Genomic DNA, 72,089 nt, shown 5'->3' on the forward strand with positions numbered 1-72,089 from the left:
TACTTATTTCTTACTGCTAAGTTTCAGTTCCCTGTCAGTGCTCGATATTATTCAAACAAGCCAATCACACACTCCCATGGGAACCAGGGGCAGGTACCTTCTTGATAACCGCAAAGACTGCCTCTCACAAACCCTGCTTGTTCACTCTGCTCCTGAACGTGAACCTTATGTGTCTCTGTGTGGTGTGTGGTATTCTCCTTGCTGGATTGTGAGTATACATAAATAATGAACTGCTCCTGATATCACCTGTCCAGTATTGGTTCGTGTGTTCAGCTCTCCCCCTAACCCTAGGATTGGGGATACCTCCCTCATCAATAAAGTAAATAGGATGCAGTTAAACACACACACAAGTGTGTTTACACACATGCCCCCACACACAGAGTTCCTGAGAAGGAAGAGGTCTACCCTAAGCCTAAATTCTTAGGACAATGCCTTAGTTAAGTCTTGTGCTCTAAATCAGTGTTTGTATTTTTTAAATGAGGGGGGAAGAATCAGGACAAGGAACACTTGGATCTCCAGGTTTGGAATCAGAAGATGTAAGAGGGAAATGGGCAGTATCAGAGATGCCCTTGCATATTATTAGTTTTTAGGGTTTTTTTTAAGATTTCATTTATTTATTTTTAGAGGGAGGGAAAAGGAGGGAAAAAGAGGTGGGGAGAAATATCAATGTGTGCTTACCTCTCACGTGTGCTCTATTGAGGACCTGGCTTGCAACCCAGGCACATGCCCTGACTGGAAATTGAACTGGCGACCCTTCGGTTTGCAGACCCCACACTCAATACACTGAGCCACACCAACCAGGGAGCACATCATTAGTTTTTAAAAATGTACATACTTTCCCACTCCTTTGACAGAATCATTGTGTGGTCTAATGTGATATTGGATGTCATTTTAATAAAGTGTTGTATGTATATTTTTAAATAGGAAGAATCTTAACATGGCTAGCTTATGGATGCTGATTTATTCTGCCCTGTTTTTCCAATGAAGTATCCATGAAATTGAATAAAGACATGTAGCATTGCAACTACACTGCACTCAAAGAATGGCTAGTGTCTTGACAGGAGCAGAGTCTATGATGCTTTTGGTGAGAGAAGTCAGACAGTTCTCCCTTGTTCCTTTCATTCTCTGCACCCTCATTTGTTCTCCATATATCCAATCTAAAAAAATGTAATTGTGGCAATGTTTAACATGAAATGTACTATTTTTACCATTTTAAAAAGTACTGTTCAGTAGGGTTAGGTACATTCACATTGCTGTTCAACCTCCCTTCAGAACTCTCCATCTTGCAAAACTGGACCTCTATACTCATTAAACAACTCCCCTTCACTCCCTCCTCCCTATTCCCTGGCAACCACCATTCTACTTTCTATCTCTATGATTTTGACTACTTCAAATACCTCATATAAGTGCAATCATACAGTATTTGTTTTTTTGTGACTGGCACATTTCACAAACATGTAACAATAGCTCCAATTTCTTTCCTTTTTAAGGCTGAATAATATTTCATTGTATGAATATACCACATTTTGTTTACCTACTCATCTGTCAGTGGATACTTGGGTTGTTTCCACATTTTTGCTATTGCGTATAATGCTGCTATGAACATAGGGGTGCATATATTGTTTTGAATTGCTGTTTCAGGATTCCTAGGATGCATTTCCAGAAGTGGGATTGCTGGTTCAAAAGGCACTTCCATTTTTAATTTTTTGAGGAAACTCCACAGTGGCTGCACCAGTCTGAATTCCCATCAATAGTGCACTAAGGTTCCCTTTTCTTCACATCTTCTCCAGCACGTGTTGTCTGTTGATTTATTGGTGACAGCCATTCTGGCAGGTGTGAGGTGATATCTCATTGTGGTTTTAATTTGCCTCTCTCTGATGACTAATAATGTTGAGCATTTTTTTCATATGTCTATTGGCCATCCATATGTCTTCTTTGGAGAAGTGTTTATTCAGGTCCTTTGCCTATTTTTTAATTGGATTGTTTGTCTTTCTGGTCTTAAGTTGTGTAAGTTTTTTATATATTTTGGAAATTAACCCCTTATCAGATGTATCAGTGGTAAACATATTCTCCCATACAGTGGGTTCCCTTTTCATTTTGTTAATGGTTTCTTTTAGTCTCATTTGATTGTTTTCTCACTTATCTTTTCATATATTGCTACATGAGGTGTCTAAAATTTTACTGCTTATGTTTTTTTCTAGTATTTTTATGGTCCGCAACTTACATTTAAGTCTTTTTTCCATTTTGAGTTTATTCTTGTGTATGGTATAAGTTGGTGGTCTAGTTTCATTTTTTTGCATGTACCTGTCCAATTTTCTCAGCACCATTTACTGACGTAACTGTCTTTATTCCATCCTCTGTCAAATTTTAATTGACCACAAAGACATGGGTTTATTTCTGAGCTTTCTGTTCTGTTTCATTGATCTATGATTCATTTTGAGTTACTTTCTGCATAGGTGTTAATTAAGGGTTTAATTTCTTCATTTTGCATGTGGATATCTAGTTTTCCAGCACCACTTATTAAAACACATACTTTTTAAATACATCCTTAAATTTTATTTATTTATTTACACACTATTTATTTATTTATTTATTTGTTCAGTCTTGGAGGAGGCATGTTTCCTCATTTGTATGATAGAGAGGCACCAACCTGGGATAGAGGATAAAATCAGTAGAGCAGAAGAGATAGTGTATGAACTCACTGGCCTGAAAGGCTGTTTTAGCCATTAGGGAAGAGTTGGGAAGTTGGAACTGAAAGAGTTGTATTTACAAAATACCCTATGAGAGGATGGGTCTTTTTTAGTTATCTCCTGCAAAATAATACATTACTCTAAAACTTTGTGGCTTAAAACAATGAACATTTATTAACATGTTAGGAATCTGGATGCCAGTTAGGCATGTGCCTCTGACTCAGGCTTCCCATGAGATTGTAGTCAGGTTGTCAGACTGAGTGGTGGTTTTATCTGAAGGTTTAACTACAGAAGGATCCACTTCCAAACTTGTTGACATGGTTATTCACACAATTCAGCTCATTATGGGCTGTTGAACTAAGGACTTCAGTTTCATGCTGGGTGTTGGTTAGTGACCTCCCTCAGCTCCTTGCCACACATGGCTCCCCCACAGGGCAGTTTACAACATAGCAACTGACTTCCCTCAGTGACTCAGCAAATACTACCAATGCAAGCCTGTTTTTCTGAGAATCTGATCTCATAAGTGGCATTCATTCATTTCTGATGCATTCTATTCCCTAGAAGCAATTCGTTGAATGCCTCACACACTCAAAGGGAATGAATTACACCACAGTGGGAATACCAAGAGGTAAGGATCGCTGGGGTCCATCTTAGGAGATAACCACATGGTCCATTATAAAATAGTGACCAAGGGTCACACAGTTTTGGAGAAAACCATTCATTCTCTATGCCCTGTGTCACCACAGGCCATAGTACAGAAGACCTACCAGCACACTCATCCTCCACTGAGACAACCATGGAGAAGGCTTTGTGTTGAGAAAGAATCACGGCAACATTGAAGCAGCCTGGATCCACTTTCAGGTAGAGGAGAGTTGTCCTCTGCAGTAAACAATAGGTATAGATGAACAAGAAAATTTTGATTATATTGAGCCTCTGGGATTTGGCGGCTATTTGTTACTGAAGCACATCTTGGCCTTTCCTAACTAACTCAATTGTTTTCCTCTTTCACTGTTGGCCTTTGTGATAACACTGTGGGGTTATAGAGAATGGGAGGAGTTTTGGCGTCCTCACTTCCAGTAACTTTTGAAGCAGCTGAAACAAACTAGTAAGAATGTGTTGATTGGAGTAGGATCTCTGTGGAGACAACAGTTGTAGTCTAGCCTTCAGAGATGACTCTAGGTTCCTATTCTATTGGTAGATAGGAAGGAAGACTATGATTATTTCAAAATCAGACTCCAGATGGCCTCAAGTTTTTGTTCTTTAATGCTGAATTTGAGGAGAAAGTGGATTAATATCTACGGGGTTCTACAGGGGTAAATATTACTTTAGGATTACACAACCAGCCAGTTTTTAAAAAAATTATTGGCTAAATAAACAAATTCTCTGGTCAGAACAACACAAGGAATAAAACCATGTATTTAGCAGAGATTAAAATAATATCAAATGTTATGTAATACAAATTGGAAAAATATATAATAAAAATTTTTATAAAATATATACTTTTCTTAGAGAAAAAGGTATTCAAATTATTGGAAATAGAAACAATGTGGAAGAAATACCTGAAGAGAGAGAAAAATAATTAAAGTTCTGAATACAATATCAAAGAGTAATATTTTTAAAAACTTCAGAATTGCTTAGTTTTACTGGAAAATTCCATTGCATTATAAATGTTCCAGACTATTAAAATAAAATGTAGGAAGCCGTATACTCCATTTTTATAAAGTTATCTTGACTCAGATATAGAAACTTGATAAAAGTAGCATGAACATATTGCAAACTGATTTTAATATTTAATTGCATAAATAATAAATAAAATTCTCATCTTAACCTGGAACAATAATACTATTTACATGTCATGAGGATTACATGAGATAATGCTATATAGCATCTAGAAGCATTAGATCACTTAGCAATTATTCAATAAATGGTAGCTATATTAATTTTGCAACATGTTATAAATATAAAATATTTTAATGAATGATATCCCATTCTTGTTATAAAGATATTGGTTTTACTAAAATGAATTTATAGGTTTATGACAATCAAAATACAAAGGAAAGACTCCTATGAACCAGAAAAATATTTCGTTATTCTTGAGGAATAAAATGGCAATAATAGCACAGAAAATTTTTAATAGAGAATTACTATTGAGGTATTTTTCCTAGCAAGTATTACAACATATAACAAAGCTACAACAATTAAAACAGTGTATAGATACAGATTAGTAGAATAGAATAAAGAGCCTAAATTTATTCTGCTTATTATTTGACCAAAATGCACCACAGCAACATGGTGAAAGATGAATTCTCTAATAAGTGGTGTTTAGAATGTTATCTATTTGAATAAACAATAACACAAAGCCTCTACCTTATATCTAGTATGCCAAAACAAATTGCAAATGAAGTTAATGTTTAAAAAAATAAAATACCATATAGTTAAATACGTTTAAGTAATCTTAGCATGAAGAAAGACTTTCTGATTATCAATGCAATGAATAAAAGAAAAAGTGATAGGTTTGATTAGTATTATGTACACCAAAAATAATTTAAAAGGAAAGAACAATGTTGGAAAAATATTGGAAAAATATTATGTAATACAATTTTTTATAAAATATATACTTTTCTTAGAGAAAAAGGTATTCAAATTATTGGAAATGGAAACAATGTGGAAGAAATACCAAAAAGCACCAATGTTCTTTCCTTTTAAAGGACAATTCTTATAAGAACAATTCTTATAAGAAAATGTTCATCTTTAAAGATGACATATACATTAGTAAGAAACCATTCCAAGAGAAAAGGAGAAAAGACAATTCACAAAAAAAGAAACTGAAATTGCCAATAAACTTATGAAGAAACATAGTATTTTGTATTTAAAGAAATGTTAGATAAAAATAACAAAGAAATACTGTATTTTACTGGACATATAGAAAGCTGATTTTTTAAATGTTAATACCCAGCACTGGAGAGAATCCAGGGAAACTCTCTTAGGAATGTCTGTGCATAAATATTGCACAGATGTTGTCCATACCCACAGGAGAGAATTCTGGGGGATGAATTGCATTTCTAGTGAGGCAGCAGGGGACAGGGAAGGGTTTACAGTCAGTAAGAGTGGTGTCACAGCAAGGGGCAGGAGAGTAGCCAAGAACAATGTCAGGACAGGCCAGATGCCCCTTACTGTCTGTCAGGACTCTCGAAGCAGCAGACAATTAGCTTTTAGTTTTAAAAGACATTTGTTTATCTCAAACGTGTTTGAGTCAGTCAATAAATTTCTCTCTTAGGCAATAAATTTTGTGAATACCTGTCCATATGAAAAATGTGAGATGCTACTATTAAAATGATCATTGTTTTTTGATCACGGGATAAGATCCCAGGTGATTTTTTTCTGCCCTCCCCCAATACAGGCAATTCTCTTTGTTGAGTTTCTTGCACAGCATTAGATTTAATTAGATCCTAAAATAGGCTTCCTGATCATGAAGAGACAATTAATGATCCTCCTTACAAAAATACATGCCTTTTTTTTTTTACTAGAACCAATACTCAAAGGTTTTAGAAAATTCTTATATATAGCAATTCCTGCATTTTATACCAGCTGCTTTAGGAATAAAATGTAATATCTCATGTCTTTTTATGTCAATTTCAAGATCACTGGAACAATTTTGTATCATTTCAAAATCAAACAAACTTTTATGTTCAGAGACTGAAAATAGCATTAAAACAACATTAGAATTATAGACATTCACAGCCTCTAACCACTAATTTTCCTGTTTCTACAACCTAAGTGTGATTCTGGCCCAGTTGTTTTATATTTAAGACTTGGTATTGGCATATTTTTGCCTCTCTGAATGGGCATGCCTATGAGCATAACAAAGTAGACTGTTCAGGGTTTATATAGCTCTAGTTTTAAGCACCGCCTTGTAGATGTATCAATGCTTGTTTACACTGTCTTCACACAAGTTTATTACTAGTCTTGGTTTTAGTGACAGGTATTTTAAGATAAATTATGCAGGGAAAGAACCTTATTGGTCCAAGATTCTAGTTCCTTCTGCATCCTGGATGAATGTAGAAGGAACCTGCACAGAATTAGGAAATCTGTGTGAGAGAAGGGACTTTCTGAGTACAGAATCCTTGGGGAAACACATATGTAATTTACCTCCTTTTTCTTATTTCATGATTTTTTTCTAAAAGAGGTATGTTAATAAAGGGCTTGCAAACTCAAATGGTAAAAGGGGCCAGCAGTTGACAAAAATGAGTTGTTATGATTTTGTTAAATTAACATTTGTTAAGTGGAGTACAGGATGTTGAATGGTGAGTTCACAGTTCAACAACAGTCCATAAAAAAAACTGGAATAGAGAAGTTTCTTACCCACAGTTCCTCGAAGAAGTACACAGCACACCACAAGGGGCCACAAGGGTAGGTCAAGGCAGAGTGCAGACAGAGAAAGCAACAGGACTTAGGACCCCTGCCTTTATTATGGTCCACAGGTGTAATAATTTGGAATTCCTGGCATAAGGTCAGAGTACTCAATTCAAACCAAAAGAGCAGGGTTTTTATCTAAGCAGATTGTCACAAGGTCTGTCACATCAAGAATTTACATTTGCTGGTGAGGATGTGGAGAAAAGGGAACTCTAGTGCACTGTTGGTGGGAATGCAGACTGGTATAGTCACTGTGGAAACCAGTATGGAATTTCCTAAAAAAACAAAAAATGGAATTGCCTTATGACCCAGTGATTCCACTGCTGGGAATACACCCTAAGAATCCTGAAACACCAATTCAAAAGAACTTATGTGTTGGGAACCTCCCTGCCTGGTTTCAGAAGCTGTAACCCCCACTCCTCCATGACTAAGGCTGGGTGAGCAACCTTGGGACCATAAACCACTGAGGAGACAAAGCTTACCTCTCTGGCAGGGGCACCATTTCTGCTCCTTTTACTTCATCCATAACTGGCCCCCAGTGCTTGGTCAGTTAGCCAATGACGGGTAAGATTCCTCAAGGGGGGAATGACCTAAGACAGGCATAATCACGTGGGAGGCCCCCAAGGAAGGACTTTGGGGGGTTACAGCAAAAGGGGGTGATGGACCTTCACACCTCAGCTTTGACAAAACCTGAGTCCTCATTCTGTCTGCAAGAAGTCTCCTAATCTTCTGGCTGCCTTACTTCCCTTGCTTCATTTAAGCCTGACACAATGACAGAGGGTGGTGCAGCCCTATGCTGGAAAGGGCAATCAGGCCTAGGAAAGAATATGTAAAATCCTGTGAAATCTGCTTTGTTTAGAATGCTCTCAATTAAATGATAAGGGTCCAAGCAAGAAGTGAGTTTGTTCCCCAAAGTTTTACAGTTCTTTAGCTATCTGACTCTGACTCAAAATAGGCCCTCAGAGTTCTTTGTTATCTATTGTTTGATCCTTACTGCCTGACAATGATTAATGAGCTTTACCTGTATTCTTGTGCAAATGAACCCAATTGAGGAAAAGGTTCTTGGCCCTTCTCCTTTGAGAGATCGGCCTCCTTTCCTCCCCAAGCAAATCATATCTTGGTAGACTTATTCTCAACTGTGGCAGCTGCGGAAGCCATGTGGGCAGAGCCGCCCCAACACTTATGCACCCTTGTGTTTATAGCAGCACAATCTATAATAGCTAAATATTGGAAACTGCCCAAGTGGCTATCATTAGATGAGTGGATTAAAAAACTGTTGTACATTTACACAATGGAATATTAGACAGCAGAAAGAAAGAAGGAAGTCCTACCTTTTGCAATAGCATGGATGGAACTGAAGACTATTACACTAAGTGAAATAAGTCAGCGAAAGACAAGTACCATATGACCTCACTTATAACTGGAGTCTAATTAACAAAACAAAATAATGAGAAAAATAGAACTAGAAACGAGATCATGGAACATACTGACAGCTGTAGGAGGGGAGGAAGAAGTGGGGAATGGTGGAAAGAAGGGGAAAGAAGGTACATGTATAAATGACTCATGGACACAGACAACAGAGAGAGGATTGACTAGGAGAGATGGTTACACTGGGTGGAAGGAGGCAAAAGGAAAAAAAAAAGAAATTGGGATAACAGTAATAGAATAAATAATAGAAAATTTATAAAGTCAAAAATATTTTTAAATAAAAACATAATTTACATTTGTGCCCTAGATGGTGTGGCTCTGTTGGTTGGAGCATTGTCCCATAGCCAAAAGGTTGTGGGTTTGATTTCCAGTCAGGGCATATATCTAGGTTTTGGATTCAAGTCCTAGTCCCTAAACAAATGATCATCTGTCCCAAGGGGTATAGAATGCAACCAGTGGAAGTTCCTCTTTCACACCAATGTTTCTCTCTCCCTGTTTCTCCTTTCCTCTCTCTCTAAAAGCAGTGAAAAAATGTCCTAGGGTGAGGATAAAAAATAATTTATATTTGCTTGTGAATGCCGTGTACAGCATGTGCTTGTAGGAGAGGTCTAGTACCTATTTAGCATCACTGCAGGCTGGTTGGCCAAACAAAATGGATGCTGAAGCAGCAATACTGAAGCAGCTAAGCAAAATCTGGACGTGAGTGGGATGTCTGAACTCAGCAAATGATAACTGGAGAGGGCTTGCTTCCCCTAAAGGGGTTTATTAGCTCCTGTCTTCTGATACCATCCTGGCTGGAATGCAGCCCAGTGAGGTTACTCAGTCAGTATTTTTATGAGAAATTTCCTGTTTTTTAGATATGATGGTTACAAAGTAAAAAAGAAAAAAAAAACTCCAAAGATTGTGGGTAAAACAGGAAATGTCAGCAATGTGTACAGTCACTGGCTCTCTAGTGTGTGGACCCTCCTTACCTTTACATCAGGTTCCTTTCCCTGGTGAGACAGAGCTGTCTGCTTAACTATTCTTGAGAAACAATAGTACTTCCTTCCTGGAGTTTTGATGCAGAACACCCTAGCTCTGAGAGAATTTATGTCGTTAGTTCCTCAGTAAAATGAGGATACTAATACCTACCTCCCAAAATTTTTGTGAGGCCTGAACAGATTAGGATGTACAGATCTGACATGTTAGTTCTGTTTTGTTGAGTCTCTTGGCTCCACCTTCATCAGTTGCATTACTTTCTCTTTTTCTTTTTTTTTTAATCATTGTTGAAATACACTTTTCTCCTTTTTACTCCCAATCCAGTGCCCCCTCCCACCCCTCCGCACTTCCCTCCCATTACCACCCTCCCCTTAGTTTATGACCATGTGTCCTTTAAGTTTGTTCCTGTGAACCCTTCCCATTGTCCCCTTAAATTCCCTCTACTCTCCCCTGTGGTCACTGTCAGCCTGTCCTCTATTTCAGTGTCTTGGTTACATTTTGTTTGTTTCTTTGTTTTGTTATTTAGGTTCCTGTTAAAGGTGAGATCATATGGTATTTGTCTTTCACTGCCTGGCTTGTTTCGCTTAGCATAATGTTTTCCAGCTCCATCCACGCTGTTGCATAGGGTAGAAGCTCCTTCTTTCTTTCTGCTGCATAGAATTCCATTGTGTAAATGTACCATAGTTTTTTCATCCATTCATTTACTGATGGGCATCTTGGTTGCTTCCAGCATCTAGCTATTGTAAATTGTGCTGCTATGAACATTGGGATGCATAGGTTCTTTTGAATTGGTGTTTTAGTATTCTTAGGATAGAGTCCCAGCAGTGGAATTGCAGGGTCAAAAGGCAGATCCATTTTTAGTTTTCTGAGAAAATTCCATACTGCTTTCCATAGTGGCTGCACCAGTCTGCAGTCCCACCAGCAGTGCACTAGGGATCCCTTTTCTCCACAGCCTCTCCAACACTTGTTGTTTGTTGCTTTGTTTATGATGGCCATTCTGTCTGGTGTGAAGTGGTATCTCATTGTGGTTTTAATTTGCATCTCTCTGATAGCTAGCGATATTGAACATCTTTTCATGTGTCTTTGGATCTTCTGTATGTCCTCCTTGGAGAAGTGTCTGTTCAAGTCCTTTGCCCACTTTTTAATTGGGTTCCTTGTCTTCTTAGAGTACAGTCTTGTAAGTTCTTTATATATTTAGGAGATTAAACTCTTGTCTGAGGCATCATTGGCAAATATGTTTTCCCATACAGTTGGTTCTCTTTTAATTTTGATACTGTTTTCTTTGGCTGTGCAGAAGCTTTTAATGTTGATGAGGTCCCATTTGTTTATTCTTTCCTTTATGTCCCTTGCTCTAGGGGACACGTCAGTAAAAAAGTTTCTGCGTGAAATATCTGAGATTTTCCTACGTACATTCTCCTCTAGGACTTTAATGGTGTCACGTTTTATATTTAAGTCTTTTATCCACCTTGAATTTATTTTTGTATATGGTGTAAGTTGGTGCTCAAGTTTCATTTTTTTTGCACGTGACTGTCCAGTTCTCCCAACACTATTTGTTGAAAAGGCTATTTTTACTCCATTTTTTGTTGCTGCTTCCTTTGTCAAATATTAATTGACCATAGAGACTTGGGCTTATTTCTGGGCTCTCTGCTCTGTTACATTGGTCTATGTGCCTGTTTTTATGCCAGTACCAGGCTGTTTTGATTACAGTGGCCTTGTAGTATAGTTTAGTGTTGGGTATTGTGATCCCTCCTACTTTACTCTTCTTTCTCCAAATTGCAGCAGCTATTCGGGGTCATTTATAATTCCATATAAATTTTTGAAGTGTTTGTTCTATGTCTTTGAAATATGCCATTGGTACTTTAATAGGAATTGCATTGAATGTGTAAATTGCTTTGGGTAGTATGGACATTTTGATGATATTAATTCTTCCAATCCATGAACACGGCATATGTTTCCATTTGTTTGTGTCTTCCTTGATTCTTTCCTGAGTGTTATATAGTTTTCTGAATACAGGTCTTTTACCTCTTTGGTTAGGTTTATTCCTAGATATTTTATTTTTCTTTTTGCTATTTGAAATGGAATTTTTTCCTTACTTTCTCTTTTTCTTATTCACTGTGTTTATTCTTACCCTCTGCCTTTCTTCTAGCTGTGCCCCTAGTCCAGAAGGTTCTCCCTACTTCCTTTATCCACTCTAAATACCCTACCACAGGGGTGTCAAACTCATTTTCACTGGGGGCCACATCAGCCTTGTGGTTGCCTTCAAAAGGCCAAATGTAATTTTAGGACTGTATAAATGTAACTACTTCTTAACAGTTAAGTGAGAAGCTCAGTGTTGCTGCCAGGTAGAAACAAGCTGCCAGCCAGAATAAACAAGGCAGAGGGCTGCATTCTGCCCTTGGGACTTGTATTTGCCACCTGTGCCCTATTTACAAGATCTAGTTCACCTTGCTTTCTACAACACATCCTCTTATCTTTGTTCCGCCCACACTGATCTCTATAATCTTATTTCACCATTTTTCCTTTTGTAACTGCAGTTCCAGGCACAAAGTAGCACTGAATGAAGTTGTCAGTTTTCCCAACTACAATTAAGATTCCTCATGAAGGGTTTTCAAGAACTACTATAAAGGATACATGGAAAAAAACAAGGGGCAGTGTGGAAGCAAGGGAGGGAGGTGGTTTGGCTGGGGTGGGGGCAAGTGGTGGGGGGAAAATGCAGACAATTATAATTGAACAACAATAAAATAATTTAAAAAAAGATTCCTTGTGAGTAAGGATGTAATTTTGATGTTTTTTTAATAGTCCATAAAGTTTAATGTAATGTTTTCACAATAATGAGCATTAAAAAATGTGATGAACAAAATAAGTTAGATATTCATATCTGAAGAAAAAGGTAGCCTCTCAAGCTTTGTAGGTCAGATCACCAGAGTTACCACAGAATGTACCAAGTAAAACAGGATATTTGTGAAGTGCCTTGTAATGAGTCTTGTGCTTCCTTGACATTGAAGGGTGTTATTTATGTGCTGTTGGTACAGAGGATAGGAAATGCCAAATACATGCTAAATTGAAGCATATTGTTAGGGTCCACATAAAATGTAACAGTAAAAATTACCTTAAAGTAACATAATAGACAGACTTGTAAGCTTCAATGGTAACAAAATTTAAGGTAAAACTTTTCTAAAGAAATCCATAATTGCAAGACAATCAGAACATGTCAACAGAGAGGGAGCCTTGGTCATCAGCTTTGTGCTCCATTATCAATATCATCCATATCGTAGAGAAAAATGAGACAAAAACAGCATAACCTGGTGGTTTAATGTTTGATTTTTTATTCATTTACTTAATACTCATGTTCACTAGCTAACTTTAGTTTTGTGCGTGTGTGTGGCAGAACTATTTTTATTGTAAATAGTGAGGCCTTCTCCCAGACATCCCCGATGACCAGGATGGCACTGTCCTGGGGTAAGGTGGTCTTGTAGTGGAAGAGGCAAAAAGCTCACCCTCTTCTAACCCTGGGCACCTTGCCCTGAAGCCAGCTCACGGAGCCTGCACTCCTTCTGGAAGTGGATGAGGGCATCTCAATGGTTCACCCCCTTCACCAGTTTACTCAGGATCTGGTCTTCAGCCTGCCCCTCGGCAACTGCCTTTAGGATTTTGTCCCAGTTCACATAGCCTTGTACCTCCTGGTTCAGCTGCAAATGTTTCTTCTCGGAGCTCAGCTCGTGGACTGTAATCATGAGCTTAGCCTCCTCATCCACTAGGCTGTTTTTTTTTTTTCCTGAAGTGTAGCAGTTCTGGGGAACTGCTCTGGTTTCTCAAGGCCTAATCCAATTTCATTCTCTAGGCCTTCAGCTCCCTCAGGCCAGCCACAATCTCATTTAGTCTCTGCTGGATGGTTTGGGCCTTGCAGAATCTCTTCATGTCCTACAGCAGAGTCCACTGACACATTGGGTGCTTGTTCATAGTTCTTAGTGAAGATTGAAGGTCAGCAGGGCCTATTTCACATCTAAGTACAAAGCTACATTCTCCTCTTCCTCTTCTTCCTCTTCACTGAAGAAAGGTTTCCCTTCATTCTCTTTCCCCATGGCCTTAAAAACTTGAGGGCTCTGGGTTGGCACTGCCCATCTCACAAAGCTGCCCACCAGGGCATGGAGGGCCAGGTAAGAGCAGCTATGAGGGGTTTTGGTGGAGACTCCATTTCCTAGTCAAGGTTCAGATTAAGGAAAGGACAACCGCTGGTGTTCTAGGTTAGAGAGGTGGATCAGCCAATGGGTAGACTAGCTGAGGCTTGGGACAGGACTGGCCCCCTCCTGGGGGACCATGGGAGTTGAGGGGCCTGATATCATGTTATTTTCATCTGGAGTGGAGAGGTCCTGATTCTCAGGGCCTCTGTCATTGCCATCTTCTTTGTGGCCTGGCTGGGACAAGTGCTGGAAGCAGTAGAAATGTCCATCTCCTGGGGGCTGTCCATAACCACTGAGCCACAGTGTGGCCTCACAGACATGGCAGCAGAAGCAGCTCAGATGATAGGAGTAGCCATTAACACGCAGGTGTTCCAGGTTAGACAGGTGTTCTCTTCCCCACAAAGTGCACACAGGTCCTTGCCACCAGCCTCCTGGTATTATAATGGGAAAGTCAGGGGTATAGCAGACTCTGGAACAGGGGTCTCAGCCTCTCTCTGCTGGTGTTGCTTCTTACCACCTGCATTCTCCATTTTCCTGGGCCTGGCTCCATTGCAGTGTCCTCTGCAGTTTGACAAGAAATAGTACAGCACTGGAGTCCCTGAAGAGCCTTGGCTGATGGTGTGCTCTTGAAGGAACTGTGAAAGTGGCTGAGGTAGGTGATGAGGCCCAATGGGTCACTCCCTGACACCACTGTTTCTGTGGACAATATGGGTGATATGCTCAACTTATGCTCTACCATCTTCAGTGCCCAAACAGTCGCTTCCAGAGCCCCTACCCTCTGCAGCATTGAGAGTTCCAGTAGGCTAGGCTGTAGCTGGTTCACCAAAGCACCAGAGCCAGCCCATTAGCCCAGGAGGAAAAAAGGTTGGCGACATGGAAATGAGGGTACCTGAAACCTGCTCCTAGCACCAGCGTAGCAGTTCTTCCTGTGTGCTCATTAATCTAATGTCAGGCTTTCCTGAGTCAGCCTTGTTACTCTTCCTCCACACAAGTTCCTTGGCAATCACATCATGTGGGACTCACACCTGATTGGGGGACATAGCCTAGAGGTTCAGGTTGGGGTAGGGAGTGGCTTGGTTGAGCCCATACTGGGCCAAGTTGTGGTGCATGTTTTCTGGGGATATCTGTGACAGGAGCTGGTACAGGCTTTCACATTCTGCCAAAACTTCTAGGGGCCCAATGCCCTCCACCCACCACTTCACCATCCAGGTGGCATCAAAGACTGCCAAGAAGCCCCAGGCCACTCCAGTGCCCAGGGATTAGAAGGGCTCCAGCAGGCATTCCCCCACCAGCCCCAACAACAGGCAGATGCTGTGCTTCTCTTGTGCACAAGCAAAGCTATCTGCCCACACCATGCTTGTGAAGTCAAAAGCAGAGATGTCAAGCCATCCATGGGCATCTTGGGCAAACTCCAGCCTCCTAAGTTTGCTATGGGTGGCAATGTCAGCAACTGCACAGGCAAAGCCCTGCAGACCCTGAGGCTCCACATTGGCACTGCCCAACAGCCAGACAGTTTCTGGTCACTGCTGATGTAGCACCCCCAGCTGCATCAGACACTGTTTCTTGGCTGCCATCACAAAGTAGGTGCATTGTTCTTGTAGTATACAATGTTTTCCAGGTCAGTGCCTGTGACTTTGAGCAGGCTCTGGGAGAAGCTCTGGTTATGGATCCTGGCCACGCTGCTGATCTTGGGCACCTGGGTCTCTTCCATGGTGCACCGTTCACACAGTTAACCATGATACTAATAGCCAGTTCGCTGTGCATTTCTCACAGTACAAAGCCTTCAGGGACAAATTTACCTTGAACAGCAGAGATGAGAAGATCAAATTCATAGTTGGCCAGTTGGGCAAGGGGATTGGGCTGGAGCTGGGCCTACCAGCCACTCCCTTTTTGGGAGGAGATGGAGGCCAATGAAATTGACACCCTATTGAATTTCCACCCCAGCATTAATGCCACTTTCAACAAAAGCAGCTAAAGGTGTGAGATACTAATGTAGTCCAGGGTGCCTTTGCAGAAGTACTTATAGAACTTCTTGGCACCAAGTGCCCAAAGGTCATGAATGACAATGGGCCGGAGGTGGTGTACATTGTATCAAGAGAAGTTGGTTTACTTTTCCACCAGGACCACACAGGCCACCAGCAGTGGCCAGCTGCATAGCAGCCCATAGACCCCAGGTTCAGTGTCAACCACCAGGCACTTCACGCTGGTGGAGGCCCAGCCCTGCTGGTAGACAGGCTGGCCTGCTCACTTGTCCAGCTTGGCCCACAAAGACTTAGTGTTCCAGTAGTTGAACTGGGCCCTGATCTTGTGCTACTAGGGTAGCTCCCCACCAGGATCCAGTCCCAGGGCCCAGCATAACCCCTGGAAGCTGCTCAGCACATTCTGACACAGCTGGGCCCACAGGAAGCTCTCAAAGTGGGCATGTGCTGGGCCGGTGGAGGTGGGTGAGGCCATGGAGGCCCCTAGGTCTCTCAGGGAAGGGAGCAGCTGGGCAGAGTTAAGTGGCTGAATCTGGATCGTAAAGCCTGGGGAGGGGCTGAACAGGATGGGAGTGAGGGAAGACAGACTGCAGGGCCAGGAGGGGTTTTGGAGCACCCCTGTTAGCATTTCCCCAGAATTGCACCCCCACACCACATCTCTACCCCATAGTGGGCAGGGGCACATTAGGTAACTTTTTAATTTTGACTTGTCTTAGCATTATGCTCTAAGACTTTCCTTGGTCATGTTAATGTCAGAATTTTGGTCCAAATGACCTTCATTTCTCATCATAAATCAACACACTGATAGTTTTGGTGCTCATTTAGTTTTTCAAACGCTTTAGTTTTTCAAAAGTTCCTCCAGCCTGATCACTCCTGTATACTAAGTAGAGTTTCTGATTTAGGTACTCCTCTGTGAGACCCTGTCCTAATCTAGTCAACCTGTCTAATTTCACCTCTATCATGTCCATATTCAAACTTCTACATGACACACCAGCATGACAATTTGAACAAATATAATCCATTTTCCTCTTCATCCTTATCTCTCTAGTAGTCTAGTTAGATTTATGGTGTACCCTAGTTACTCATTCATTCAGCATTTACTAAGAATACATGATACATCCACTTTTGGGCAATGTACTATGGAAGCCAATACTGACCCTGCCACAGTGGGTTTTGAACCCATCTGAGTCATGTGTAACCATTAGGTTTGTTTAAGTAGATACTGGTAGCCACTAACAGCAGCTCACTGACAGCTAATCCTCCACAATTTTGGTTTTAAAGACAGAAAGTCTCAGGATGAGTTCTATCACCCATACAAATGTTTGTTAGATAAACATGTTTAGCAATCAGGTACGTAAAAACCATTATACAACCCATTCTGTGAGTTCCACAGAGAACTAGCTCTCTGTTCTTCAAGTGATCTGTGAACATCTTGAATGGAAAGTTCAGTGGAAACAAATATAGCCATAGTTCCAAGATATCATTTAGTTTACTTGATAATTGGCAGCAGACAACCATTAGCATTTAAAATTGAGACTGGAATCATATCCCAGCTGTCGTCTTGAGGGTTTGTTGGTTCATGTAAGGTAAGGGCCTACCTAAAGTAATTCACTCACTCGACATGTCTCAAATGTCACTTGTTTAACTAATTTAGCCATTGTTAACATTCTTTACACTAATGATGTAGCCAATAGTTCCACCAACACAAATTCATTTTGGTTGCAATTTGTAAATTACCAATGTGCCTACTTTAGATTGTACATAAAGATAGCTGTAGCCTCTGGATAGCTGTGGCCTTTCTGATTAAATGTTAGCTGACCTCCCTTTGAATGTAAATTCCTGATTAGAATAAGTGACATCCCCGAGGGTGTAAATGAAAGTTAACACACATATCCATTTACATCATGCTGTCTGTGTCAAAGTTTTTTTAAGTAAATTATAGACTTTATAGCACAGGGTTTTAAGATATATATGGTTTTAATACCATTTCAGTTTATTCCAAATAGTATTAAAGCTCAGGAAGAAGAACTTCAGAAGAATGGAGTTTTGGACTCTTCCCTGGAATGATTTATATTAAAATACTCCTTAATGACAACTCTACTAAGAAAAGGAAAAACATTATTTTAAATTTATTTAGCTATCAATCTATTAGTTTTTAAGTTTAAACTGGCAGGACTAAGAGAAAGGCAGAGTTTCCCTAAGGGTAAAAACTTCTGTTTTATAGAGTAAATTAGCCTATTTGACACGAAAAGTCTGTAGGGCACACCCTGGAAATTTAAGATGGAGGCCAATAAAGAATTAAATTACTCTGCATTAAAAAGTCATTAGGAGGCTCCAAGCTTGAGTGGGAGTTGAGATGGAGAAGTCAAGTTATGGCTGAAAGAAGGTACTTGGAGAAATGGAAGCAAATGAAGTCTGGAGGGTTGAAGGACCCACAAAAATTATCTGCAGCAGAGATGACCTCTCTAACTCTTAGCACAGCGATGTCTAACATTCAGTTTTATGTGGTTGCCAATTCTAACCTCCCTGTATGTAATTCACTTCTGTTAGCCTAAGCCTTCAATAAAATGTCTGATACCCAAAACAGCTATGGTTAGTGATCCTTTGAGAACATGAAGAGAGGAGGGGTAGACATGGATTAAGGAAGTTCAGAGAGAGGACAGCATCTCAGGCACTGACCAATGAATATTGATTTCTCACTGAACTCAATTGACCAATTGAGAACTCAGAAACAGCATACATATAGAGTCGGAGGTGATCATGAACTTGTACAGTACTACTGGGAATCCTCTAAAATATACAATCTTATAATACTCCCTACAGTACATGCAGCATAGGTTGGTGTCATTGTACTTCAGATATTAAAGCGACGGATAGCCCCAGGAGACTGGAAGACATCTAGACCTAGAAGTTGATATTATGTAAAAGCAGATCCAAATCTAGGATGCATCTCTTGACATTGATCTGATCCATTTGTTACATTTTCTCTTAGATAACTAAACAAATTGAACTTACAGTAGAATGAGAAAAGTTTCATCCAATATTGACTGTTCCCAAAGCAGGGAGTTTATTCAAGGAATTTGCATTTATTCAACTGAGAAAATGAATTGTTTTTTTTTAATTGGAATTTTTTAAGGAGGCAATATTCTTTCTATGATTAAACTATGTTCTTATTCAAAATGTTTTTGATGCCAGAGTGATCTGGTGTTTAAAACAAAATCATGTCATGAGTCATAGCTGCTATGCCTCAGGCCCTATCCAGTACCATGGGTCTGGCTTGGAACTAAGTGTTGAAGGCACATAGAGAAAAAGACATTTACTGCCACATTTAAGCTTCTTTTAGCAGAAAGACAAATGCTGTTGCATTTAATGAAATCTGTTTACTCCTTTTTCAACCTAAGCAGCCTTCTAAAACTTAATATGATGACTTTAAGATCATAGAATACACATTCCTCTGAAATATATCCTAATGAGCTTTTTTGGGATGCAGATATTCTAGGAAGATTCAACCCTAGAATCTGATTCTGAGGAGGATATATTTGTCTTTGAGACTAAAGTTTATTCACAAACAAACAATTCCTGTGCATCTCCTCTGCACTCCATCCAAGATGTTAAAGCAGTTCTCTAAGTCACTGATAATTTTGGGCTTTCCATTGATCTTCTTTATGTGTTAACATATCTAAAAACATTAGGCTGTGCTTGTTTTTTGTTTGGACTATCTGATTATCTTTATCATATAAGTACACGCCCAGTGTGTTCCTATGTATTCAGTATCCAGACAATGTATCCAGTCAGTATCCAGACTAAAACGGAGGCTTATTTGGCTTTCTGAGATGTAGTATAATCCAGACAATGCCAGGGCAGTTACTTTTGTGGTGTGGTGTACACTGGATGGGGTAGGTATTAGTTACAGTCTGGAGGAAGATTTAACATAGTAAGTCTGAGAATGTAAAGTTGTGACTTTTCGGAGAGAAATGGGCAGGCTGGGAATGATTAGAGAAAGAAAAGGGGTATTTGTGATAGGATATATAAGCAGGTGTGTTGCTGCAGAGGGTGCAGGTGAAGAAGATGCAAAGTAGATAATTCATGTTCTGATCTCGCACCTACGATTTGGTGTCAGACCATTCTGATGTCCTCTTTTATTTCCACGCCATCATATAAATAATGGTTCATGAATCAGATTTTAATTCCAAGACCCACTATTATTTACCATGAATCTTTATGAAAAACATGTTACCTCTCTTACTCTCAGTTCCTTCATCAGTAAAATCAGTATAATCATGTTAAGCAAAGATTTTGGTCAGATTACTATATTTCGCTGAATGTAAGATATGATTGATTATAAGACAGAATTATTTTATTGCAACTAAGAAAAGGTTAAACCTCTGTCAATTGAACTGATGTTAGAGCTATTAACATGTGAAATCTTGGAATCAATGAGATAGAAATATTTAATGTTAATGAGTTTTACAAAACATAAAGTACCATACAGATATTTATTATTTATTTATTGAAATGTACAATGGCATGAACCTGATGGATACACACAAATGATGAACTTTCATCAAATTTTGGCTCATGAGAATCCCATGAGAAGGTAGCAACTTTATGGAATACTACATTAAGGTTTGTATCATAAAGGTGGAAATAAATTCAAAAGACAAACATTTTCTTATAAAGCAGCAACATTATGTACCACAAGTGAACATTATATATGTGTTAGAACATAAATATATAAGGTCTATTACATATAAGATCATACCATTCAGTTCTCCTCCAGAGAAAATGCAAGAGGTGAGATTTAGAGCAACAGGTTTTGTTACATTCACTGTAAAAGTTGCAATGAATTGGGCACTTCTCAGTAAGCCAGAGGAGGTCCAAAGGACAGGAAGTCAGTGAATAAAAAGGAGAATCACAAGGGAGGAGTTTGAAAACTGGGCAGGGAATGTTCTTGAGTAGGGAATGCTTATGGGCTGAATTGTGTGTGTGCCCAACTGCCACTTGCTCCAATTCATTATTGAATTATTAACTCTCAGTACCTCAGATTGTGACTGTATTTAAAGATAGTACCTTTAGAAGATAAGTAAGATAAAGAGAGGTCACCCTGGCTGGGTAGCACAGTTGGTTGGAGCATCATCCCATATAATAAAGAAGGCCGCAGGTTCAATCACACTCAGGGCATGTATGGGAGGCAAATGATTGATGTTTCTCTCTCTCTCTCCTCTCCTCCCCACCTTCCTCTCTCTCTAAAATCAATAAACATATCCTTGGGCGAGGATTTTAAAAAAAGATAAATTGAGATCATATAGATAGGCCCTAATCCAATATGATGGGTGTCATTATAAGAAGAGAGGATTAGGAAACAGATATGCACACAGGGGGAAATAGTCACCTACAAGCCAAGGAGAGGGGCCTCAGAAGAATACAACCCTTTGATTTTGGACTCCTAACCTCAAGAATTGTGAGAAAATAAAATTCTGTTGTTTAAGCCATTCAGTGTATAGTACTATGTGAAGGCAAAGCTAATATAAGGTCATTGTTCGATACTTCAAAGCATTTAATTTTAACTGCCTTCAGGTAATCATATCAATATTAAGTTTGTGTCAAATAAAGCTTCAGGGCATTAGACTTCCGGCCAAGATGGAAGTGTGGGTAGATACACTTTGCCTCCTTGCACAACCAAAAGGAGAACAACAAATTTAAAAATAAAAAAAACCAGAACTGCCAGAAAATTGAACCGTATAGAAGTCTGACAACCAAGGAATTAAAGAAGAAATATTTATTCAGACCAGTAGGAGGGGCGGAGACAGGCAGCCGAGGTGGAAAGGATTTACAGCAAGGCAATGGCTGGAGGACCAGGGCAGGCAAGGAGGCAGCTGACAGAGTTGGAGCTCCCACACTTGCATGCAGATAAACTGGGAGAAACCACTGGGGAACAGGACAGATCATGCAACCCAGGGCTTCAGTGCAGGGAAATAAAGCCTCAAAGCCTCTGACTGAAAAAACCTGTGGAGGGTGTGGTGGCAGGAGAAACTCCCAGCCTCACAGAAGACTTCATTGGAAAAGCCCATAGGGTCCTAGAATGTACACAAACCCACCCATGCAGGAATCAGCACCAGAAGGGCCCAATTTGCTTGTGGGTAGTGGAGAAAGTGACTGAAAGCCTGCTGAGAGCTGAGCAAGTAGCATCTCTCGGACCCCTCCCCCACAGACAGTGCCACAACACAGCAACATGGGTTGCCCTGCTTTGGCAAATATCTAAGGCTCTGCTCCTTGCCATATAACAGGCATGCTAAGCCAAAAAAAAAAATGACCCAAATAAAAGAACAGATCAAAGCTCCAGAAAAAGTACAACTAAACGATAAACAGCTAGCCAATCTATCAGGTGCACAGTTCAAAACACTGATAGTCAGGATGCTCACAGAACTGGTTGAGTGTAGGAGCAAAATAGAGGAAAAAGTGAAGGCTACAAAAAGTGAAATAAAGGAAAATGCATAGGGAACTAACAGTGATGGGAAGGAAACAGAGACTCAAATCAATGGTTTCGACCAGAAGGAAGAAACAGACATTCATCCAGAACAGAATGAAGAAATAAGACTTCAAAAACATGAGGAGAGGCTTAGGAACCTCCAGGACAATTTTCAACATTCCAGCCTCCAAATCATAGGGGTGCCAGAAAGAGAAGAGGAAGAGCAAGAATTGAAAACTTATTTGAAAACATAATGAATGAGAACTTCCCTAATCTGGCAAAGGAAATAGACTTCTAGGAAGTCCAGGAAGCTCAGAGAGTCCCAAAGAAGTTGGACCCAAGGAAGCACACACCAAGGCACATCATAATTACATTACCCAACATTAAAGGTAAGGAGAAAATCTTAAAAACAGCAAGAGAAAAGGAGACAGTTACCTACAAAGGAGTTCCTTCCTATAAGACTCTCAGCTGATTTCTCAAAAGAAATCTTGCGGGCAAGAAGGGGCTGGAAAGAAGTATTCAAAGTCATGAAAGGTAAGGAGCTACATCTAAGATTACTTTATCTGGCAAAACTATCATTTAGAATGGAAAGGCAGATAAAGTGCTTCTCAGATAAGGTCAAGTTAAAGGAGTTCCTCATCACCAAGCCCTTATTATATGAAATGTCAAAGGAACTTATCGAAGAAAAAGAAGAAGATCAAAAATACGGACAGTAAAATAACCTCACAACTATCAACAACTGAACCTAAACAAACAAACAAACAAAAACACTTAAGCAAACAACTAGAACAGAAACAAATCATAGAAATGGAGATCACATGGAGAGTTATCAGCTGAGGATGGGAGGCAGGAATGTGGGAAAAGGTACAGGGAATAAGTAACATAAATAGTAGGTACAAAATAGACAGGGGGAGGTTAAGAATAGTATGGAAAATGGAAAAGCCGAAGAACTTATATGTATGACCCATGAACATGAACTTAGGTGAAGAAATGATGAGGGGGCACAGGGCAGAAGGGAATAAAGGGGAGAACAAATGGGACAACTGTAATAGCATAATCAATAAAATGTATTTCAAAAAAGCCTCAGAGAATTATCATGTGGATAAGCTGCTGGCATAGTCCCAAATTGGCTTTTTAATTCTCAAATACAAAATAAATACGAAAAGAGAATATTTCCCTCTACCCTTAATCATGAGTAATATTGGTAAGAAAATAAGCCTCTATGGCATTTAACCTCTTATGTAATGGCTGTGTTTAAAGTGTATTTCATAAAATATAGAGTAGTTAGCAAAGTTACCTGATGAGGTGTTTGATAGCTAAGTTCCAGTTAATATTTGTGGGCTAACTTTAGTCTACAGCATTGGCTTGCTCTCATGTTTAAAATGGTATCCTTTGATAACACCTATCCAACCTTTTTTGGAGGAAATGGTTTGGATGATCTTTTAAATTTCAGGTTTAAAATTTGTCAATTTAATATTAGAGGATTCGGCTTCTTCAAAATTTCTTTTTTTATTTTTAGATCTTCATCTGAGTATATGTTCATTTGAGAGAGAGAGAGAGAGAGAGAGAGAGAGAGAGAGAGAGAGATGCGGGTTGGAAACAATAATTTGTTGCCTCCCGCACATGCCCTGAACAGGACTGAACCCTAGGTATGTGTCCTGACTGGGAATTGAACCCACAAATTTTTGGTGTGCAGGAGGATGCTCCAAACACCACCTGGCCAGGGCAGGATTCTATTGTCTTTTTTAAAAAAAAAAATCTTCACCCAAGGCCATGCTTATTGATTTTAGTGAGGGGGAAAAGGAGGGAGAAAGGAGGATACAAACATTGATGTGAGAGAGATATAGACTGGTTGCCTCTCATTCATGCCCTTGGGACTGAACCCATAGTCTAGACATATGTCTGACTGGAAATCAAACCCAAGGCCTTTTATTTATGGGATGACACTCCAACCAATTGAGCTGCACCAGCCAGGGTTCTGCTGCTTTTTAATGTATTCTGTTTACTGTGCTTAATGTGAAGGCTATGGGATACCTGCAATTGCAAATATTAACATTCAGATATGTAAATGCTATTGTCTGTGTTTAGTTGTTACAAAACTACGATTTCTTAACATCCAAGTCACTGTATTGGACTGTTAAAATAGTCCTCTTTGATGCACTCTTAGCCTGCTCTTCAGTAAGATATAATTGTGCCCATAGTGGAAGATGTGTTGGAAGTATTCATAGCAGGATATACTTAAAGTAACTCATGTTGAATGGAGTTACATTATTAAGACTGCAAATGTGGTGAAAAATTTGTTACAGTGTTCCCTAACAAGTTAGATCTCTTATTTGGAGGGATGACTATGATTTTCCATTTATTATGAAGTTTGCCTTTTATATCAGTAATCGAGTAAAATAGATAGCAAAAGATGTCTTAGATCATAGTTTTTCAGAATAGCATCAGAAACTTTCGAACATAGAGTTATCATTTGCTCTGGCTAGAACACAAGAAATAAAATACCACAGGTTTTATTTTGGTATATGGTTTGCAGCTAGTTATTCAGTAAGCAGTATATATTCAGTATAGAATTGAAGGACAAAGTTAAGGAAAAGTAAACAGTCTAGTTTTGGACGGTTCAGAAGAGTGGATTTAGAAGAAGAGTGCAATATAGCCAGAAGGTCAAAATTTACATATCTCAAAAAAAAATTCTACTCACAATACAAACCCAAACCAAAAGCTATCTAGCACAAGGACCTTAGCAAGAGATGTGAGGAATTATAAGAAGCAAATAAAACTTAAAAAAGAAAAGTGAATAAGTGAGAATATTAGATGGGTAACAAAATATAGTAAAGATATTGATTATTTGCAAATTAATGCAATTCTAATAGATTTACTAGTAGTGTTTTTTTTTTTTTTTGGTGCTTTCTATTCCCATGGCTCCACTTTTCTGTAGATACTAAATTTTATAAAAGGTGCATGTATATTTTTTAGTAACAGCATACAGTTGTTCATTTAGGGGTCCATTGTCATTGCTTGAGACTGCAGGGCTGCTATTTTGCACATTCATTTCTGAGAGTGCTGCATCTATGTGAACAGCACTCTTTGGAGTTGTACAGTGTACAACCTAAGCTGTTGTACAGGGTGATCTGCCTGTTTCTGCACATTGAGATTTTTGATTTTGCCTTTTTCCTACATCCAAGAGAAGTCTCTTACTCTTTTTGTTTAAAAAATAAAAACTATTTATTTTTAAGATAACTTGCCTTACCTAAGAGTTTATATCACCAAGTTATAGAAGCTTCACCAGACTGAAAACAAGATTGTTGTAAAGCTCTGAAGGTATTTTTACAGCTCTCCATTGCTTTAATGAAAAACCAGCACTCTGTATAAAGAACTTTCTGAACCCTAGACAAAAGTCTTTGTCAGAAAGAGAATTTAAGTGTTGCTTGGAAAGCCAGTCATTAGCTACCCTTCGCTTAGCCAAATTAGTAGTGGCAATGATGCCAACTGTTTACTGATTGTGCTATAAAAAGGACTGATTTTGGTTTTAAGAAACTGTTGGAATCATTAATTTCTGTGAGTGAATATGTAATTCCTTATTCCTTTACAAAATTTAAATGTACAATAAATTGTAAAATTTTTGTTTTACTTTTATTAAGCTCTCAACAATGTTTGTCTCATATTTCTTTCAAATAGCAACAATGAGTCTACATTGAGCACACTGCATATATTTAATGCCTTTCTTGAATAGAATAAGAGATTTAGCTGAGTGAATACACTGTTTCCTTAGTAATTCTATGAAGAAACAAAAATGGCATAGGAGAATGTGTTTAACTGTTGTCATAATAAGCAAATAAAAAACTGAATAAATGTTGCACATGAGAGAGACCCAAGGTGGTGGAGAAATAAGTGGAAGGTACATTAACTCCCTCTCAGGACCAGTCTGAAATTACAACTAAATTGTACAGAAATCATTATGAATAATGAACTGAACACTAGCTGAAGAGAAGCCTTATAACCACAGATAGACAGAAGAAAACACACTACAATGAGACTCATAGGGAGTAAAGAGGAGGCACAAGAAGGCTGGATGGGCTCCCATTGATGGCAGCTGAAGTTCCAGAAGGATATTTCAGTGGCCAGGGGTTTCTGCCTGAGAAATGTGGGATCTAAACCACAAGCTAGGCACTCCAGCCTACAGCACCAGAGCTTAGAAAGGAACCCAGAAAACACCCAGCTGTGAAAAGCAACAGGGTTTCTGTTTGCCAGGGAGAGATGGCTGTAGAGACAGAGAGCCTCTTAAAGGGCCAAACAAAAAAAAATAGTTTGTAGTCACTTATCCTGGGATACAGCAGAGGAGAGCAGAGTGTACTAGAGACTCATGAGGAGAGTTTGGGGCTAGTGGCTGTGGGGAGAGAACTAAAGGAATAGCCTCCAGGATCTCTTTGCTGAAATCATTCCCCATACTGCAGAGGCCATCTTTCTTAGGCAGAGCAACTCCTCTCCAAGTAGCATCAGCCTGAGGGGAAGCAATAGCACCCTCCCCCCCACACCCAGGAATACCCTGTGGAACTTAAGGTGACTTGAGGCTGTATCAGTGATTAGTTTAACAACTAATACATATTTCTGTGAGGGTTTTAGACTTTAGTGGACCCACTCCCAAGTCCAGTGCTGATAAAAGCTAGCCTTGGTGCCCAGCCTGGTTCTTTCTGCACATATCCAGGCCCAGCAAAGAGAGCCACAGGCTGTGAATCATTGACAGCTCCAAACATGTTGCCCAGGGCCAATCACACACAGAGTCTGACAAAGGTCTCTATCAGAGTCTGCAGATATACCTAATACATAGAAACAAATACAAAGAAGCAGCCAAAATGGGAAGATAAGGAAGCAGACCCCAAATGAAATAACAAGAGAATTTTCCAGGAGAAAAATATCAGCAAAACAAGCAATTTATCAGATAGAGAGTTCAGAATAATAATTATACAGGTACTCAACAGCAGGGAAAAAAGACATAGAAGCCATATAAAAAGGGCCAGTCAGAAATAAAGAATGCAATATCTGAAATAAATACTACCCTAAAAGGAATGAACACTAGGTTAGATGAAGTTGAGGAAGGAATCAGTGATTTGGAAGACAGGCTATAAAAAGATAGCCAGGCAGAGCAGGAAAAAGAAAAAATAATTTAAAAAAAAGAGAGCTTAAGAAACATTTGGACAACATGAAGCACAGAAATACATGCATCATGGGAATCGCAGATGGAGAAGAGAGTGAGCGAGGGATTCAGAACCTATTGGAAGAAAAAATGACTAAAAACTTCCCTAATCTGGTGAAGGAAAAAGACGTACAAGTCCAGTCTCAGACAAGCTCAGAGAGTACTAAACAAGTTGGACTCAAAGATATCCTATACCCACACACATCATAATTAAAATGACAAGGTTTAAAGACAGAGAGAATACTAATAGCTACAAGAGAAAAGCTTTTAGTTACTTACAAGGGAACACCAATGAGACTGTCATCTCATTACTCAACAGAAACATTTCAGGCCACAGGGAGTGGCATGAAAATATTCAAAGTGATAAAAGCAAAGACCTACAACCAAGGCTACTTTACCCAGAAAGTCTGTCATTTAAAATCAAAGGATAATAAGAAGCTTCCCAGAGAAGAAAAAGCTAAAGGAGTTTAACACCAAACCAGTGCTACAACAAATGTTAAAGGGCTTGCTTTAAGAAGAAGAAAAAGAAAAACAAAAAGAAAAACAAAAACAGAAGAAAACAATCTACCAACAAAATAGCACTAAATACTTACCTATCAATAATCACCTTAAATGTAAATGGCTTAAATGCTCCAACCAAAGACATAGGATAGCTGAATGGGTAAGTAAATAAGACCCATATATATACTGCTTCCAAGAGGCCCATCTCAGACTGAAAGATACACACAGACTAAAAGAGATGGAAAAAGATATTTCATGGAAATGGAAAGGGAGGAAAACCTGGGGTAGTGATACCTATATCAGACAAAATAGACTTAAAAACCATGGCTATAATAAAAGACAAAGAGGGACACTACATAATGATAAAGGGAATAACCAAACAAGAGGATATAACCCTTGTAAACATTTATGCACCCAACTTGGAACACCTAAATATATGAAGCAAATCTTGATGGATATAAAAGGACAGATTGACAGAAATATAGTCATAGTCGAGAATTTAAACACCCCATTGACTTCAATGGGTAAATCTTCTAGACAGAAAATCAACAAGGAGATAGTGGCCTTAAATGACATGCTAGCTCAAATGGGTTTAATTGCCATGTTCAGAGCATTTCACTCCAAAGCAGCAGAATATACAAACTTTTCAACTGCACATGGAATATTTTCTAGGGTAGACCTCATGTTTGGACACAAAGCAAGTCACAGTAAATTTAAGAATGTTGATATCATATCAAGCATCTTGTCTGACCACAAGGCTAGAAATCAATTACAAGAAGAACACTATAAAACACAGAAAGACATGGAAGCTACATAATATATTAGTAAACAATGAATGGGTCAACAATGAGATCAATGAAGAAATTCAAAGATACCTTGAAACACATGAAAATAAGAACAAAACAATATAAAACCTGTAGGACACAGGGAAAGCAACCCTAAGAGAGAAATTATAGTATGACAGGTGTGATTTGAAAAACAAGAAAAAGCTCAAATAAACAATCTAACTTTACACTTAAAGGGACTTGACAAAGAACAGCAAAGTCTGAAGTGGATAAAATGAAAGAAATAATAAAGATTGAGCAGAAATAAAAGAAGTAGAGTCTTTAAAAAGATACAAAAGATCAATGAATCCAAGACCAGTTTCTTTGAAAAGATAAACAAGACTGACAAACATTTAACCAGACTCATCAAGAAAAAAAGAGAGAAACCCCCAATAAATAGAATAAGAAATGAAAGAGGAAAAATAACAATTTACATCAAGGAAATACAAAAAATCATAGGAAGATATTGTGAACAACTATATGCCAACAAACTGGACAATCTGGGTAAAATGGATAAATTTTTAGACACATACAATCTTTTAAAACTAAATCAGGTAGAACAGAAAATCTGAATAGACAGATTACACCTATTGAAACTGAAGCAGTAATAAAAAAACCCAACTCACAATAAACACAAGCCTTAGACTGATGGCTTTACAGGTTAATTTTACCAAACATTCTGATAAGAACACCTTTTCTTCTCAAGATATTTCAAAAAATTCAAGAGAAACTAAGGCTCCCATGCCCATTTTATGAGGTCAGCATTATTCTAATTCCAAAATCAGATAAAGACACCACAAGGCAAGAAAATTATAAGCCAACATCCTTGATGAACATAGATACTAAAATCCTCAACAAAATATTATCAAATTGAATACATCAGTGCATCAAAAAGATCATACACCATAGTCAAGTTAGATTTATTTTTGGAAAGCAAGGGTGGTACAACATTTACAAATCAATAAATGTGATTCACCACATAAAAAATGAAAGATAAAAACCATATGATCATATCAATAGGTGCAGAAAAGTTGTTTGCTAAAGTGCAGCAACTATTTATGCTAAAAACTCTTAAGAAAGTGGGAGTAAAGGTAACATACCTAAACATAAAATGGCCATGTGTTACAAATCCACTGCCAGCATCATACTCAACAGGCAAAAACTACAAGCATTCCCCTTAAAACTGGAAACAAGACGGGGATGTCTACTTTTGCCTCTCTTATTCAACATGGTACTGAACTTCCTAGCCACAGCAATCAGACAAGAAGAAGAAATAAAAAGCATTCAAATTGGAAAGGAAGAGATAAAGCTGTCATTATTTGCAGATGACATGATACTGTACATAAAGGATCCCAGAAATTCCACCAAGAAACCACTAGAGTGATCAATTAATTCAGAAAGTAGCAGGACACAAAATTAATATCCAGAAATCAGTTCCATTTTTATATGCCAATAATAAACTAATAAAAATGATATTTAAAAAATTCTATTCACAATTGCTACAAAGAGAATGAAATAGCTAGGAAAAAACTGTGCTGGCTGATGTGGCTCAGTGAATTGACTGCCAATCTGTGAACCAAAGGGTTACTAGTTTGATTTTCAGTCATGGCACATGCCTAGGTTCTGGGTCTGGTTTCCAGTTGGGGGCAAGCAAGAGGAAACCACACATTGATCTTTCTCTCCCTCTCTTTCTTCCGCCCTTCTCCTCACTCTAAAATTAAATAAAACATTTTTTTAAAAGATTTTATTTATTTACTCTCAGAGAGGGAAGGGAGGGAGATAGAGAGAGAGAAACATCAATGTGCAGTTGCTGGGGGCCATGGCCTGCAACCCAGGCATGTACCCTGACTGGGAATCAAACCTGCGACACTTTGGTTCACAGCCTGTGCTCAATCCACTGAGCTACACCAGCCAGGGCTAAAAATAAATAAAATCTTTTAAAAAATAACCTTACCAAGGATGTGAAAGACCTCTACTCAGAAAGTTGTAAGACACTGAAGAAAGAAATTGAAGAATATATGAATAAGTGGAAGTACATGCCTTGTTTACTGATAGAATTAACAACATTAAAATGTCCATACTACTCAAAGCAATCTGTAGATTCAACATAATTTGTATCAAGATTTAAATGATGTGTTTCACAGAACTGCTGTGATGTATTTTACAGAACAAATATTTAAAAACTTTATATGGAACCACAAAAGGACCCCTGATAACAACAGCAATCCTGACAAAGAAGAACAATGTTGGAGGAATCATGTTACTTAATATGAAACTATACTACAAGGCCATAGTAATCAAAATGGCATAGTAGTGGCATAAAAACAGACACAGGGATCAATGGAACGGAATAGAGAGCTCCCAAATAAACCCACACCTTTATAGTCAGTTAATATTTGACAGAGGATGCAAGCACATACAATGGGCTAAAGATAGTTTATTCAATAAACTGGTGTTAAGAAAATTGGACAGATACATGCAGGAAAATAAAACTAGACCACTTTCTTATACCATATACAAAGATAAATTCAAAATAGATTAAACACTTAAATGTTAGACTTGAAACCATAAAAATTCTTCAAGAAAACACAGGTAGCAAAATCTCAGACTTTGCTGGTAGGATTATTTTATCAGATATATTTCTATGGGCAAGGTGAACAAACAAACGAAGACAAATGGGACTACATCAAACTAAAAGTTTTTGCACATCAAAGGAAGTCATCAATAAAATAAAAAGATTATTGGTCTTCCACAGAAAGGGAGACCATATTCACCCATATATCTGATAAAGGGTTAACATCTAAAAGTTATAAAGAACTTACAAAACTCATCACCACAAAAGCAAACAATCCAATGAAAAATTAGGCAAGAAAACCTGAATAGATACTTCTGCAAAGAGAGCATACACATGACCAATAGACATATGAAAAGATATTCAACATCACTAACCATCAGAGAAATGCAATTAGAACCACAATGAGATATTAGCTCACACCTTTCAGAATGTCTGTCATCAATAAATCAGCAAACAACAAGTGCTGGCCAGGGCGTGGAGAAAAAAAACTTTGATTTTTGGTGGGAATACAGATTGGTGCAGCCACTGTGGAAAGCAGTGTGGAGATACTTCAAAAAATTAAAAATGGATCTGCCTTTTGACCCAGGAATCCCACTTCTGGGAATATATCTAAAGGAATCCAAAACACTAATTTGAAAGAACATAAGCAGCACTATGTTCATTGCAGCATTATTTGCAATCTCCAAGATATGGAAGCTGCCCAGGTGTCCATCAGTAGATGAGTGGATAAATACAAGTATGGGACATTTACATGATGGAATCCTACTCAGCTGTGAAAAGAGGAAAAATTCACCCTTTGCAATAATAGGGATGGATCTGGATAACATGCTAAGTGAAATAAGCCAGTCAGAGAAAAATACCATATGATTTCACTCATAGGTGGAATCTATTGAACAAACTGAATTAACAAGCAAAATAGAGACAGATTCACATAGATAGAGAGCAGGATGACAATCAAGATGGGGCAAGGTTAGGGGGTGGAGGGATTGAGCAAAAAGGAAAAAGGACTCATGGACATGGACAACAGTGTGGTGATTGCTGGAGGAAGGGAAGTATAAGGGGACTAAATGGTAATGAAAAAATAAAATAAAAAGAAGTGCTAGGCAGAGCAAGTAAACACACACACACAACCAAGAGAGAGAGAGAGAGAGAGAGAGAGAGAAGGAAATTTCAATTCCCCTCTTAAATTTTTCTATTGGACATCTAAGTTTTAAAACAAAGATGAGATTAATTTTAAGAATAAGGTGGTTTTATTTTATTAATTAATTTACTAATTAAAATGATTAATTTTCAAATTAAAATTTTTATTTTAATTACAACAATATATAGGCTTATAGTTAAAAAGTGAAATCATTATTCAAGGCTTATAATGGAACACAGCTGTCCTTTCTATCCTGCTCCCCAGAAGCAACAGATTTCAAATTCTTAGCTTTCTCTTCAGCTATACCCTGGTATTTCCTTTCTCTTCTCTTCCTAAATTGCAAACTGTAAGCAGTGGTTTACTCCTGTTGTCACAGCATTATTTACAATCTCCAAGATATGGAAGCAGCCCAGGTGTCCATCAGTAGATGAGTAGATAAAACAACTATGGGACATTTATATGATGGAATACTACTCAGCTGTGAAAAGAAGAAAAATTCACCCTTTGTGACAGTAGGGATGAACCTGGATAACAATGACCTATGATTGTATCAGTTAGCTTCCATTGGAAAGCACCTGCTTGAAATAGCCACATACACTGCTATAGGGCGAAGCTGTAGCATCTTCTCTTGTTAGGTGCTCTATTTCTAGTAAGCAACTTCTTGGATCACCTGGTTAATTCATCAAAGTAGCACATGAAAATTGATATCTAATATCTAAAGATGTCCATCAAGTATTTTGACTTTTCCTATAGGTAGGGAATGAAAATTGCAGCAATTTGTTCTTTACTTTGGAGCAGATATCTTGATATGTCCCAGAACACTGAATCCTCAGAAACTTCAGATTGCAGAGTTTTGTATTCTAGATGTTTACTGATACCTTCTGTTATGCCTATGTGTTATCAGAACATCTAGAGTTCCTGATTGTTCTAGCGTTTCAGGCCCTTTCAGCAAGATATTTACGGGGCTCAGAACAGGCCATCCCAAAAGATGCCACTTTTGCATATTGGTTATTTTGAATTAAAGTTAGTTGAGAACTAGCTGGTGCAAAAAGAACACTCTGACCCTCCTTTGTCCCCTTGAAAGCAGAAAATAAATCTCCCATATGAAGTTATCCTTCCTATACAAAGAGGATAAAAGTCCTTATTACCAGAGAGGGAATTCAAAGCCAAGAAAGTTGTATAAACAAACATTGTTGCTTCTTCATTAATTTGCTATCCCAAGCGAAAACCTCTTCATTTATCAAATCTTCACACACAAAAAATGTTTCTTTGTTTAAAATGTATAAAAGCTGCTCACTTTGGTCACTTCTTTGACCACCATATCTTTGGTGTTTCCATATGTATGAAATTAAATTTAATTTTCTTCTCTTAATCTGTCCTATGTCAATTTAATTATTAGGCCAGCCAAAGAACCTAGAAGGGTATAGAAAAACTTTCCTTTCCTACAATGTCATTAAGATAGAAGACAAGTCTGATGTCTTTGTTTTTATTTTAATCATTGTTCAAGTACAGTTTTCTGTCTTTTACTCCCATCCCAGCCCACCTCCCATTTCCACCCCCTGTAGTTTTTGTACATGTGTCTTTTATACTTGTTCCTGTAAACCCTTCCCCTTTTCCCCTGAAATGCTCTCCCCTCTCCCCTCTGGTTACTGTTAGCCTGTTCTCTATTTCAGTGTCTGGTTATATTTTGCTTGTTTGTTTGTTTTGTTGTTTAGGTTCTTGTTAAAGGTGAGATCATATGGTATTTGTCTTTCACTGCCTGGCTTATTTCACTTAGCTTAATGCTCTCCAGTTCCATCCATGCTGTCACAGAGGGTAGGAGCTCCTTCTTTCTTTCTGCTGCATAGAATTCCATTGTGTAAATGTACCATAGTTTTTTGATCCATTCATTTACTGATGGGAATCTAGGTTGTTTCCAACACTTGGCTATTGTAAATTGTCCTGCTATGAACATTGGGGTGCATAGGTTTTTTTGGATTGGTGTTTCAGGGTTCTTAGGATATAATCCAGCAGTGGAATTGCTGGGTCAAAAGGCAGATCCATTTTTAGTTTTCTGAGAAAATTCCATACTGTTTTCCATAGTGGTTGTACCAGTTTGCAATCCCCCCAACAGTGAGTATACTAGGGTTCTCTTTTCTCCACAACCTCTCCAACATTTGTTGTTTGTTGCTTTGTTTATGATGGCCATTCTGACTGGTGTGAAGTGGTATCTCATTGTGGTTTTAATTTGCATCTCTCTGATAGCTAGTGATACTGAGCATCTTTTCATGTGTCTCTGGATCTTCTGTGTGTCCTCCTTGGAGAAGTGTCTGTTCAAGTCCTTTGCCTATTTTTTAATTGGGTTTCTTGTCTTCTTAGAGTGGAGTTGTATGAGTTCTTTATATATTTTGGAGATTAAACGTTTGTCTGAGGTATCATTTGCAAATATGCTTTCCCATACAGTTGCTTCTCTTTTCATTTTAATACTGTTTTCTTAGCCATCAGTAAATGAGTGGATCAAAAAACTGTGGTACATCTACACAATGGAATTCTACACAGCAGAAAGAAAGAAGGAACTCCTACCCTTTGAGGCAGCATGGATGGAATGGGAGAGCATTATGTTAAGTGAATTAAGTCAGGTGGTGAAAGACAAATACCATATGATTTCACCTATAAGTGGAACCTAATCAACAAAACAAACAAGCAAGCAAAATATAACCAGAGACACTGAAATAAAAAATGAGCTGACAGTAACTGGAGAGGAAAGGGGAGAGGGATAATAGAGAATAATAGGGGAGGGTGTAACAAGGAACATGTATAAAGCACACATGGACAAAGCCAAAGGGGATTTGAGGATGGGAGGTGGGGATGGGTGCGGCATGGGGGAGTGGTGCAGTGAAAATGGAGACAACTGTACTTGAACAACAATAAAAAAAAGAAATTGATCTAAATAAAAATAGTTTCTACTTTAGGAGGGAGTCAGGTGCTAGTTGATAAAATATGACTTATATTAATCCACTACGTGTATTTTGAGATTACTCAAAGTTTTACAGGTTTCATTGTTCTCTGTCTCTTCCTTTGGGCCTCTTAGGACCAATAGTTGAATTTCTTATCTTGGTTATTTTCACAGAGCTCTAGAATATTTCTTTGGGTCTTGCTGTGTGTGTGAGAGTTTATTTTTTAAGATTAAAGAAATTTAATTGCTTTTAGAGGGAGGAAAGGAAAGAGAGAAAGAGAAGGTGGGGAGAGAGAGAAATATTGATTTCTTATTTCACTTATTTATGCATTCACTGGTTGCTTCGTGTATATATACACTGACCAGAGATTGAACCCACAACTTTGGCATATTGGGATGACATTTTAACCAGAATGACAAATGAGCTATCTGGCCAAGGGTAAGACTTTTTAAAATTAGTTCAAGGCTCCCAGAAAAATTGAGAGGAAGAGATTTCCCTTATGTCTTCTTCCCCCACACATTCACAGCCTTTGCTATTATCAACCTCCCCCACCAGAGAGGTATATTTGTTACAATGGAAGAACCTATCTACATTGACACATCATAATCACCCCAAGTCCATAGTTTATATAATGGTTCACACTTGGTATTGTACATTCTATGGATTTGGATAAATATATTATGACATGTATCCATCGTTATGGAATCATACAGAATATTTTCACTGCTCTAAAACTGTTCTCTGCTCCACCTATTCATCTCAGCCTCCCCTCCCCAGCACCTGGAAAACACTCAATTTTTTGTCTTTACAGTTTTGCCTTTCCCACAATGTCACCTAGTTGGAACCATGCAGTATATAGCCTTTTCAGATTGGCTTCTTTCCTTTAGTAACATGTATTTAAGGTGCTTCCTTGTCTTTTAATGGCTTGATAGCTCATTTCTTTTTAGCACTGAGTAATTTCCATTCTCTGACTATATCACAGTTTATACATTCATGTATAGAAGGTCATTTTGGTTGCTTTCAAGTTTCAATAAGTGTGAATGAAGTCACTATTAAAATTTATATGCGGATTTTTATATATGCATAATTTTTCAAGTCTTTTGGGTAAATACCCAGGAGCAAGATTACTGGATCATACAGTAAGAATATGTTTAGTTTTGTAAGAAACTGCCAAACTGTATTCCAAAATAGCTATATCATTTAGAATTCCCATCAGCAATGAATGAGAGATCCTGAATGAGAGATCCTGTTGCTCCACCTCCTCACAAGTATTTGATGGCAATGTTTCAGATTTTGACCATTCTAACAGGTGTGAAGTGGTATCTCATTGTTTTATTTTTTATCCTCACCTGAGGACATGCTTATTCATTTTAGAGAAAGGAGAAGGGAGGAAGAGAGAAAAGAGGGAAAGAAACATTGATGTGAGAGAGAAACATCAATTGGTTGCCCTCATTTGCACCCTACTGGATGAACTCACAACCTAGGCATGTGCCCTCACTGGGAATCAAACCCACAACCTTTTGGTTACTGGATGATACTCCAGCCAACTGAGCCACACTGGCCAGGGATCATTGTTGTTTTAATTTTCTTTTCCTTGGTGACATATGAGGTGGAATATTTCTTCATTCACTTATTTGAGATCTGCATATCTTCTTTGATGAGGCATCTGTTAAAGCCTTTGGCTGATTTTTAAATCAGGTTGTTTATTGTTTTGGGGGTCATTTTTTTTTTACTAAGAATATAGTAATGAAATACATCCAGAAACTCTCCATGTCTGAAAATATTTCTCTGTTGTTCCCACTGAAAAACAATACATTGACTGAATACAGAAACACTGTAGGCATTATCCTAATATTTCCCTTAATTTTAGATCAAATCTAATGACAACCTGAATTTAATATACTTTCAAATATTATGAAGCTTCTAATAAAGAGATGTCAAAGTGAGAGACAAAAATTAAGAATTAATCAAGCCCTGGCTGTCATAGCTCAATGGATTGAGCATGGGCTGCGAATCAAAGTATCACAGGTTCGATTCCCAGCCAGGGCACATGCCTGGGTTGCAGGCCACGGCCCCCAGCAACCGCACATTGATGTTTCTCTCTCTCTCTCTTTCTACTTCCCTTCCCTCTCTAAAAATAAATAAATAAATCTTTAAAAAAGAATTAATCAAAGAGTTATAATTACCCTCCAGCACAAAATAAAGCATATTGACAAAAAATAAAATACATTAGATTTATACAAGAAAAAAGTTTAGAGTTGGAAAAGATCCCAAATAGAAGATTAAGCCCACCAACCACAATTCAGAAACAATTTACTAGGGAAAGAATAGAAAACATCCACCTTGGAGACCATTCTCTGTCTGACAGCAGGAAGATGTCAAGAGGCTATGCAGTATTTTTATTTTCAATTACTTAATGAACTTCTTGAGGGAGTGGTGGGAAACAGAATAACTGGAGATGCAGGAAACAGGAAGCCCACAGCCAACTTTATAGCTACTGAAAATAATCTGCTGAGCAAAGAAAACTGTATTAGAAAAAAGGCTAAAATACAGTGGGTTCAGATATTCCAAATGGAGGGATTTGGAATAAAAGGGGGACAATGTTCCTGGGTTGTGGATGTTCCTCTTCCTAACTCCCTTCCTAAACCATCAACATCCAGCTCCCACATCACTAATTTTAAAAGGGAAAGATTTAGTCCTGGAGCATCAAACTCATTTTCACCAGGGGCCACCTCATCCTTGAAGTTGCCTTCAAAGGGACAAATGTAATTTTAGAACTGCATAAATGTAACTACTCCTTAACAGTTAAGTGAGAGCTCAACACTGCCGCTGGGTAGAAACAAGGTGCCAGGCCAGATAACACAAGGTGGAAGGATGGATTTGGCCTGTGGGCCTTGTGTTTGTCACCTGTGATTTAATCAATATGTAAGTAAACAAGGATAGAAATTGAGCAAGACCCAGCCATTAATATTCTTGGCAAAATCATAGGTATAAACAGAACTGGCCCCATCCCAACATGAACATATCAAAAACTATATAAATCAGTGTAGAACCTATGCAAATATTCTGCAAAGTTATACAATAATAAATTAGAAAAATGTTCACTGCCAATCATAAACATAATTAGTAATAAATGAAGCAAAAATACTCAAAGATACAATAAATTTAAACTTCCCAGAAATGAAACACTGCTTTTGCGCATCAAAGTAACTTGTTTTATTTCTGAAAAATAAGCAGATAGATAAGAAATGACCAAGAATATGTTTTACTTTATGAATTATTTTATACCCTAGATTAAACAAGCATATATTTATGTTAATGTAATTTTGAACCACAGCATTTACCATGAGAAAAACAGAGGCAAGAGATAGAAGTGTAAAATAAGTGAGGTAAAAAAAATCTCTAATTTTAAATTTTGAATTGGAAATATCAGTGAGAATTCATAATTTTTATGTCAATAATTTTTCTAAGTTTTTTATCTCTTTTGAGAAATCAGCTGATAGCCTTATTGGCACTCCTTTGTAGGTAACTCTTTCCTTTCCTCTTGCTGCTTTTGAGATTCTCTTTTTGTCTTTAATCTTGAGTAACTTAATGATGATGTGCCTTGGTGTGTTCCTTTTTGGGTCCAACTTCTTTGGGACTCTTTGGACTTCCTGGACTTTCCAGAAGTGTATTTCCTTTACCAGATTGGGGAAGCTTTCCTTCATTATTTGTTCAAATAAGTTTTCAATTTCTTGCTGTTATCCTTCTCTTCCTGGCACTCTTATAATTCAGATATTAGGATGTTTCAAGTTGTCAAAGAGGTTCAAAGGTCTCTCTTCATTTTTATGAATTCTTGTTTCTTCATTCTGTTCCAGTTGGATGTTTATTTCTTCCTTTTGTTCTGAATTGTTGATTTGAGACCTGGTTTCCTTCCTGTCACTTTTGGTTCCCTGAACATTTTGCTTTATTTCATTTTGGGTATCTTTCATTTGTTCTTTCATTTTTCAGCCAAGCTCAATCAGTTCTGTGAGCATTTTGATTACCAGGCCTTTAAATTCTCCATCAGATAGGCTGGCTATCTCCTCATCACTTCATTCTCTTTCTGATGTTTTGCTCTGTTCTTTTATTTTGGCCCTATTTCTTTGTTCAGGGCACCTGCTAAGTTGTAAGGGGGCAGGGCCTTAGGTATTCACCAGGGCATGGCAACCCTCCTTGCTGTGCTGTGGAGCTGCTTGTGGGGTAGGGGTCAGAAAGGGAACAATACAGTTTGCCTGCTCATCTCTATCCACTTTTCAGTGAACTCTCCTGTGAGACTGGGAGTTTCTCCCACCAAAGCAACCATTGTAGTCCACATCCAGCTCTAAGTCTCAGTATCCCCTTAAGTCTGCCCTGCCCAGGCAGCCTGCCCCTAGCCACACCCAGCCCCACCTGTCTGGTCTGCTGCCTCACCATGGTTTCTTTCTGTCCAACACTTTACCAGTCTGGTTGCTCTGTTTGACTATTTCTTTAATTCGGTGGTTGCTGGAGTTCCATGAAGTTTCATTTTCTGGAACTTCTTGTCGTTTATTGATTTTAGGTTGGTCATTTGAGGAAGCAAAGGGTTTATACCTATGCCTCCATCTTGGCTGGGACTATCAGTTGATTTCTCAAAAGAATCCTTACAGGCAAGAAAGGGGTGGAAAAAAGTATTTGAAGTCATGAAAGCCAAGGACCTAAATCCAAGAATACTCTATCCAGAATAGCTATCATTTAGAATGGAAGGGCAGATAAAGTGCTTTCCAGATAAGGTCAAGTTAAAGGAGTTCATCATCAGCAAGCCATTATTATATGAAATGTTAAAGGGACTTATCTAAGAAAAGGAAGATCAAAAATATGAACAGTAAAATGACAACAAACTCACAACTATCAACAAATGAACCTAAAAAAATAAAAGAAAGAAAAACAATGAAAACAAAAACTAAGCAAACAACTAGAAGAGGAACAGAATCAGAGAAATAAACATCACATGGAGGGTTATCAGTGGGGAGGGTGAAGGGAGGAATGGGGGGAAAGGTATACAGAATAAGAACCATAATTGGTAGGTATTAAATAGATGGGGAGAGGTCAAAAAATGGTATTGGAAACAGAGAACTCAAATAACTTATATGTACAACCCATAGACATTAACCTTAGTAGGGTATCCCCCTTGGGTAAGGGGATACTGGAGGGTTGGGGATTGCAGGGTGGAGGGGAATAAAGGGGGGAAATTGGGAAAATTGTAATAGCATAATCAATAAAATATACTTTAAAAATAAGTTTTTGATCTCTTAAAACATTGCATAATCATTGGATGTAAGTACCACTCTTCTCTAAAACAAACTTAGAACTGATGTAGGAAACGTATAGGAAGAATATGGAGCATTTTGTCTGCACAAAAAAGAAAGAAGCTATTAAAGGCTGATGAGATCATATCAAAGCTTGATGGGTTTCCATAGCAAAAGATGTGACAATTGGAACATCAATGAGAATAATGATTGCACTTGTTTAAAACTCACTGAAAATATTTTTAAAAAGCTTGAATTGTTACTGATATTTAAAAATAAAACATAACCCATTGTATGGTATTGGAGGTTGCTAGGGCATACACTCTCTGAAAATTGATAATGAAAGGAAGAAAACTGAACATTTGTCCTGTCTTAGCAGTAGGAAGTGTGCTGTGGAAGAACCACATATATCCTGTGGATGAGAGCAAGCTTTTTGTACAAAAACTGCTAATACATCAGAAAAAAATCACAGCATTAGAAAAATTACCATTTTGCAACATCTAAAGCATAACAACTTCAGACAATAGTCATCAATGGATCATAAAACTATTTGATGAAATGTCAATGGAAATTTTTACAATAAAGGGAACAGGATTTTAGCATCTGAACCTTGAAGTTAATATCCCCAAAAGTGAGACAACCAGACTTTAGGTGTCTCCTAATAAAATGTAATGTGAAACTACAGCACCATCAATGATGAAATTTGTAACTGAGTACAAGCAAATCTATAGATGTAATTCTCAGTCTTTTGGAGATATAGGAGAAAGAGAAACAAGTTAAATCATATTAGATCTAATATGATCTAAATCATATTAGAAAAAACAATCAGCAAAATTCAGAACATGGAACACAATATCTTAAAATTAAAAGTATAAGAAACAAAATGAAGAGGAGATATTTTGTGGTAAAAGTTTCATGAGAAACTTAAAGAGATACAAAAAACACAATAAATATTTTAATATTAATTAAACCAAACCAACAGTAATAAGACATTTTTGACAATGTGTCAATTCTGAGAGTTTGAATATGCAGTGAATATTATAAGACTGATTATTAATATATGAAAAATTGACTAATAATAATAATTTATTTTTAATGGACTGTGGTTATGTAAAAAAGTAGCCTTTTTTAAAAAATTCACATTAAAATGTTTAGGGGTAAAAAAACATGACCTGTTCAATTCACTTTAGAATATACTAACCAAGAAAGCGGAGAGGAAGTACTAAAAAAGGTCTAATAGTGTGGATGGTTCTTGAGGTTGGATGGTAGTTACACATATCCATTGCCCCCAAATGGTTTCTCCCAACTCTTTTAATTTCTTCCTGCCCCCTGTTCCATATGCATGTCAAAAATCCAAGATGGTGGCAGAGTAGCTGGAAACTCCATCTACCTGCTCCTGGACCCAGATGGGTTAGGCAGTCAAAACACACAGCATTTGACTTGAAACACCACCAGAGAGTGAGAGTGTGTGTGAGTGAGCACATACACAGATGAGAGTACAAAGACTGTGCAGGAGTGGGCAAGAGCCTGCCTATTTGCAGGGTGCCCAGGAGCTGCTGCCAGGGCTCCCCAAGAGCACTTAAGGCTGCTCAGAATCCGGGCAGCTGCTGATTGGCTCAGGAACCAAGAGCTAGGGCTGCAGAGAGACAGCGGGGGAGGTGTGGGCTCCAGAAATAGTGCAGTGGGAGCAAGCCTGCTGGAGGTTGAAGATCTCTGGAGGAAGCAGAGTCAGCTCTTCCATCACCCTGTGTTATAACATCACCACGTGTCTCTTCCAAACGTTATTTGTGAAAGATCCAGAGAGAAAGTTTATCTAAAACCATCACAGGCTCTGACAGGTAATGGACAGCCCTGACTGTGAGGGACTCTGTGATCTTTGTTTTTTGAAGGGGAGTGCAGGAGAACAGGTAAGCTTAGAAACTCTTTTTTTTTTTTTTTAAGATTTTATTTATTTATTTTTAGAGAGGGAAGGGAGGGAGGAAGAGAGAGAGAGAGAGAGAGAGAGAGAGAGAGAGAGAGAGAGAGAGAGAAACATCAATGTGCAGTTGCTGGGGGCTGTGGCCTGCAACCCAGGCATGTGCCCTGACTGGGAATCGAACCTGTGATGCTTTGGTTCGCTGCCCACACTCAATCCACTGAGCTACACCAGCCAGGGCAGAAACTCTTTTAAAAGGGGAGCTGAGGCAAGACCTAAGACTTGGCAAGGACCAGGAGCTCCCATGTGCGTGCTCTCTGCTTGGCTCTACTAACCAAGAACTCAGAGGGGTAGAGTCACATTGAAGGGACATAGGACCCAAGACAGCACCATTGGTGGCCCGGGAGCTGTTCAGAGTGGAGAATTTGAGCCTGAACCCCTTGCAAGAGAGTGGCAGGCTGGGGGTTGGAAGGCAGGAGTTAACACCTGAGATTTGCAGCGATCAGCCAAATCCCATCACAGTCAGGTGAGTCTAACCCCCACCTATAGGTTTATAGGCTAGGCAGATCAGGAGTCTCCTGCTGGGTACATTTTCAAAGGGAAAAGAAGAAAAAGTTCTGAAAGGGCCCTTCACCAGACATTAAGAGCTGTACTGTTCCTTGGGTTCTGATTTACTAAACCTAGCAGAGCACAGATAATAGAGACAGGTGTATCCTGGGGTGTTCAGGGCCCCACCCAGCCTAGGTGTCTAGACAGAGCTGTTGCATGGGAAAACAGGAAAGAACTGCCCCTTTTACACAGATTAGCCCCCCACAGGAAACAGTCAGCTGATTCACCAGAAACCATACATTACCGGAAAGAATCTGGGACAGAACGAAACATGTGGCAAGGGGATGGGGAAACACTCCTACCATGTTCCCTGAAGACTGAATAATGCCCCCCAGGATGACCCATCCATCACCGGAGGCCCCCTGTGGAGGCAGGTGGGGAAGGCACTGGCAGTCCTTTTGGGTCATTAAATGAACCACTCTTGGGCCCACAGCTGATGGAAAGACAGCAGGGCAGAACAGTGGGGTCCAGCCAAATCTGAAGGAGACAGCCACAGACTATGGATCACATGCAGACTTGAAAAGGCGAACTAGAGCTAGACTGGGACACCATTGGACACCAATAGGGGCAAATTCAGAAAGAGAAGACAGTGGTAAACACTAGATTCTACTGAGACGAATTCCACCACAGTCTTCTTCGTAATTGGTGTTATTTTCTCTCCTGCATAGCTTTTTAACATTCATTTCTTATCCTTTGAGTTTCTGCCTCATATGTCACTAGATTTTATATTATAGTTTATTTTAAATCTCATATTTTGCTTCCCCCTTCTCTCGCTCCATTTTGCCTTCTTCCTTCCTTTTCATAGTTTTGTTTTAAAATCTATTTTCTCTATTGCTACAATTTGTTTCTATTTTACACTCTTACTATTTTTCTCCCCACCACCCTCTCAAAACCATTTTTCTTGCCTAGAGGCATCTCTCATTCTTTTTCCTGTTCTTAAAATACCTTTATTCTCTCCCCGCCTTTATCAATCTTTGTTCATTAGTTCTGGATAAGGTGGTAGTTGTTGCATTTATTCAATTTTATTTCTAGATTGTCACTATTTTGTATTTCAAATTGTTACAGAACAGACCCAGTGGGGGGAAAATGATAAACTATTACTGAATGGACTCACTCTTATGATCTGGGGGGTCCCCCCTCATATTAGGTTTTCCTTGCCCACTGCCAGGGAAAGATGTCTCTCAATGTCAGAGGTTGGTGGAAAGGAAAGGGATTATTTGTTTTAAAAATTATACAGACTTAGAGTAATGACTTGATGTCTTCATTAAAAATACTAAAGTCCTTTAGAGTACCCACAAATATACAGTCATCCCTTCTCCCCTTTGCCCAGTCCAGGGTACTGTATTTTCAGGAAAACGAGTAGAAGTCCATGGTTCAGGCAGCTCTTCAGTTCCAGCACCATCAGCTGTGTTGCCACAGCAATCTCCAGTTAATCCAAAACTATGTGGCACCTTCTCATGACCCACCAGCAAGAATCCTTTCACCCGTTTTCTTCCAGGCAGTCTGTCCTGCTTCCTAAGCCATATGGCAAAAAGGACACACCCTAAAACTGCACAGTCCCAACTTTTGCCAAAGCCATGTGGTCCCAAAAAGCCCTGCATGGCTGCCGCACCTGGGTTTAAAGCCCAGCGCCAATCTTCCTCTGAAGCCCCATTTCCAACTCCTCCCACAATGAGTTACACCTGCCAGCATTCCCATATTCTTCCAGCTTTACCAGGCTGTCATAGTAAGTCTGGGCAGGCATGGCCCCATGGTATGGAGCCAATCATCTGCAAGCTTTTATACAGGAACTGTACCCAGAGGGAGTTGCCTCCCAGTTACAACCTGTGTTGAAGTCATTCCCATCTCCCTGACTCAAAGCATGGCCACAGCTATTTAACATATCTATGAAACCAGTTAAAGTTTATAGATATGTTAAATGACCATTCTAGAGGTTATCTGTAAAACTGTTGCTCTTCAAAACAACTCTCAATGGCCCTGCTCCATGTGTCCCATACCCCAGCTCAGGCTTGTAGGGGTGAGGACATCACACACACACACACACACACACACACACACACAGAGTATTTCCTGGACACCTGAGTTCTGGACCCCATTACAAATCCCCATTTGGCCCCCCTGCTTGGCTGTACCATGTAATAAAATCTCAAATTTTACTGTTCCCTTCTCCTGCTCCATTTTGCCTTCCTCCTGCCTTGTTTTTTAGGTTTATTTTTTAATTTTTTAAATTCATTTTGTTCCCTACAATTTGTTTTTAAGATTTTATTTATTTATTTTTAGAGAGGAAAGGGAGGGAGAAAGAGAGAGAGAGAGAAAAACATCAATGTGCAGTTGCTGGGGGCCGTGGCCTGCAACCCAGGTATGTGACCTGACTGGGAATCGAACCTGCCACACTTTGGTTCTCAGCCTGAGCTCAATCCACTGAGCTACACCAGCCAGGTTTTTTTAGGTTTAAATTTTCATTTTTCCCTGACAACCTGGTTTTAATTCCCCATGTTTAGTGTTCTTTCTCCTTCTATTATCTCAAAATCACCTATTTTCCCTCTAGACATCTCTTAAGCTTCTTTCTTTCTTTCTTTCTTTCTTTCTTTCTTTCTTTCTTTCTTTCTTTCTTTCTTTCTTTCTCCCTTCCTTCCTTCCTTTTCTCTCCCTCTCTCTCTCTCTCTCCTCCCCCCTCTTTCTCTCTTTCTTTATTTTTCTTTCCTCTTATTCCCAGACCACCTATATTAATCTTAGCTCATTTGTTGTTGATATTGCTGTGGTGAATCTTCTTCTCCAATTTGGTCCTTATTATATATACATATTTTAAACTTCTGTTTAAACCTAATACTACATGCTTCTTTTCTCTTACTCCATCCCTGCTATCTGCCTCCACTTTTTATTTACAATATAAGTTTTATTGTCTGCCTCTCTTTTCCTTGTTTTTAATCCCTACACTTATTATTGCTCCTTCTCCTACCCTCACAAAAATCACTTTTCTTTCAGTTAGTCATTTCATATTCATTTTTCTTTTCTAATACTATTCTCAGTCTCTTTATGCGTTTATTAATGTTGGCTCATTTTTTGTTGATAGTGTGGTTGTGGGTGGGGTTATTTTTGTGTGTGTAGGTTTCTTTCCTGGGCTGTTTGGTGTTGTTCTGGAAGCACCCATACAACAGCATACAAGACGTGGTGGGCAGAATGACTCAGTCAGCCAGCAAGCCAGCCAGAAGGATGAACCCACCAAAGAATGACCCAACAACAAACAAAACCCAATCACAACCAGAAAGAACACATAAATGGCACAAAGGGCGTGCCAAGATCATCAAGCTCAGGAGATCAAGGAGACTATGTCACTGAGTCCTACAGGTCTCCTAACATAGAAGGTCACACCACGAAGACAGGGAGTCAAAGCAGATCAATCCAATATGCAAAAAACAAACAAACAAAAAACAAACAAGGAGAGTCACCTAAAATGTGGAGAAAAAGAAATAAACCCCAATTGAAAGGAGAGGAAGAATCCCCAGAAAGACTTAAATAAAATGGAGACAAACAAACTGCCAAACACTGAGTTAAAAATAATGGTTATAAGGATGCTCAAGGAGCTTAGGAGAACTACAAAGAGCTCCAAGGAAGCTCCAAGGAACTTACTGTGAACTATAACCGTATGAAAAAGGACACAGAAACTATCAATAAGACCCAGAAGGAAATGAAAAATGCAATATCTGAAATGAAGAACACAGTAGAAGGAATTAATTAAAAGCAGATTTGATGAAGCATAAGATCAAATCAGTGAGCTGGAGGACAAGGTAGAAAACAATTCCCAGACAGAGCAATAAAACAAACAAATAAAAAATGCAATAAGAATGGAGAGGGCTAAAGGGAACTATAGGACACCACGAAATGTAATAGTATCTGTATAGTAAGGATACCAGAAGGAGAAGAAGAGAAACAAAGAATAGAAAACCTATTTGAAAAAGTAATGACAAAATACTTCATTAACTCGATGAGAGAATTCATGCAGGTCCAGGAAGCACAGAGGGTGCTAATCAAGATGAACCCAAAGACACGACTGCAAGACACATCAAAATTAAAATGGCAAAATTCAAAGATGAAGAGAATCTTAAAGGCAGCAAGAGAGAAACAGCTAGTAACATGAAGGAGCTGATATCAGCAGATCTCTCAAAATAAACACGATAAGCCAGAAGGGAATAGCAAGAAATATCCCAAGTAACAAAAAGCAAAGGCCTGCAACCAAGACTGCTCTACCCAGCAAGGATGTCACTTAAAATGGAAGGCAAGAGAGAGGCAAGATGGTGGAGGGGTAAATGGAAGCCACACTAACTTCCTCCCAGTACAAATCTGGGATTACAACTAAATTGTGGAGAAGTCACCCTGAACAAACAACTGAACAATAGTGAGAGAGAAGCCTTATAACCATGGACAGACAGAAGAATTAGCTTCAGCTCTAACTGACTGGTAAGAAGTGCAATGGACACTAGAGAAGGTTGGCTGTGCACCCACAAGTGGCAGTGCCAAAGGTATAATTAAGCAACTGTTTGGATGCCCCTGACAAATGTGGGGTCTAAACCCAAAGCTGGGATCCTGAGCCTAGAGCACCAGAGCCCAAAAAAGTACATAGATAAAAGCCACTGGTGAAAAGTGGCAGGGTTGCTCTCTGCCAGAGTCAAATGGCTAGAGATGCAAAGAGCTGTTTAAAGGGCCAATATACAAATTTTCATTTGAAGCAACTTACACAGGCCTCCAGAAAAGGTGATGCAGAATGGGTTAGAGATGTCTGAGGAGAGTCTGAGAATGGAACCTTTTTGTGAGAGAGCTGATAACTCAGCTGCCATGATACCAGTGCTGAGTATTCCCCATATGGCAGCAGCAATCCTGCTCAGGCAGACTAGTCCCCTATGAGTGGTGGCAGCCTGGGCGGGAAAACAACAGCCTTGCCCCCAAGAGGGACTCTGTCCCAACTCTGTGGTGCTTAAGCCTAACTACTGATTGTGGCTAGATTAATAACTGAAGGAGACAGCCATAAAAAGTAGATCCCTGGTAGTCTTGGAACAGCCCGCCTAAAGTCTGAAGGGGTCAACATCTGACCTCACCAGAGGTGGACCCAGAAAAGAAAAACAGTGGTAAATACTAGAGGCTACCCAGACAAAAATCCACTGTGGTCTTCATGATTCGAGATATTTTGTTTTCTTCATGGCTTTTTAACATTAATTTCTTGTCTATTAAGATTGTACATATTAAGTTACTAGATTTTACTATAGTTCATTTCTTTCCTTTCTTATAATAGTCTTAATCTCTTTATACTCTTATTAATACTGGTTCATTTGCTGTTGATAGCGGGATTACAGAGAGGGGATATTTTTATGCGTGTCAATTTGTTCCTTGGGCTTTGTGGTTTCATTCTGGTAGCACCTGCACAATAGCATACAAGATGTGGTGGGTGAAGTGACCCTCAGCCAACCAGCTGGAGGGAAGGACCTGTCAAAGGATGACCCAACAACAATCAAAACCCAAAGACATCCAGAGAGGCAACGTAAACAGCATAAAGGGCATCCCAAGAGCATCAAGTTCAGGAGATCGAGGAGACTGCTCCACTGAATCTCATAGGTCTCTTACCATAGAAGTTCACACCACAAACTCAGGGAGTCAAAACAGATCAATTTAAGAAGCAGAGGCAAACAAGAAGAGTATCACAAATAATAGGAAGACAAAGAAACAACTGCCAAATGAAAGGAAATTAAAACCATAATGAGATACTACTTCTCACCAGTCAGAATGGCCAATCATAACCAAATCAACAAACAACAAGTGCCAGTGAGGTTTTAGAGAAAAGGGAACCCAAGTACACTGTTGGTGCAAATGAAGATTGTTGTAGCCACTGTGAAAAATAGTATGGAATCTCCTCAGAAAGCTAAAAATGGAACTGCCTTTTGACCCAGCAATTCCACTGCTGCACTGTACCCTACGAATCCAGAAACACCAATTTAAAAGAACCTGTGCACACCAATGTTCACTGCAGCACAATTTACAATAGCCAAGTACTAGAAGCAACCAACAGCCCATCAGTAAATGAGTGGATCAAAAAAACTATGGTACGCTTACACAATGGAATACTACACAGCAAGAAGAAAGAAGGAGCTACTACCCTTCATGACAGCATGGATGGATCTGGAGAGCATTATGCTAAGTGAAATAAGCTAGGCGGTGAAAGACAAATACCATGTGAACTCACCTATAAATGGAACCTAATCAACAAAACAAACAAGGAAGCAAAATATAACCAGAGACATTGAAATAAAGAACAAGTTGACGGTAACCAGAGGGGAGGTGTGAGGGGATAATGAGAAAAAAGGGGAAGAGTCATCAAGGAACATGTATAAAGAACACATGGATAAAGCCAAAGGGGCAGCAGGTAGGAACAGGTGTGGGAGGTGGGGATGGCTGGGGTGGTGAGAGTGGTGGGGGAAAATGGAGACAACTGTACTTGAACAAGGATAAAAATGAGAAAGAGAGAGAGAAATAATAAAATGGAAGGCAAAAAATGGAGTTTTCCAGCAAGAAAGGCTAAAAGAATACATCTCTACCAAACCAGCATTGCATGAGATGTTAAAGGGACTGTTTTAAGGAGATGGTAAAAAAGAGAGAGAGAGGAACACAGGTACAAAGAAAAAAATGGCAATGAATAAGTACCTCTCACTAATAATCTTAAATGTAAATAGATTAAATGCTCCAATAAAAAGATACAGGGTAGCTGAATGGATGAGAAAACACGACCAGCATATATCAAAAAGATCTACAGACCAAAAGTGAAGGGATAGAAAAAAATATTCTAAACAAATAGACAAAAAAAGCTGGGGCATCAATATTTATATCAGACAAAATAAGTTTCAACACAAAGGTCACAGAAAAGACAAGGAGGGCACTTCATAATACTTGAGGGAATAATCTATCAATATGATATAACCCTTGTAAACATATGCACCCAACATAGGAGCACCCAAATGTATAAGGAAAATCTTGGAGGACTTTAAAAAATATATTGATAAGAACACACTCATAGTAGGGGATTTTAGCACTCCATTGTCAACAATGGAGACATCTTTCAAGCAAAGAATCAAAAAGATATTGTGTCATTGAACAACATTCTATATCAAATGGACTTAATTGATATATACAGAACCTTTCACCCCAAAGAGGCAAAATATTCACTCTTTTCAAATGCACATGAAACATTTTCAAAGATAGACCACGTGGTAGGACAGAAGGCAAGCCTCAACAAATTCAACAAAGTTGAAATCATATCAAACACTTTCTTGGATTACAATGGCTGGAAACTAGAAATGGACCTCGAGGAAAAAGCTCAAAAACATTAAAATTCATAGAGACTGAACAACACGCTATTAAATAATGAATGGGTTAACAATAAGATCAAGGAAGAAATAAAAAAGTTTCTGGAAAAAAAATGAAAATGAATACACAACAGCCCAAAACCTATGGGACAGAGCAAAGGCAGTCCTAAGAGAGAAGTTCATTGAAAGTCAGGTCTACCTAAAAACGATAGAAAAAATTCAAATAAACAGCCTAAACCTATATCTACAAGAACTGGAGGAACAACAACAAAGACCAGAGGAAGCAGATGGAGGTAAATAATCAGATCAGAGCAGAATTAAATGACATAGAGACTAAAAGAACAATCCAAAGGATCAATAAATCCAAGACTAGTTTTTTTGAAAGATAAATAAAATTGACAAGCCTTTAACCAGATTTATCAAAAAATAAAGATGGAAGACCAATATATAAAGTCAGAAATTAAAGAGAAGAAATTATGACTGATACCACAGAAATAAAAAGGATTGTCAAAACTTACTATGAACAATTATAGGCCAAAAATTTGACAACCTGGGTGAAATGGACAAATTTCCAGAATCACATAATTTTCCAAAACTGAATTAAGAAGTAGAAAGCCTGAACAGACCAATAACAACCTGTGAAAATGAAGCAGTAATCAAAAAAACTCCTGGTACACAAAAGCCCTGTTCTGGACAGCTTCACAGGCAAATTTTACCAAACATTTAGGGAAGGGCTAACTTTTATCCTCAAACTATTCCAAAAGACCCAAGAAGAGGGAAGCCTCTCAAACTTTTTTTAAGAGGCAAGTATTATACTAATTCCAAAATCATGTAAAGACACAACAAAGGAAGAAAACTATAGGCTGATATTGCTGATGAATATAGATGTTAAAATCCTCAACAAAATATTGGCAAACCAGATGCAGCAATACATTAAAATATCATATACCATGATCATGTGGGATTCATCCCAGGGATGCAAGGGTGGTATGATATTTACAAATCAATATATGAAATATACTACATGAACAAAATGAAATACAAAAATACATGATTATATCAATAGATACAAAAAAAGCATCTGATAAAATACAGAACCCTTTTATGATAAAAACACTCAGTATAGTGGGAATGGAGGGAGCATACTTCAACATAATAAAGGCCAGATATGCAAAACCTATAGCCAACATCATACTGAACAGGCAGAAACTAAAAGCTTTTTTCCTAAGATCAGGAACATGATAAGGACATCTGCATTCGCCACTTTTATTCAATAGGGTATTGGAAGTTGTAGCTATAGCAATCAGAGAAGAAAAAGAAATAATTGGCATTCAAACTGGTTAGAAGGAAGTAAAACTGTCCTTATTTGCAGATGACATGATAGTGTACATAGAAAACCCTATAAACTCCAACAAAAACTACTCCACCTAATAAGTGAATATGGCAAAAGAGCAGGATACAAAGTCAATATTCAGAAATTGAAGGCATTCTTATACACTAACAATTCATTATCAGAAACAGAACCCAGAAAAAAATCTCATTTACTATTGCAACAAGAAAAATAAAATACCCAGAAATTAACTTCACCAAGGAAGTAAAATAACTGTACTTAGAAAAGTACAGAACACTGAAGAAAGAAATTAAGGAAGACATAAATAAATGGAAGCGTATGCTGTGTTCATGGATTAGAAGAATCAATATCATTAAAATGACCATACTACCCAAACCAATCTATGGATTCAATGCAATCCCTATTAAAATACCAATCACATATTTCACAGATCTAGAAAAAATATTTCAAATATTTATATGGAACCAAAAATGACCCTGAATTGCGGAATAGTGTCAGAAATTTTGAGAAAGATGAACAAAGTAGGCAGGATCACAATACCTGGTATCAAACTATACTACAAGGCTACTGTAATTGAAACAGTCCATTATTAGCATAAAAACAAACACATGGATCAATGGAACAGAATACACCCATGTGTCTATGGTCAATTAATATTTGACAATGGGGCAGAAGCATAAAATGGAGTAAAAATAGCCTCTCCAACAAATGGTGTTTGGAGATCTGGACAGATATATGCAAAAATATGACACTAGACCATCAACTTATACCATACACAAAAATAAATTCAAGGTGGATAAAAGACTTAAATATAAGTCATGACAGCATAAAAGTCTTAGAGGAGAACATAGGCAAGAAAATCTCAGATATCCCCTACAGCAATATTTTCATTGATATGTCTCCTAGGACAAGGGATAGAAAGAAAAGAATAAACAAATGGGACTATAACAAAGTAAAAAGCTTCTGCATGGCTAAAGAAAACACCAGCAAAGTGAAAATTTAACCAACCTCATGGGAAACATATTTGCCAATGATACCTCAGACAAGGATTTGATCTCCAAAATATTTAAAATCTCATAAGGCTCAACAACAGGAAGTCAAATAATCCAGTTAAAAAAATGAGCAAAGGATCTGAACAGACACTTCTCCAAAGAAGTCATACAGAGGGCCCAGAGATATATGAAAGGATGCTCAGCATCACTAAGCATCAGATAGATACAAATTAAAGCCACGATACCACCTCACGTGGTCAAAATGGCGATCATTAACAAATCAACAAACAACAAGTGCCAGCAAGGTTGTGGAGAAAAGTAAACACTAGTACACTGTTGGTGGGAATGCAGACTGGTGCAGCTGCTGTGGAAAGTAGTATGGTGTTTCCTCAGAAAACTAAAAATGGAACTGCTTTTTCATCCAGGGATTCCAGTGCTGGGATTATACCCTAAGAATCCTGAAACACCAATTCAAAAGAACCCATGCACCCCAATGTTCATTGTAGCAAAATTTACAATAGCAAGTGTTGGTAGCAACCTAAGTGCCCATCAGTAAATAAGTGGATCAAAAAACTATGGTACATTTACACAGTGGAATTCTATGCACCAGAAAGAAAGAAGGAGCTCCTACCCTTTGTGACAGCATGGATGGAACTGGAGAGCATGATGCTAGTGAAACAAGCTAGGCAATGAAAGACAAATACCATTGATCTCACCTTTAACAGGAATCTAAACAACAAAACAAACAAATGAGTAAAATAAAACAAGAGGTATGGGAACAAGGAACAGACTGACAGTGACCAGAGGAGAGAGGGGAGGGGGTAATGGGGGAGAGAAGGGGAAGGGTCTAGTCAAGGAACATGTATAAAGGACCCATGGACATAGACAACAGGGTGCAGACTGATTGCAGGGGTGAAGGGGATGAGCGGGACAAGGGAGAGCAATGGGGGGAAAATTGGGACAAGTGCAACAGAATAACATTAAAATTTAAAAAATAAATAAAAAATAAAGAGCAGACCAAATTAACATTTCAAATAAAAAGTTTAAAAAATGAATAAGCATTCTCTACAAAAAAAGGTTTCAGGTAGTACATTTGGCTCAATTATGGCTCAATTATATGTATCAACTATATCCTAATTTGCTTTCTGTTGCTATACATTAGTTTGCATTTTCTAGAATTTTATATGAATGAAATAATACACACTACATTTTTTGTCTGACTTCTTTTAGTCAGAGTAACTATTTTGAGATTTATTCACATTGTCATGCATGTGAATAATTCATTTGATTTTTATTGCTGGGTAGTATTCCATTGTATGAATATACATAACTTATCCATTCATCTATTGACAGAAATTTGAGTTGCTTTCAGTTTTGCCTACTACAAGGAAAGGTGCTGTGAACATTCATGTACAATTCTTTGAATAGTCATATGCTTTCATTTTTCATGGGTAAACACCTAGGAGTGGAATGGCTTCATCCTATGATACATATCCTTTTAACTTTTTAAGATACTCACACTGTTGAACAAAGTGATCACACTGATGTGGACCCTGGCCTGCAAGGTCCATGTTGTGGCTGCAACAAACAAATTCACACCAACTACAGAAGTCCTGTGAAGAAAAAGGGATGGCATGGACCACTGTCTGAGTGAGAGAGGACCCCAGCCACTGCCTGGACAAGCTTTTATTGCTTTTCTGGGCACATTACATTGAGTATGGTCCTCATTTACTATGCACAGGTTCACTTTAGGTGATTACCTTTTACAGTTAACAAAGGAGAGGAAGTTGCTAATTACTACAAAGAAAAAGGATATTTGCAAATGCAAAGGAAAAAGTGGTTGAACTGGTTACACTTGTTCTTGGGAGGTTTAGCAGAGATTTTAGGAAGTTACTTTAAAGATATGCTGCCTCAATTCAGGATGAGGGAGTTTTAGCAAAAGCCAGTCTCATAGCAGCCTAGGTACAATGCAGGCCTGATTCCCCATGGGAAAATCAATCTGTGGGTTTTGCTTTCTGTGTGCTGACCTTGCTCCCCACTGGTTTTCTAAATCAGGGGCTGGGCTACATTTGCCATACCACGCAGACAGGTTCCCTATATCATACCATTTTACATTCTTGCCAGCAGTGTAGGAAAGTTCCAGTTCCTCAACATTCTTGCTAATACTTGTGTGGTCACTCTTTAGTTTTAGCCATTCTAATAAGATTATAGTAGTACCTCACTGTAATTTCAGTTTGTATATTCCTAATGAAAAACTGACATCTTTTTATGTCTTCATTTGTAATGTGTAGATCTTCTTTGGTTCCAGTGTCTGTTCAAAATCTTTTACACATTTTAGTATTGAGTTTATTGAGTTTGGAAGTTACCCATATATTCTGGATACAAGTCCTTTATCAGACATATGATTTGCAAATATTTTTTCCAATTCTATGGTTTGCTTTTCATTTTCTTTACAGGATCTTTTTTTAATTCTCACCCAAGCATGCTCATTGGTTTTAGAGACTGGGGAAGGGAGGGAGAGAGAGGGGATGAAATATCAATCTGAGAGAGAAATATTGATTAGTTGCCTCTTCTATGTGTCTTGACTGGAGATCAAACCCATAACACAGGCATGTGCCCTGATTGGTAATCAAACCTGCAAACTTTTGGTTATAGAACAACAATTTAACCAACTGTGTCACCCTGGCCAGGGCATACTCTCTCTACAGTGTCTTTTGAAAAATAGTTTGTAATTTTAATGAAGTCCATTTTATCACTTTGATCACTTTTGTGCTTTTGGTATCATATTAAAAATTCTTTGCCAAGCTCAAGATCACACATGTTTTTATCCTATATTTTCTTCCAGAAATTTTATAGTTTTAGGTTTAAAATTTAGGTCTCTGATCCATTTTGAGATAATTTTGTGTGTATTGTATAAACTATGAATCAAATTCTTTTATATTTCTATGTGGGGCTATCCAATTACTCCAACACCTCTTATTGAAATTCTTCAACAATTATTTACTTTTTCATTTTAATAAAAATCAGTTGTGTATATATGCGTGGGTCTATTTCTGGACTCTCTACTCTTTTCTATTGATTCATTTATCTGTCTTGATTCAGTTCCCCAGTGCACTGTCTTCATTCTTATAGCTTTACAATGTCCATGTCAGCTAATATTAGTCCAACTTTCTCTTCTCTTTCAAAGTTGTTTGGTTAGTCCAGATAATTTACTATTCATATTATTTTTAGAATCAGTTTGTCAATTTGTAAAATGAAGCCTGCTATGCTATGATTTTGGTTGGTATTACATACAATATATTGATCAATTTTGGAAGAATTGACATATAAAGAATATTGAACCTTCCAATACATAAATGTAGTGTATCTGTCATTTATTAAAATTTCTTTTAATCTCAGCAATGTTTTATATTTTTAGTGCAGTTATTTCACATTTTTACTAAGTGCATCCCTAAAACTTTTATATTTTTATGCTACTGGAAAGTATATTTTTTAAATTATAATTTTCATTGCTTATTACTAGTATATAGAAAGCTATTGATTATTGTTTATTTCTCATGAATCTGGTAACATCTCTAACCTCATCAGTTCAAGTGGCTTTTTTATGGATTCTGTTATATTTTCTACATGAAATTTTAATAGGAAAGTAGTATAAGAATGCCAATTTTTTTTATCTATCTTGGGAATGGGAAGAGATAGTACTAGACACAACTGTTCTGAGGGTTTTTTCCATAAAACAGCAAGGAAATGGGGTAAGAGCTGAAAGAGGTTCATGTGACAGGTGCTTTAAAAGATAATCTAGTATGTTCTTTATACTAATAGACATACTCTACTAAAGATAGAAATTTTGCTGCTGCAGGAGAGAGTGGGGAAGATTGTAAGAACAAAATCCTTGAGGAATTGAGGTGGCATGACATCTTGTGCACGAGCCACAGTGTTCTTTTTATTCATATCATGAGGGAGGGGGAGCATTTGGTACAAATATACATAGGTTGGCAGATTTGGTGGCAGGAGTAGGTGATGTTCTCTGTTCCTGTGGTTGTGGTGAAAACAGAAGCAGGGCCATCACTGAGAAGGAGAACTATGGAATTGCTGTAGATTTCAGGAGAGGAGAAAAGGAAACATTGTGCATTTGGAAAATGGGAAGTGATTGGACCAGGAAAATAGTATTGGATTATAGCCAGCACCAAGGCTTGTCTCAGATAAATGGGCTTACAATAAGACCAGTGGGCATGATTTTGTGTGTTTCTCCTCCTACATTCTTGCACTTGAATATAGGAACAGAGTAGAGAAAGTGTTGGATTTAATGTGGGCTGGGTTTTCCCACTAGTATGACTGGTGAAGAGAAGGTAAGATTGTGGTCAGTGCCTTAGCTGGTTGGGGGCATCTGGGGTTCAGATGGACAATCCAACCCGGGAGAAACAATGGACTCCACAAAGTCCCAAGTTTACTTAGATTTAAGAAAGAAAAAAAGATAGACAGCAAAGGATGCAGAGTGATGGCATAGAAAAGGTCTGTGACCCTTCAATGAACTACCAGTTTCCCCATCATTCTGCACTTGGGATGTACACACTCAAGATAACATTGGCCCAGGGAAGCTATGTACTCAGGGTCTCCAGCTTTTATACTTAGATGGTCATAAAGCTCCTCAGGAGCAAGTTCTCAACTCACTGCTTCCAAGTGTTTGGTCTAATACCTCAACCAGCTTCTCATTCACCAATTTGGTATAAGGTGGACTACTAATGACTCCTTGTGTTAAAGTTTCAGGAGGGACCTAAATGCTAGCCCAATTTTCAGGTGTCCCTGAGGCTAGAGGAAAGATCACAGAACCAGCTGTGATCTTTCATTCTAAGAAGTAAATGACTATTATTATGAACCATGATTTTTAAGCTTGATAAAAAGGGAAATAACATCAAAGAGGATAAAGGTCAGTTGTTTGGGGTATCAGTGGAGTCAAAGGAATGATGGAATTCTGTTAAGTTCTAGATATATGGAGGGTTATAGGTGACTGAGATGCTTGGAGTTGAGATAATACAGGTTGCAGTTGTTGGGAGGATCTAGATTTGACTCTGGGAGTCATTGTCTGAGATGGGTCGGGGGATAAGAGCACTGAGCATGAGCAGGTCAAGAGTCATCTACCGGTTAGTAAACATACATTCTTTAATCTGTACAATTAAAATAGACTAAGATACTAATTTTTGACTGCTTGGGTTTGACTGCTGCTTCTAGAAAAAACTTCCTAAAACTTCACTAAAAACGACTTCCAATAGCATGGGTGTTTAACAAAATTTATTGTTTTGTTTTGTTGCATTTAGAATAATTCATCCTTTAAGTGTGATTTTTGTGTCTTAAGCTACATTCCCATCTTATTACCAGATCAACTTTCCTCTTACAATGGGCCCAAAGTTCAGTTTTCACTTGTCCTTTCACTGTACTATTCCTTGCTGTCAGCATCCTTTCTTCCGATTAATCCCACCATTCTGCCTTCTCAGTGTCCACACCAACAGCATCATATATTTGAATGCATTCGGTAATGGGATATGTGAAACAACACAAGCATTTTGTAGTGTTTTATTTATGTCCTTATCATTTCTATTTATACTGACAGACCCAAATTTCTGTATACTGCAATAAATACAACTATACCTAGGTATTTCTCTATACCAAGGTAGCATTCCACTTTTCATGTAGCTTTATAACTTATAAATCTTCTTTCTCATTTAAAATGTGTTTCCAAAACTCAACACTGTTGCTTAAACTCCAAGTTATATTAAGTACATTCTGTAGAAGAAAAGAAGAAGGAAAGTAGAAGGGAATTAAAACTTGTAAAAATGTACTGTTATACCAAGCACTGTAATAAGTATTCATGAATGTTGTCTTTTAAAACTCAGGACAACCATCAAGTCAGCTGAGTTCAGCCAATTCTTTGGCAATTTGGGTAAAAGTGATACAAGCCTTGCTTATCATTCACAAAACTTGTGAATTCTCAGAGTGTGTTGTAGACTTGTTTTTTTATTTTCCCTCTTCCTACTCAGTATTAATTCTTGTTTCTAAAACCCCTGATTGCAGTTTGTATTTTCAGGGCTTCTGATTCTTGCCTCTAAGAGAAGACTACTGCAACCAGTAGCACAACTGAGGCTAAGCCATCCTGTGTATCCTAGCCCATTAACCACAGAAGTTGAGGGTTCCCTATGTAACCTAATCTGGTCTAATCAAAGAGACTCTCTGTACTTTTGTTGCAATATTTGAAACAAAGGGTCTCTTCCTTGTTCTGGATGGTGTGGTTGTGGTGAGGTGTAAGGCTTGGAGCTGTTGTAGCCATTTGCTATCATGAAGGAAGTCGATCAGAGGCAAATCAATGTTCAGATTGAAACACAGCCAGAGATTCAGGGAGAGATGTAGCTCTGTTGACATTATAAACCTGTAGTTTAGATCAGGCCTCTGTACATTTTAGTTTTGTGAGCCAGCAAATTCCCTATGTTGTCCAAGAAAGTCAGAGTCCAGTTTTACATTTTGCATATGATAGCAGATACTAGTTTACATTCTGTCACTACATTAGATTTTGCCTGAACTCATTGCATCTCACTTTTTTAAAAATCCTCACCTGAGGACATGTTTCCATTGATTTTTTAGAGGAGGAAGAGAGAGAAACATCAGTGTGAGAGAGGAACATTGATCAGTTGCCCCCTGTAGACACCCCAAATGGGGATTGAACCTGTAACCCTGGTTGTGCCCTGAGCGGGATTAGAACCTGCAGATTTTTGGTGCACAGGATGATGCTCCAATCAAGTTAGCCATGTGACCAGGGCTGCATCTCATTTCCTATAGCTCTTCTGTTTACCTGTTGCTATTGGCTCAGATGTGAATTTCAGGTCTTCCTCTGAAAAAAGTGTCCATCACACAAGAAGTTGTGTGTGTAGCAGATTTTGCTGAAGGTTTGGAAATCACAGAGTAGACACAATGCAGGAAAAAAAAAACAATACTAACAACAGTATATTCAATTAACATTGAAAGTTTATTGCTGTTTATGTCTTTCTCATTCACCCCATGGGATATGATGGAAAATTTCTCACTCACTCCCCCAATGCTCTTAAGAACCCTGCCCTTCTTTTCTGTTCTCCCTGACCTAGAATTGTATTGTAGTTTGCTATGTCTTTGTTACTTGTCTTCTTCAACATTGCTTTTGGGCCTTCTTGGCTAAGCAGTTTATCAAATATTGTCCTTAAGAAATAAAATTCCCTCCCTAAAAGGATAATCCCAGATGGCATGGCTAGATAATTATGCCATTGCATACATTCTGTTCATGGGTGTCATCATTTTTTTTAGTCTAGCACTTCCAGCTATAGTTTTATAGTCAAATAAATGTTTAAGAATTATAAATATTACTCTTTTATGTTCTGTATATATTAGACTGCCTACCTGATATGGGGATTTGACACATACAAATTGTTATAACTAGAAAGGGTATTAAAAGTCCAACATCTTCATTCAGGCCCAATGTCATAAAGATGTTAGTGGCAGAGACAGGAGTGGAATCAGACAATTATTATTATTTGGGGCTTTACTTTGGGGCATGTGACAGTTACCTGGGATAGTCTTCAGTTATTGTGACATGGATTTGATACTGATTACAGATGAAAATTTCATATAAGACCTTTATAGACACTAATTTAATGATTTTTTATAAAGCTTCCATTCAGGAAGTATTGCATAGCTCAATTTACTCATATATAAAATTACTTTTTGCATATCCCAGTTTACCTATATACAAAACTATTATGTTGGTTTGTTGATGTCTAAGAACCTTTGTATTTATAATAGTTAAAATACTGCAATCAGTGTCCTCATTGTAAAATCAACATAAAAAATGATCTACCTGCTAAAGCCAGTGTGAGGATAAAATGCATTATACAGCACTTCGTAGGACAGTACATGGCACACAGTAAATATCATACTGTGTCTGCAATTCTCAGACTTTTTGGTCTTAGTACCTCTTTATTGTTATAAAATTATTTAGCACCCCAAAGTTTTTCTGTTTGTGGGCTATATACAAGAAATCCTCAAAATGTTTATTTGTGGCTATGGAAGTTCATTGGAACATCATCCTGTACATCCAAAGGTAGGGGGTTTTATTTCTTGTCAGGGCACATACCTAGGTTTTTGGTTTTATCTCCAGTCAGGGTGCATAAGGGAGGCAACCAATTAATGTTTCTTGCTCCCATCCTCTCTCTCTAAGATCAATAAATATATCCCATTGTGAGAATTTAAAAATTTTTGTGAAGTCATTTAAATAATTATATAACATAATTTTTAAATGGAAAGAAACCATATTTTCCCTAAATTAAATAATTAATGAGAAGAGTGGCATTGTTGTATGTTTTTGCAAGTATAATCTTGGTAGTGCCTGGCTTATTGAGAAGATAATTGGAAACATACGTGTTTCTGCATTCAATCTTCTGTGAAATCACAAGTCAGAAAACCTTGGAAAAAATTGTAGTCACCTCATAAAAACGAGAGTTAAAAAAGCAAATCTCATTTTCTTATTCTTTTGAGAAAGTTTTGATTCTGTGGGCCCCCTAAAAGAGTCTCAGGGACTCTCAGGAGTCCTCAAACTAAACTATACTTTGAGAACCACTTCTACATTTTCTATTGTTAGCATTTTTATGATTACTAATAATAGTTCTGACAGAGAAGTGGATTTTCCAAAGTTAGAGCTGTGAAGTTCTCTTAATGAAACTGGTTCCATGCGAACATCCATTTAAAAATTCTTGTCTTTGAAAGAGTGGAAATAGGTTAGGGTTGAAGTGCTGTGAACTATTGACATGACAAAGAGAATTTTCAGCCACACAGAGCTATAGCGATGAAATAAAGAGGAAAATTTCCTCTCGTGTATTCTTTAAAAAAAAACACCTCTATTTTTATTGTTGACACTATTACAGATGTCCCCAGTCCCTTCCCTTCAACCATCTCCACCCAGTCCTCATCCCTTCCCTCATGCCATCGCTGAATAGCCACTGTTTTCTGTGGCTATTGGTTATGTATATATGTTCTTTGGCTAATTCCTTCACCTTCTTTCATCCAATATACCACCCCTCTGCCCCTGGACAGCTGTCAGTTTGTTCTATGTATCCATGCCTTGGTTTCTATTTTATTAGTCAGTTTATTTTGTTCCTTAGATTTCACATATAAGTGAGATCATTTGGTATTCATCTTTCTCTGACTGGCTTACTTTACTTAGTATAATAATATCTAGGTCCATCCACGCTGTCACAATTGGGAAGATTTCCTTCTTTTTTATGGCTGTATAGAGTACTCTTGCTGTAAGGAGACAGAGCATGTGTTTGTGCCACCATGGAGAATTTTCATGAGAAGTTATGGGTTAGCATTTGCGCTCAGACATCAAAATTGCAGATAGTACAGTGAACCTGGGAACATTTGATTGACTTTTTTCCCGAGAATGTTCAGGGAGAAGAAATAGATTATGGAAAACAAAAATGCATAACTGTCATCAAATCATTTCATGAAAGGGGCAAATAAAAACCAAGTGATAATTGGCTCTCTGTGTTGTTTTTTTTTCCTTTTTTATCTTGGATACAGTCACCTGGTAGAAAAGATGACAAAATCAGAGGTCTAATAATGAATTCATATGCTCAGAGGCCATCCTTGCTGGGAGTCCACAGGCTCTTGAATTTCTCAGCTATTTATTTGAAAGGTGAAATTTTGTCCCTTTGTCTCAGGGGAAATTATGTTGTAGAAGAAATCAAAATCACAGGTCCTCACAACCAATGGTGCCTGGCTCAGCATTGCCAAGCCACTCCCCTTCCTGTAGTCCCTGGTTCTTGGTGTGAAGTTTCTCTCCTCCTCCTGTTCTCTTATAAAAATAATCATTTGGCTTTGTGTACTTCTCCTGTGCTAAATTTCCCTAGGAAGACTAAGATGATGACAACAATAACAACAAATTCCAGGATTTTTAAGGGCCCATGAAAGTAAATCCATCTAAACGTTGCTTAAGGAAATTGATGATTGTTGAAAAGACCATTCCAGAAAAATGATCTACAAAACTTGAAAGTATAGGCAAAAATGTGGTATTGAGCAGGGTGCAAGAGAGAAAGCAATGGATCATTCCAAAAGCTGATGATTCCAAATGAAATTCTGGGGAAAAAATGACCTTAAAAAAAGAGGGCAGTAGTTGTGCCAAAGGGGAGTGAACTAAAGACTGAGGAAAGGGAGCCAACAAGAAGTCTTCACTGTGTACTTACTCAAACTATGCTGTCTCCCATCCACCTCGTATCTGCTTCCTGCAGTAGCCTTGAAAATTATGCAGCAGGTGAGTGGTGAGCAAACTCTAGAGAATTCTCTACCATGATTTATATTCTAGGAAAAAGGCTAAAGTCATGTGGACATGTAAAAAATGTGAGGTTGTGGGAAACTTGAGATAAAACATAAACAGACTAGTTGAAAGATTGGTGAGATGAATATTTTTAGAGATCAGGAAGCAGAAGAATAAAAGGCAAAGAGAAGTAGAGAAATAAAAAATAAAACTGTAACAAAGGAACAAACAAGAGAAAGAACAGGTCTAACACAGAGAAAGGGCAGGAGTATAGAACTGAAGTAAACCTACATGTTATAATAGCATAAATGGAAATATAGTAGATCCCTTTTGATTTTTGTTGAACATTTTCTCTTGGTTCTGGCATTCTAGAGGCACTCAGCTACACAGTACCCTACCCTCAATAATTTCACTTTCCACAGTTTCAGTTATCCACATTCAACTCTGATCCAAAAATATTAAATAGGAAATTCCAGAAAAAAGAAATTTATAGTTTTAAATTGCATGCTGTTCTAAGTAGTGTGATGAGAGCTCTTATTACCCCACTCCTTCCTGAATAGGACATAGTTCATCCCTTTGTTCAATGTCTCTACTTTATATCCATTAGTCATTTTGTCACTTACTAGTTGTCTGTTATCAGATCAGTTATTGGAGTGGGGGAGAAGACCACGTTCACATAATTTTTATTACAGTATATTATAATCGTTCTATTTTATTATTAGTTATTATTATTAACCTCTTACTGTACCTGATTTATAAATTAAATTATCATAGGTATGTATGTATAGGAAAAAACATAGTATATATAGGTTTTGTAACTATCACAGGTTCAGGCATCTGCTGTTGGTCTTGGGACATATTCCCCTTGGATAAGGGATGACTGCTGGATTTTCTCTTCTCACCTTAAACATTGAAAATGATTTGCTAAATACTAGAGATGACTGATACCTCCGCTTTGTCTTTGTTCTCTGTGCAACATTTATCTCTCAGTCTACCTTGTGGTTTAATGATTAAGATATTGAGAACAACCCTATCATAAGAAGTTGGGGGCTAGGTTTAACTTGTGGTGACCTGTTGTTGTCTTGTATTCAAAATGGTCAGCCCTGGAACAAGAGCAGGTCTAGCTGACCTGTGATGTAAGGAGGGAGACTTAGATGGCTGGAAAAAGCATGATTTTATGGAAATTTGGTGGAATGGAGAGCAGAAGAGGTGATGCTAATGTTAAAGGTTTCACTTAAGGAATTTTCTTTCTTAAATTCTATTGTGGAAGTGGGAGTAAAAGTTAATTGAAATACATCTTTCCCTTTGCAATTTATTTTTTATTTCTAACCTTAAAAGTATCTACCACCCACCTTAATGGTTTTGCTCATTCCATTCCCTATGACCTGAATACAAAATGACCTCTGTTTATGTCAAAATCCTCCCACCATCTTCATGGAGACTTCCTCAGTTCCCCTGAAGAACTCATCTTTCCTATCTCTCTATAATCCTCACATATGAGAAAATAATTAACATTTGCTAGGTACTTACAGAGTATAACTCAATAAGCTCTTACAAAACATTATCTCCTCAAATCCTTACAGTACCATTGGGGAGTTTTCGGAAACTGCACAAAAAAGTTTTTTCCCAAGGCCACATCTAGTCAGAGGTAAGGGATCGAGTAGTTCTTAATCCAATCCATACTTTGTGGTGCCTAAAAATATAAGCATTTTCAACCAGGTAGAATGAAATGATCGTCACAGATAAATTTTTATGCATTCAGTTTATTTTTTTAAAACACAGTCTGTGTTGTATTTGAGTCATTTATATGTGTCTGTGTTTCCTACTAGGTTAGTAGTCTTTGAATATCAGGAAGCAGGTCTTATTCAAATCTCTGTATTATCCAAAATGCCTACCAGGAGGTGGCTACATATATATTGCTAATTGAACAATTTAAAACTACCTTTGCATTTTTATCTTCACATCCTTCCTGCCATTGCCATGTTAGACTTGGAGACCAGTCCTTCCATTTTATTTGAGCGGGGTCTTAGGCTCCCAACCATACTTTCAGGCCAAACTAATCCATGTTATGTGGAGACTCTTCATTATGGGGGCTCCTAAGAATGGTTTGGGTTATTGATTTTACCTTGGTTGCCTGGTAAGAAGATTTTAATCAACTAGGCAATGCCAGAACCACCAACTTGTTCAAGAGCAGCTTAATGGAGGTGCCAAGAACCTTGATTTTCCCTCAGATGAATGTTACCTGCTACTTCCTCATTGTGGGAAAATTTCTTTATCCCTCAGATTCCTAGATTTTTCTTTTTAAAAAGGGGGATAATCATTCATACCCTGAGGATTGTAGTGAACATAAATCTCAAACCAAAATTGTGATATCTACCACCTTCTCCCAACATAGTCTTCTTCTAAACTCCCCAGCTCAGGAAATAGCATCGCCAGCTGTGCATTTTGTGCAAACCAGAAACAATCTTTTTTTTTCCTTCAAGTTCCATTACCAATACACCACCAAATTCTGTGGATTATACCTCTTATCTTGAAATCATCAGTTTCCTGCATCACCAGCACTATCACCCCATAACTAAATTGTCCCACCAAATCCCCTTTATTACCCCCACCTCACTCCTTACTTTCCACTATAGCCAGAGAAATGTTTCAAATGAAATATAAGACTACATTGTTTAAAGTATTCTCAGTGGCAGTGCAATGCTTCTTGCTAAGGTAAGGGATCTTTGATACAACCCTAAAGAGCCTGTGTGTTCTGCTCTACCTCCAGCCTCTCTCTCCCTTGCTGGTTCGACACAGGCACCTGGCTTTCTTTGCGCTCCAATAACCCATGTTCTTCCCCAGGTTTTGCACATTTCTTCTGTGGAGAATGTTTACCCCCCTCACCCAATATCCCCCTTTCCTGTGTTCACCTAACATTCTTTCAGTCAGTTTTAGTTTATTTCAAGTTAATTGCTCAGGGAAGTTTGCTGACTCCCCTTTGCTCATTTATACACTGAATAGTAGGTCAATTCCTCTCATATAGGTTGTCATATTACTCTTTTGCTTTTTTTCCATAGCTCTCAGCATAGTTTAAAATTTTACATTTCTGTGATTATTTGACAAATATCTTTTGAAACCACTAGAATGTAAAATTTCTGAGGGACTATGTCTGTTTTGCTGTATCACTAGCACATAATACAATACCTGGCACATAGTACAGGCTCTATAAATATGTATAGAATGAACCCCATTTAGAATATTTCTTGACTTCCAGGTTCACACAAAAAGCTTCATCTTTGAATTCAAAGTGGGTTCGAATCAAGGCCCTGTTTATTTGGGGCACTTATCTGTTTTTTTTTTTTTTTAGTCTCATATGTAAAATGGAAATAATTGTATCTGCCTGACTGTGTTTCATTGAGGATTTAGTGAGCTAATGTAATGTCAGTGTCTGATCCAGTGCCTGGCTCAGGACTCCATCAGTGTTAGCTGGTAATGACTGTGATTAATATTGGTTAGAAGGTCAGGTAAACAACCAGAGTGTAACCTGCGTTGTCTCTATGCGGACCCGGACCACCATAATTTAGAAGATGGAACTTCAAAAGGAGTATTCGGCCTCATCTGGCAACCTGGACACCTCTCCACCCCCGCATCTCCCTGGGGAGGTGCTCACGAAGCTTAGATTCCAGAGGGGAGTTGACCGTGCAGTGAGGTGGCTTCGAGTGCCACCCAGGCTGAGGTACCGAGGTGCGGGACTGCCACCCAGCTCCAGACTCGCCTCCACCTCTCCTGCGAGAGCGCAGGAGGTGCAACTTCGGGCTCTTGGGCGACTGGTAGGACAGCACCGCTGAGGTTGGGGGTTCGGGAGCCAGTGGAAGCTACTCAGCTCGCTCCTCTTCCACAACTTTCCCTGGTCCCCCACTCTCCGTGCGTGTCTGGTGTTTGCGTGGGCAAGGTCCCAGGAAGGTGACACCGGAACGGTCGCGCCTCATATGCCCTCTGTGAGCCCGCAGGGCTTCTGGCAAGGCAAGTTTGACACAGCTGTGGCTGGTTCCCACCACGGCTCGGGCTACTCCCCGGTTCAGCTGCCACTGCTTCTCTCTTTTCCCCCGCCAGAGCAAGCAGCGTCCGGATCTGGGTGACTGACGGAATACCCGGGTAGGTCTGCCTGTGTCTCCAGGGGCATGTTTAGGAGGACTTTTCCAGTCGTCAGTTTCCAGTTTCCAAGAGGGCTACCCAGCTGGTGCACGGTTTCACTTTGTTTGGGGATGCTGAGGGGTGTGTGTGTGTGTGTGTGTGCGCGTGTGTTGATGTTGTGGGGCAATTCTTAATGATGTCTATGAGACATCACTCTCCTAAAGCTTTCTTTTAACATGCTGATTTTTTCACCTTACATTTATTTTATTTAATTTTAAGCTATGATATAATACAATGTCATAAAATATGCATTTTAGTTTATGGTATATAGTCTGTATTAAACATTTCTCATAACTTCTCTACCTCTCAACCTTAATGCTAGTTTTGAACCTTGAAAATGTATCCCCATTTTAATAACACAAAGTTTTACTGTAGTTTTTTTCTGGAAAGATAAGAGTGGGCCAACTAATGAACTTAAATTAAAGAAGTGGACAAATGCAAACTTTAATAACTCCACAAAGCTACCAAATTAATGGATACTATTATGGTTTGGGATTTTCAAAGAGCAACCTCACTATACCTGTCAGGTTGTACTGAAAATCAGGTTCTGATCTTAATTGTGAAAGGGTTAAATAGCTGCTAGGTTATATTCATGTTACCTTTACTATAGCTGTTCCATAACACATCAACAATCCCAGAGTGTGGGATAAAATTAATTAAATGAAAAAAGTTGAAATATTTGTCATCATATTATATCAGTTCAGATGAGCTGGAAGTAAACCATTTTCTAACCTTTTAGAAGATGAAAAGTTTAAGTGAATACTATTTAAACCCTTTAAATATTTTATATTTGAGTGGTCATCACAGTTTATACAAATGATTGTATATATCCATTTTAATCAATACATATCAGGACACCTTTGTTATGTGGCAGTTAACATTTATGGCATTTATGGGACGGTTAACATTTCAAGCTTTTCTAGGAAGGTGATGTTAATAAAACTGCCGAAATTACTGCACATTGTCAAAAGGTCGTTTAGAGAATGTGAAAATAAAATCACTTGGGGCAGCTTAAGAGAAGTAGGATAATTAATTATAACTGAAAACATTTATATGGTATGTGGAAATCAAGGTCTCAAATAGCACATGAAACAGTTAATTTTGTTTTAAACGTAGGTTACTAGAGCATTAAAAAAATCCTTTTAGGATTGTTAAAGTGTTAGTGGAAGATTACAGGCAATGTTTTGTCTTTGGTGAATAGCTGTTTGTCTCACTTTATTTACTTGCTATTGGATATTTGTCAATGTCATTTCATATCTACAGAAAATTCTTACGCTCTATGGAGGTAGTGAATGTGTGTGTGTGCCTGCCGGAGGTCACATGACGGTTTCATCCTATTTGGTGGAACAGCTTGACTTTTTTCCCCCTTGCTTTTGGTGATGGTTGTGAGTGCAGAAGTTGATTGACAGATGCATGCCAGAAACCCCTATTCTCCTTTTCAAAGACAACATATGATGGATTGCGATCTCTCGGCCCAGCAGAACACGGGGACCATGCAAGCTGTAATTGGTCAGGTACGGAGTCAGCCATTTCTCAACTCCCCTTTTTTCCATGAGGGTCTCACCATATCATTCACATAATTCATATTTACAGTACCATCTTTCTATCTGTATCTCCGGCTACCTGCCAGCATAGTGCTGAAAGTGCAAAAGGCAAAAGGCACCCATTAAATCTAGCCAGGAAACCTCAGCTTGAAACTTCATCACGATATTTAAAAACTAAACAACAACAACAACACAAAATAGAAGGACAAATCTAATTTATAATTTGGTCTGGATGTTTTAAAAAATTTATCTTTAAGAATTTATTTTCCATTGAGATTGTGATCTCTGAAAGAAATAAAGAGTGAGAAGAGAATAAAGTGTTATATTTCCTGGGGAGTAGTTAAAATTTTTCTGTTCAATATTTTTTGTATTCTCTCTTCTCTCTCTTTCTCTCTGGAAAATATAAATATACAAATACACATGCCTTAACCTCTAACACAGAAGGTGTGTAATTGAGCTTGGTAAATGTAGTAGTGGTCTTGGCTGCTGCAGAGGGGCAGGCTGCAAATTAAACACTGACACAATCTGAAAGGTCCAGGTGGTCTGCTTGTGTTTCCTAATGCAATCCAACACAACAGCTTTAATAAACAGCTCTATTTAGTTCCTCCTCCCTGGATACTGGTCTGGGGCTGCTGATGAAATACCAGAAGAACATCTCTGGGAGGCCTCACAAGCTGATTTTTAGAGCTTTCCTGTTTTGTCGTCTTTGTCTTCCAAATGGGTCAGTGAGTCTTGCTTTCTGTTCTGTGCTTTCTGTTAAATCGGTACTTTCTGTTTGTGTTGAAATGTTTGCGTTGTAAGCTAATGGGGAGAGGAAAGGATCATTGTATTTTCATTTGCCTTCAGATAACTGAAAGTGGCGGAAAGAATGCTAGTGCCTGGTTGCAAAGGAAGGGTGATTTTTCTATGATGGGGGTGGGGTGAATAAAAAGGGAATATATGTGGTTTGTTTCTTTTTTTTTGTAATGTTATTTTTGACCAAAATTTTTCCGAGTTGTCACTGCTTACCTATGAACTGTTAGCTTATCAATCAGAATATGGTTACGAATATTGATAAACAACTGAAAGTTTTTTTCACACTTTCTAATCAAGACATGCTGGCAAAGTGATGGCATAAAATTTGTTTTCTGTGTGTTAAAAGTATTGGGGGGAAATGTACCGTCTTACTCTGTTTTCACAAAATTATAGCAAAGCACTTCAAGGCTCTGGAAATACATGGTTTATTAATACCAGCATGCTTCATAATGTACTCTTAGATGGAAAATGTCATATGTAATACCATGTTTCTACAGACTTACACTCTTAAAAGCAGTTGATATCTGTTTCAATAGAACAATATTTTTTAAACTTTCAAGTTGGTTTTGTTATATAGGCACACACATATAAAGTGAAGTCTTCAGGCATATATTTGTCAGGAGAAAATATGTAAAGTCTGAATTTATATACTGTTAATACCCATTTCAGTGTAAGTGTTCAATGATGAGCAAGTAAGTCTATGAAATATAGATAAAATAATGAAACTTGACATAGAAAATTAAATAAATACCTGTTAAAAAACTTTTTTTGTGTATAAATAAAACAAGCTCCTGATAAGTGCCTTGTCCTGTTTAATAAGACTTTATTTAGATTGCAACCATGTTCTATCTTCCTTACATAATAGTATGATCTTACTGTGTTTCAGTCGCAAATAAAAAATGGCATTTTACTTTGTATATATTTTCTTATTTGGGAAAAGAGAGGCTGGTGAAAAAACAGGAGATATACCTCTAAGTTGTTGTTTAATAATGTTTACAAGAAATAGTTTCAAAGGTATTTGCACCTTTTAAAAGGTTCAAGTATATGTTTTAAAATGGGAATTAGTATTCACTTTAAAGATACCAGATTTAACTTCTAATTTGTCAGGACTTAAAATTGGTTATTAGATAGTTCTGTATTTTATATGTACTGTAATTTTTAAAGGCCTAGTATGTGTAGGAACTATACATGTGAGTGACTTGTTATGAATACTTTATAAATCGTTGTGTTGAAATTTTCTGAAAATTTAATTTCTCCAATTATTTGTTTAAAAACTCAGATACTTATGTCAAGCTAGTAAATTATAAAGCTATTGTAAAATTTTCTGTACTGAGAATGTACACATTAAAATGCTTATTATGTTTTAGAACTGAAACACTAAGTATTCAAAAGGAAAGAAAAATAGTATACTGTCCCCTATGCATAACATAAAAGTAAGAAAACCTAAATTTAACCCATATGCATAAACAAAAAAGAAAGATGGCATACACATTTGAAATGCTTTTTTTGTTATAGCACAGATAAGAATATTGACTCGAAAATGAGTACTTCTAATAGTAAATACAAGAATGTGAAAATATTTTTATTGCTTTGCAATCATTCATAATCAGAAAGAGATGGTTTATATTTCAGCTCTTGATTTCAGTATTGCATATACCTACTCAGCAGGTGTGACAGTTTCATTTGATAATGCAAATGTTTATGTGTGTTTCTTCTCAAATACATATTGTAATAATTATTTGCCCTTTTTTCTGTTTTGAGTTCTGTTCCTAAATGACTTAGGGCTGGAGGAGCAAATAAACTGTTTTCAATGTCATTTTCCATTCAGAATACTGAAAGATTCCCTTGAAATATGATCTTTAGATTTTTTTCATTCATCTCTAGAATCATATATCTAGTTGCTTTCTGCTGGAGGGAAAGAGTAGACCTCTGTGTTGCTGGCCATGGTCCAGCTCAGGAGTGTACTGGCTTTATGGAGTAGATGTTGTTCATATATGTTTTCCCCCCAGGATTCTCTCTCTCCAAAGCAAGCAATTAAGAAATCTAGTACTTAACATACTTCCAGTCTAGTATATCAAGATCAAGAAACTTGGTTCTTTCATACAGTTTTAGAATATAAATCCAGAGTTATGACAGTTATCTGTAGCCAGCTTTCTAACCCTTAGAACCATAAAATGGTTTGTTACCTGCAGATGAGTTTTTAAAACACTTCAAACTAAACATTTAAAGAAGGTTATGAGCTGTAGATTTGAATATCATTTAAAAATGAAGACTCACATTTCTACCTCTCATAGTCATTAAATGTTTACTTCATCTTTTCTTTTTTTTTTTTTTTTTGCCATTCTGAGCTTGTGAGTGACAGATTAGTTCATCAGTATTATAGACCTTTTCTTTTTTTTTTTTTTTCATCTAATGGAGAAATGAGTCACTGTGT

At 38.1% G+C, this 72,089-nt stretch overlaps 1 pseudogene; it reads right to left on the reverse strand.

Annotated features, from left to right (window-relative positions):
• Window positions 1-13,012: 13,012 nt before the first annotated feature.
• Window positions 13,013-16,159, reverse strand: LOC114508217 (annotated as a pseudogene).
• Between the last annotated feature and the right edge of the window lie 55,930 nt (window positions 16,160-72,089).

Source organism: Phyllostomus discolor, chromosome 10 (assembly GCF_004126475.2).
Source record: "Phyllostomus discolor isolate MPI-MPIP mPhyDis1 chromosome 10, mPhyDis1.pri.v3, whole genome shotgun sequence".
Lineage (NCBI taxonomy): Eukaryota > Metazoa > Chordata > Mammalia > Chiroptera > Phyllostomidae > Phyllostomus > Phyllostomus discolor.